Source organism: Megalops cyprinoides, chromosome 18 (genome assembly GCF_013368585.1).
Source record: "Megalops cyprinoides isolate fMegCyp1 chromosome 18, fMegCyp1.pri, whole genome shotgun sequence".
Classification (NCBI taxonomy): Eukaryota; Metazoa; Chordata; class Actinopteri; order Elopiformes; family Megalopidae; genus Megalops; species Megalops cyprinoides.
This window is the reverse complement of record NC_050600.1, coordinates 23420707-23471889: the sequence shown is the minus strand read 5'-3', so window position 1 is coordinate 23471889 and position 51183 is coordinate 23420707. Positions and strand designations below refer to the sequence as shown.

The window sequence follows — 51183 nt, the reverse complement described above, 5'->3', positions numbered from 1 at the left end:
GTATACTCTGTTGATGATTTTTTTTTTTACGATCTTTCTATGTCATATTAACTTTCTATGTTTCACCAGCAGCTACATATGAAATGAGAATACAAGAGCATATGACAGCAGAATATGTCTGTATTTCACTTTAGTCTGAAGTCTTTTTGCCTTTGCATCTGAATTTGGAAATTAAATGATTCCACCTTTTTGATTGGTCTCATACAACTTCTCTGTCTGTGGGAGATACAGTATATCATTGTTGAATGCAACTTATAAAGAATATTTTCAAATTTATTTAACAATCACTCAGATGACACCCACTTTTGAACAAAAAAGGCTTATGATGGGAAATATGTTTATCTTAATGCATCCAATGGAGCATGATGAATGAATATTCATCCATCATGAATATGCAAATTATTGTGTTTTACCATGCATGTTATTTTGACAGGGCAAGTGTTAATTGGTGTTTTGAAACCCCAATGAGATTTGTCAATACTTTTCAAGAGATTCAAAACCATTTTTAACTTTTCATTTAACAACCCCAAAACCACTGGCAACAACTTTGACCACAATTTAAGAATTTCAAAACACTTTCTCTTTACAGTGTAGAATACACAGTTATGTCAATGTCAAGCTTCAGTTCTAGGTTTTGCAGCATAAGGGACCTCAAAAACAATATTGAAATACCAAAGCATAAATGTGTTGTTTCACTATATTTCACCACATAGAGTGACAAATGGCAAGATACCTCATTAGTCACATCTAACGAGTTGATCAGGGTCTGCTGCTCTTCCCAGCCTATCTCCATGGAAACCACCTTAACCACTTTGCCTCTCAGCACACTATAACTGCACTGTCAGAAGAAAATGTTTTGAATCTCTTAAATTGGTGCCAGCTTACCTGTCACCAATAGAGGTGATTTGAAACACCTTTCAAAGAGAATTTCAAAATCTCTTTGGCTGCTTGTCCTGTCTTGCCCTACAGTACAGTAATATCTCATTTAGTGCTACCCACCTGAGTGCTAATTGGTTATCATGCTCTCACGAAACGCGAAAATCGATGATGAGAGCCAACTGCAATCCACGATTTTGACAGAAGACATCGAGAAAATCAGTGTGCAATGTAAAGACCTAGAGTGGGAGCGCGGCCCTGCAGTGAAGGGAGTTGCGCTGGATGGCTTTGGCTGCTACAAAGGGAAGCTCTGTGAGAGGAAGAAGCAGACGTGACAGTTAACCTCAGATTCATCTTTTTCACGAGGAACGCTGCAACTGTGTCCATCTTCTCTCTTATGATGGGCAACAGCCTCATTCACCATCATCGCCATTGCTGTCACCATCGCCATTACCGTCGCCGTCACAATGGCTGTCACTTTGCTCTGTTGTCTCTGATGGCCAACGCTACTCCCTCTGGTGACCAGATTACAACTCAAATAAATCTTACAATGTATTAACAGTCAATGACTGTGGCACCCCACATTTATCAATACAGCATCTCCAATATGTCTCCACAGATAAATCTGATACATTGATACATAAATTAATACATAAATGATACATTAATCTGTAATTAACATGAAATTAAGAATTGCTGTATATGCGGTGATCTTCATATTCTTGAGTTATGAATGTTGACTCATGTAGTCTGTATATATAATGTAACAGAAACAAGAAAAACAAACATACAATGCTGAGAATACTCCCACGGGGGCCTCCCCAGATGGACTCCCACAGATTCCCTTGTCTTTAAACGATAAGGCTGAGAGATGTGGCTGCCGCTTCAGCGGGGACACACCCAGTAAATACCTGGCTCAGATAACGAGCTGCCACTTACATCACAGCAGGGTTGAACTGCCATTCCGGAACATACCCACATACTGCAGGAATGCAAAGTCTTCCTGGACCACACCAACATACAGTACAATTCAGCAGGGATGTGCACGGTTGTCTCTGACCTCTCTGGTCCCAGGTGCCAGCTTAATTAATGGGCTGTTGGTTTATCCCTGCAGCAGGTGGATTACATTTACATTTACATTTACATTTATTTATTTAGCAGACGCTTTTATCCAAAGCGACTTACAAAAGTGCATACAGTAAGTATAGCGACAGTACGGGGACAGGATGTGTACAGTTCCACAATGAGACAGTTCTCAGCTGAGAGCAAGGTCTGTTTGAGGACACAGTACTATCAGATTTGTACAACTGTACAATTTGTACAATTTGTAGGGCAACTACTACGATACACCTTCAAACAGCAAACTTCAACAACTCCAAACGGTGCAATAAGCGTCAGGGTAAAGGCGGCAACAAGAAACAATTTAAAAAGCACAGCAATTTACGACAGCACTGATTGGGGGGGGGCAGCAATTGTGTGCTGGGTCAGTCCAGGTAGAGTCTGAAGAGGTGCGTCTTCAGGCCCCGTCTGAAGGAATGGGGTGAGGGAGCTGTCCGTAGTGGGACAGGGAGTTCGTTCCACCACTGGGGAGCGATGTAGGCGAAACGCCGATGTCTGGCAGAACGAGCACCTCCTGCCTTGACCATGCAAGGAGCGAGGCGTCCAGTTGCTGCTGAGCGCAGGGGTCGGGCTGGTGTGTAGGGCTGGATGAGTTCTTGGAGGTAGGCAGGGGCTGTCCTGTTGATTGCAGAGAAGGCGAGGGTCAGGGTCTTGAATCTGATCCTGGCAGCGACAGGAAGCCAGTGGAGGGATTTAAGCAGGGGGGTAACATGGGAGAATTAAAGGACTGCCCTCACCAAAACCTGAGCCAGTGTGTCTCCCATTCGTCAGTTACTTTTCCTTTTTAGCTGTTTAGCAATTCTTTGCCCTTGGAAAGCAGCCATCCAAGAGATTTACATCATGTACCTCTTGAAGGCGATAGGCAATGGCTGTGAAGCCTGGGAATGAATTTGCGTTAACAGTTTACTATTCAGAATATTATCAATATTGTGTCATGGGGGAAATTATGGAGGTGACGTATGGAAAAAGTTAGTATGACCCAAACAGGCTCTTTTTGAGACTTGTTTGCCTTTTCCTGAGATCAAATCTGATAGTGCAGACTCAAAAAAGTCCCTCACAATGCTATTTATGGCAGCATTCTTCTCAGGGAGTACTGTCCTGAATTTACCTCTTTTGTAAGGTTCTGTTAACCAATGCCCAAAGCAGCTCACTTCATGCTTATCTGAAGTGGTAGCAGCATTTGGATGTTCCAAAGCCTCTGGATTGCATTAATCAGAGGGATTTGTAAATTTTAATGTTTTAATTTCACTTTCGCACATCCTCAGCAATATCACCAAGGGGCATCGAGCGCTGCCCTTTTTGACAGCAGAGTCCTCTTGAAATCATTTCAAAAGATACACAGATATACTTTTTTCCTTTATTCAGGTGTGTTAAGCTCAAAGGAAGCTGTGGTCATTGAAAACACGGCAATTAAATAGAGGGCAATGGCATGATGTGATGTTTACAAACAGGAGATGCTTCACGTTCCACTGGATACCAAAGAAGAAAAGAGGCTCATTGGTACAACACTGATAACCACAAATGTGAAATTTTAGTCTCTTGTAATTCCCACTAACTAAATTTAGAGACATTATTGAAATTCGCAGTTCTTTTCCCCAGTTTTTTTTTTAAAGCAAGTAGCCAAGTCCTCAAAGAAAATCTTCTTGCCGTTTTCTTCCAATGCTTTTTCAAACCTTCTCGCCTTCATGACGAGGCCCGTATCTGAACCATTCAGTTTGCATACACACATCGGCTAGCCCTCCCTGAAAGGACTGATATTTTGATCTGAGAGATGAACAGGACATCGGTGTTTGTCCCCTGAATGAAATGCTTTCCTGCAGTAGGTGGAATACTTGGTTTTGCCACTGACACAGAAACACCATTGCTTTCTTTCAAAACAAGACCAACATTACAGTGGTCTGGTTACTGAGAGGGAAATTTCAGTTTTGAGCACGGGGTGTAACAATTACACAGCTCCCCCAGTTCGCTGGGAAAAAAAGGAAATTTTGTTTACTATATTGAGCGGGAATACTATGGGAACTCATCTAGACAAGACTCCGGGAATGTGTATTGTTGTTCACATAATGTACCCTCTTGATGTATTTATGCATACAAACAAACAAATGCAGTTAGCCTTGGCTTGCCTTGACATGGCTTTGTGCAAAGTTCAATGGTGATGTTCCAGCATGCAGATTTTTTTTGCTTTAAATTAAAATGTCCCTGCCAATTTAATCCAATTCAGTGTGGCCAGAACAGCAGAGGCAATAGAAATGTTGAATAGAAAAGGCACACAATGAATTTACAGTGTTTCTTTTGAAATTTCAGAGGACAGCAAAAGCACTTTAATTAGATTGAACCGCAAGACTGGGATTTCTGCATGGTAAATTTGGAGTCAGCAGAATGACTGAAAAAAAGAAGAAGAAAAAAGTCTTGTTAAGGCTTTACAGCACTGTGGCTGATCACAATGCAAATAAATATTAAAATATGCTCAAAGGGAAAACCACGCATTGAAAATTATATCTGAGAGGGCCGGCCTTTCTCTGATGATGGAAAGAGAAATAAAATATAATAATTTTACTCTTAACGCTTACACTGGGAAGGCTTGCAGTCCTTTTTTATGTAAATACCTTTTTATCTGAACATCACATTTAATTATCGTTATACTGCCATCCTGTACAAAGGCCCTTTCTGCCATCTAGTGGTAGAAAATGGTACTTGGCGCACTTTGGAATATGAGATGTTTACACGTGGATCCTCCAGTCCTACAACTGTTCATTTGTGAATAGAATGGATTTTATCAATTCCCTGGGCATTCAGTTTGTCAACATAAAAAAACCATCTAACCACTTACACACTGAGTAATAAATAAAACTCCATTTTGTTGTCCCATTTGAGTGGGATTGTGAGTAACAGGGGCGCTTCAGTACTGAGTGCATTTCTGCATGTTATGATTACCATTTTACTAACTTCATTTAGCCACTAACGAGTAGGAACATTTGTTTTAATGTAGCCAGTGGAAAAAGGAGACAACAAGCGAGGCAGTGTGGGAGGGGTCAGGGACAAAATGAGCAAATATCGTGCAGCTGAATGAAGCAGTGTGTTGTGGTCTGCTTCAGGACCTTGTCAGCGGTCACGAGTGGGAAATAAATACAGAAAAGGTTTCTGTTCTCTTATGTCTCAATTGTCCTTGTGAAATCATGAAGTTACAAGTTTTTGTGAATTATGATTGAAGTTGCAATCCCAACTTTTATGATCAACGCTAACCAAAAACCACCTAACATTCAATGAGGGTAAATCACATATTTATTCATACTTGCATGAGAGAATACCCAGATTCTGAAAGATCTACCTCAGCAAGACCTTTTGAACCATAAGAGAGGGGTTCTTTAGCCAATTACACTTTATTGATCACAACCAGTGAGTCTCTCTTTTTATATTAGAGTGGGCTACAGCACATCCAGACAACAATATTGCTGTCAGGCCAGACTGACATAGATAGATTGGCATTCACTTCCATTCTTAATCTAGAATAAATATTCTCAACAGGGACAATACACTGAATGCTAAAGTATGTGCAACATGGAAAAAAATACAGAGGGGTGCAACTGAGTCATATCTTCAAAAAATGTAATAAATACTATGTAGACATAGGGATATAAGGAGACAATGTGGGTAAACTAAGGCCCGTCTGGGGGTTCAATGCATCCTTAAGCACCCCCATAGCACCGGGCCTGAGGATTCATGCCCTGGATGAAACACTGAAGGTGTATCCTTGGTTCATCCTGGTGAGCATTTCCCTGTGCTTGAAAGGTTATAACAGAAATTCATATCCCTATGCAGCTGTGTTAATGTTAGGCTAATCCCCCAATGGTGCCCTTTCCATGAAACTGTCGACCTCCTCTGCAATGATATTATGTTTAAAATTTATGAATTCCATTTTATTTGGTTATATAAAACATGTCATTGGTTACATTTGGCATTTGCACCAAGTACATGGAAGGCTTTGCCTGCTAATCTTTAAAAATGGCATTCACCCAGCATTTGTGCAGGAGATTTGGTTGATAACAAAAATCAATCAGTGTTGAGGGGCACCAAAGATATTGTAATAAAATAATAATAAAATGACAATAATATGACTATAAAAGTTATGGCCTCTTGCAACATTAATGGATATAATTTGACCTTTGCTTCTTGGCAAAGAGTGTTGCATTAGTAAATTATACCACTGAAGAACTACCAATCACTAGAGGGTGTGAACTGTTGCTTTCTGTACCTTGTAGCAATTCTGAGAATATTCTTACTTCCATTTGTCAAAAATGACCATTTTCGCAACTATTTAATATCTCTGTTTTTGATCGTTTATATGGCCAAACAATTCATTAGATTTGCTTGTGGTAGCATATATGGTTTCTCAGATCTGCAAACATCCCTAATGTAACAAGGCACCATAGTATAGCATCTGTATGCAGTTTTGAATTCATTTTGCCTTACTAAAACCACCGGTCACATACATGATAAGTCTGCATGATATTGAGCACATATTTGTTTCAAAAGGAATACTTCATATGAAAAAATGCTACCTAAATTCAAGAAATTCTTACACTTACTGTTATTTCGGGGAGGACTTCCAAGATATCATCTATATAAGCATGTTTGTCAGAATTGAGTACAGCTATGTAGTTTTCCACCTGCAATCCCTCTATGGTATTTTTGAAATATTAGTAATTGTCTGTGGAATTAGGTCTAATGAAACTGTTAGCAAAGCTGCGCTTATGACAACAGCTGATATTATTTATCCTCATTTTTCCCTCTGATTTTCAAACTATTTTCCTCCTGAAAGCATCTGTAATTGTTAAGTGTGTAAACATTTCACACCAATGTGGTAATGTGGTAATTATGGTTTTGAAATTAAAATGTAATAGGCTCACATTAACAACTGTAGATCAATGCAACAAAAAGCATTTCCCACCTTTTAGGTCATAATCAGAAACTTACAGAAATTATATAATTATATCTAGTAATTTAGCTGCACAATTTGCAGGTGAATAGTCAAATAACTCATCTGCCCAGAGGTCAATAAAAAAAATCTTTCAGCTCTACATTTTCTCCATACACTATTTTTTTTATCTTGTATAATAAAACACTCTGAGTATTTTCCAGAAATGAAACACTGTCCACACTGCTTCCAGCTGTATGTATTTTCAGATGAATGCATTAAATGGTACGCACACAAAAAAGCACTTCCCATATTTCATACATTTGAGGATTTTTTATCTGAATTAATTATCTTCCGGCTATGTAATTCAACTGTGTGTTTAAAAAGCACTTTCTACATTGGGCTCAACAGTATAGTTTTTCACAAGATTTCAGCTTAAAAGAGGAAACTATATAAAACACTCTTTACACATGTATGGTTTTCCGTTTGCATTGAATTTTTTAGTGTATGATTATACAGTGGATATAAAAAGCCACACCCTTATGAAATTACAGGTTTTTGAAATGTAAAGACAGAAATAATCTGTAATGTGATCGTCCAAACAACAAAAATCCAGAGAAAAAAAACAAATAGTTAATTATCAGGAACATTTTAAATGAAAAACAAAACTACAACACCCTGATTGCATACGCCTGCACACCCCGCCCGACTAATACTTTGTGGAAGCACCATTTGCATTTATTACAGCAGCAAGTCTTTGTGAATAAGTCTCTATTAACTTTACATCTAGACTTTGGAATTTTATCCCACTCTTCTTTGCAAAAAAGTTCAAGTTCCTTCGATCTCCTGTGTATAGCTCTCTTTAGGTCGTTCCACAGGTTTTTGATGGGATTGGGGTCTGGGCTCTGACTGGGCCATTCCAAGACTTTGATTTTCCTTTTCTGAAGCCATGCCTTGGTCAACCTGGATGTGTGCTTTGGGTCATTGTCATGCTGGAATGTGAAATTCCTCTTCATCTTCAGAGCCAGTCTTTGAGCCAGGCCTGGATCTAAAGCAGATTGGTGTACTACCAGCTGACTTCCACTCAATACATTGACGTCCTTTCTGTAAAACCTGGAATAGCTCAAACTACTGAGCGTCAGCATTAATATTTCCATCCCTGTAAATATGTCTAGAAACGTATTCACTTTGCCTTGCACTGTAGCTGAGGCCGAGATTCCTGCATCCGGTGGCCAGGAAGCAGGCACTCCTGTGGAAGAAAGAGACGGAGAGGGTGAGCCTGCGACACTGCCACGAGTACCACCGCCCGCGCCAACACCGTTCTCGGCATCAAGAGGGGGAAAGGACCGAGAGCGTGGGGCCCGCCTACACGGCATCGACGCCGCTTTTCTGAAAATCCAGCAGGCCGGGTCTGACATGCTGCAGAGGGAGCTGGAGGCCCTGAGGCACAGCATTGACTCGCTGAGCCGTCCAGCTCTGCAGGGTCGACAGCCGGACATACCTGCTGCAAAGAGCCATTTCCCACAGCTTGGAGAGACTGGCAAATACAGGGGAGCAGCAGTCAGCCCCTGCACCCCCTCACTGGAGCCACCACTCACCTGAGGATCCCTCTCCAAACAGAGGTGCCCAGCTGATGATCCGCTCCAGCTTCTCTCCCTTGTGTGCTTCTGCTACCTCCTCCTGCCTACGAGCAACAAGAGTGAGAAGAGGGAGAAGAGGAGGAATATGAACTGAATGTTATTATTTATTATCTTTTACCCAGTCTGTTGTATTTCATAATAAATATTTGTGGTGTTGGTTGTTGGTTGTAATTTCTTCCAAGTACACATACAAAAAGTAAAGTCACTCACTATGCAGGGCAAAGTTGTGCAGCCAACTGGGCCCCCTTTCTCCCATGCTTTTTGCGATACTCTGTTGTAGACACGCATACCTGAGCCTCACACCTTGTACGTTCCTGTAAATTGTCCTCCAGGAGGTGAAACTGACATCCATAAGATATGCCAATATTGTGTTAAAAGGAACTGCAAACCACCTGGATGTTACTGGAGTAGATCCCTTTATAGTTTGCATAAATGATACTGTTTCCTGATGGTGCATGTGACTGCACGTGAGTGCAAAATATGAACAGAGAACGACTGGGAAATGTCTCTCTGAAACAATTATCAACCGATGAAGAAACAGCAGACAGTTCAACCCCTGTAAGTGTACGTGTTGTGGTAAATGTTATAAGCTTGCCAATTTTCACTACAATGTCAATAAATACAGGTGTGCCGAGTGTGAGGAAATGGAACTACTCTTCTTCAGCACAAGAAAATTAACAAAAATTGTGAACAATCAGGTACATTTAATGTAAATGTTTTAAAAAGCTACTTAATTTAAAGCCACACAGCATAATTTGGATTAAAAACCATGCTGTTGTACACAGTGTGGGAATGTTTAAAATGTCATGCTGAATTATGTGGCCACAAAGGTGCTTATTGAAATAGAAACATCTATCACAAGTGCATCTCATTGGAGAGAGCCATTAAGTATTACCATGAGAGCATCTCTAACAGAGAAGCACAAAGTGTGATATGCACACTATCAAAACATAGTTAATTAGGAATAAGCCAAAGAAGGAACTGAATACCTGGTCAACGTGATTTCAAAACTGTTTGGGAAGAAATTCTTTGATGCTATCAGTGACCCCTCTTACAATCCTAACAGAACGTCTTAAGGCCCTGTGATATTTTCCACATTGATTTTAAAGGCTTCAATGCCTTTTTTTCTGATATTCTAGTTAGCAGCTATATACTCATACCAGCACGACTAAATATACCTGCAAGTGACATCCAAGCATTTTTGTGGCTATCAAGGACAATTTTTGATATACTAAAGTAGCTAACGAGGTAAGTAACTACTCATTCAAGCTAGACATTCATTTCTGAGAATGGAAATGTACATAATTTTAAATGTCCTGGTTGTCAAAAAAATAAGATAAACAACGTCACCTAATGTAAAGTGTAAACATATTATTCAAAGGACACTTTAAGGGTTCCCTTCGTCGAATACTTCTCCGTTACAAACCCAAGACCCAAGGGCAGAAAATACACAGGCCTAGATGGACTCTTGCTAGCCTGCACTCCGTTAGTCTAGGGGATTCGGTAGCCGCCCTACCTGAGCTTCGATTGTAACCTAAGCTGTGTGCTTTAACGTGGACGTCAGTATGTACGAATCTAATGTTGAATGTGTAGCACTGAGGGGAAAAGGTGAGCTTACCTCCACCTGGGCAAAAACTGGGCCCGCTCCTTGGTGTGAAGCCAGAGTCGGGCAGCCCTCGCTCCTTGTTGTGGGTCGTTCAGGTTTTATTTATTTATTTATTTATTATTATTATTGCTATTATTATTATTATTAAGGTCGTTTAGCCGATAGTTTAATCAAGGTGACAAACGAGAAAAAAACAAACGGGTCAAACAACTGAGGAGTCCTTCCACCGAACACCCGTCTCAGCTTCTCCTCGGGACTCCACCCCCCTTGCCGTTTGACACTACTGCCCTCTTTATCCATTTTTCCTTCCAGGAGGCAAACTTCACCCTGCCCCCCAGTGCATGAGGTGTGATACTGGAAGTGTGGTGTCTAAGCTAAGGTGCATCCCTATCCGTAATACTCTCCTGACATATTAGTGAATGAAATGACTGCATACATATTCCCAATACATTTGTAATAGAAAAATGGGCTCTAGGATACAAATAAATATTATCATTAATATATTTAATATATAAAAATGGAACTTATCAGTGTAATTCCAGTCAAAAGACCAGGCTAAGGCTTAATTTGTTTAGAAGGCATTTTCAGAATTGGCATGCTTGATACATGGATAAATACTTTTCACTTATCGTTTTGTAAAGTGCCAAAACACAAATCAAGACCCAAAAAGGACAATTCTCAAACAACAATTCATTTGTCATTCAAGATGTTCATTCCTTTATTGTAATTCTTTGGGGGAAAGCAGAAAGAGAATGGATGCAAAAAAACAAAAACCAATTAATATGGAATGATATGGAACATATTTTTAAAGAAAAATGTTTCATACACTAACTCACTTTTTAAACAACAGGTTTGTTACCACACCCTACGCTGCTACTCAACATGAAAGAAATACTGCTGCAGACTTGAAAGTAACAAACTCACTGTGATGCTACATTTCCATCTGCAAACAGCAGGGAAAAGTGGGCACTTAATGTCATAGTATGGTATGCGCAACAGTGTCAACAAAATGGTGCGTTAATAAGACCATTTTCAGGCAAAACTCCTTTACATGTACAAGTAGCGCAACAAGGTTTTCCAAAAAAATACACACACAGTTGGCATCACTCAAATGTAGATGCTAGGGAGAAACTAGCAGCTGCTTGGTTTAAAAGCTGAATTTCCATTTTTCTGTGAAATTTCAAATCCACCGGTTAAAATAGATTTTAACTTGTATGACTGTTGTTGAAATCTACATACCAAACCTGTTTATAGCTTCTCCACCACTGGGAGTACACCTGTTCTCACTGCAGCTCTGTCTCAGGTGTCGACTTAATGAAGGAGACTGTTTGAAACATTTCCCACATTTGGCACACTTGTACGTTTTTTCAGATGAGTGACTTGCCAGATGTTGTTTCAAGTTTGACAGCCGATCAAAACACTTCCCACAATGATGGCACACATACGTTTTTTTATTTGCATGGGCTTTCTTGAGTTGTTTTCTATTAGATATATTGCTAAAAGCATCCCAATACTGCTCACACTTGTAGTTTTCTTTGACTGAATGGACTCTCTTGTGCTTACTAAAACGTGACAAGATATCAAAACACTCCCCACATTGGTTACAAATGTAAGTGATACCACGTGAATGGACTCTTTGGTGAAGTCTTAAATTTGTTTCCCGAAGAAAACACTTCCCACACTGGTGACACACGTGAGGTTTTTCACCTGTATGAATTTTCTGGTGTTGTTTTAAATTGGACTGCACACTGAAACATTTCCCACACTGGGTACACTCATACGGTTTTTCACCTGAATGAATTCTCTCATGTATTTTTAAAGCATGCGTACGATTGAAACACTTTCCACACTGAGAACACTTAAATGGTCTTTCTTCCGATTTACCTTTCTGGTGATTATTTATATTGGATGGCTGAGTCCTAGCCTTTCTCAACTGGGAACTGCTGTATGAACTGTCTCCAGAATATATCCTCCGATGTGTTATTTTGTGAGAAGAAACAGCTACAGGCTTACTTTTAAAAATGACCTTGCACCGATTACCTGCTTTGTGGATTTCATAGTGTCGAATGAAGTCATCACATTCTTGTGTCTGCACATCATTATCTGTTACATCATTTTCACAGCTTGCTTTCAGCTCACCTTCACATTGCCATGGTTCAGTCTTCACTCTGACTTTGCAGTCAGATCCAGCTCCATTCACAAAACTAGTCATTGGGTCACTCACTAAAACTTCATTGGATTCACACTTTATTTCATCTTTTGTCTTGACAGGACTGAAAACCTGCAAGTGACTGTTCTGTTCTGCTTTGATATAGTTTAGATCATCAGTCTCTGTTTTTATTTGACTGGGATACAAATGAGAATACTGTCGCTCAGTGCTGTCAAAGTTCTCAGTCTTAATATGATTTCCAATGTCGGTGTGGCCCAGATCAGGGCCACTCTTCACTGATGATGTTGTGTGGTGTCCATCGCCGTTTCCTCTTAAACACTCTGGCTCTACTGTGTTGAGTCCTAGTGCTGAACACTCTGACTTTAGTGCTTCCATGTCGACAAACTCCAGTCCCCTGAATTCCTGAATGTATTCAATCCTATACAGTTCAACAAGTCCTGGTAGTGTGCTGTTAATGTTCTTTCTCATATAATGCAGCTCAGAGGTACACAGACGTGTAGCTCCTAGAAAGAAAGACAGAAAGAGAACAAGACTAAAATTGGTCCTACTCCAGCAGCTGAGAGAACCATGTTAATACAGCATGATCATAGACTTAGGACTACGTGGGACAGTGTTTAGCATGACACTCAGATTCACTTGCACTTATATATTTTAAAATGGGAGATTCTGAAAAGTACAAACATGCACATAATCTGTTCAAGTAATTGTATGCAGTGCGTATAATTCATATTTTTATGGGTACACTATTTTCTGTAACAGGATACAGTCATCTGAACTGTACGGACCTCTAATGACTTTGATGAAGACTGCACTTCCAGGAATCTTTTTCTATGGAAGTTATTGAAGTCATTCTAATGAGATTTATTTTACAAAAATATATGGAATATTTGGATCAGATTGGAACCCTGTAAAAATTGCCCTGTTTAACATAGCATATTTGTTCTGCACAGCACATGTATAATAAAGCAGGACAGACTGTAATATGGAATTATCAAGTAGTCACTGGTAGTAATCAGTCTTCTACCTCTCACCAACTGGTATAACAAATTCACTGGTTAATAGAGCTCACATGTAACCTCAAATTACTACATTTTGATTGCAATGATTGGTCTACATCTTGACATTTCAAATCATATAGAACTTGACAAGGCAAATGAAAATCCCCTTTGAAGCAACAAATTGTTAAGGAAGGTAATGGGTGGTTCAAAAGTCTCTGCCTGAAAGGTCTGTTTAATATCTTCAGGTTGCTCACAGCAGAGGGACGCTTTGGCAATTATACAGAGCTACTTCTCACTGCCTGACTACTACATTCAACTGCTGGTAGTAAGTAAGAAAACAAACAAATAAATAAATAGCCTGCTATGAAGTTATTTTGTGTCTTTTCACCGCAAGCATAAAAGACAGTTTTGAGAGCACATTTCTCGCACTGCAATTAAAAATCAAGTTTGTCTTTTTGCGTCACAAAAACTTTTGATTGCAAATCAGTCCTCTTTGGTTGCAAGTCAAAAAGTTTTGCTTGTGAGTCAAAAAAAAGTTTTCGTTGCAAGTTGAACTGGACGTAATGAGCGCGATCTGCTCAGATGGATGAGAGATGAGTTTCTATTGGTGGGGTTGGCAGCGGGCAGCGAGCAGTGAGAAACCCGGTTCGAAACTCGCTCTCTCGCTCGCTGACCCATGTAACACCTAATTAAACACAACGCAGCATCCCACCCGTTACATATAGAAATCTACATTTTTGGAGAAACTCACAAAGCTGATTTTCTAAATTTACACTTGATGTTGCCTATTCATAGATTAAAGCCTGCATGTCCCAGAGGAAGTTGTGGCTGTTTGGAAGGTTAATGTTTTGGCATAGATCTGATTAGATCGGCCCCCAGTAAGTGAATTTAATTCTAGTAAGTAACCAGTATCACGTTCAATTTCTCACGCTTATAACAAACCAAATTTCATGAAAATCGGTTCAGAATTAAGCGAGTTTCGATTTTGTACAGATGTCTGCATCTCTCAATACACACTGTATTTGTTTACTAGCGGATCTTGACCGCTCCAATATGGTGACCACGCAGACGCATAGCGGCGACATACAGCAGAGGTCAATGAGGTATCTACGTTTCTATATCTGTGGGTGTAGCCATGCTGTCCATGCAAGTCAAACCCACAATCTCTTCTCTCATCCAACAGCGAAGATTCCGCCCATCACGTCCAGTTCAACTTGCAACGAAAACTTTTGGACTCGTAAAACTTTTTGACTTGCAACCAAAGAGGACTGTTTTGCAATCAGACCTTTTTGTGACGCAAAAAAGACGAACTTGATAGCATTGCGAGAAATTAGCTCTCAAAACTGGCTTTTATGCTTGCGTTGAAAAGACACAAAAATAACTTCATACCCGCTCTCAACATTTTACCATCATGTTACCCAGATACCCCAGTGGAAGTTTGCATTGAACTGACGTAATGTAACTATCCTCCCTAAGTCTCCAGGCAAGGAGGAGACAAAAAACTCTGGACAAATAACGAATAATGAATATGTCATTTTTGGAGGAAATAGGATACCTACATTTTGCCTATTTATCTCGACAACTCATTTTTGCTGATGCTGGTTTCTTCCCATTTCTATAATTGATCACCTTTGACAGCGACCCACTAAAAATTAACCATCATGAGCTACGTTTGAAACTAACACATAAAGATGACAACATATCGAGCACGTCATATCAATACATTCCATACCTTGCTTGCAAATAACGTTTCTGGCAACCCTGGCATTTATTCGACACAGTGATGGCTTTTCTGCATATATTGCATATTCCTGCATAGACAAATTAAATTTAAGATAACTAGCAAGATACAGAGTTGGGCATTCCACTAACATTAGCTGGGTCTAATGAGGTACACAAAAGCTAAATGCTGTAGCTGCAAATGTTGTTGCTCTCAAGCAAATTCAGATGCAGCGAACTTTCTGTATGAAAGAGTGCATATTTCTAACCTCTAAGTCAATGTATCCACGCTCCGTTGGCTGAATTTAATTTCATCATTACTTCTAAAACTTGTAGTTAACCAAGTCACGTTTTACAAACGAGCGTGTGCTTTTCCGTCACAAGGAAACATGCTTCCTGTGACCACCGAGCTCGAAATATTCAAATAAAACGTTTACCTTATGACATGGATATCAACGAATATCAACGTTTACCTTATGAAATGGAGGCGCTACAATTCAGTCTCTTATCAAGAGCTCCATCATGCACATTCATCGGCGGTCAAACCACACTTTTGCTCGGTTGACCTAAGCGCTTCCTTTAAAAATGGCACAGAGTCACGTGGTCGAACTCTGTGATGAGTTCTTTACGAATTGCTTTACTCCTCCCGGAGCTGCATTCAAAACAAAGGTACAGTCTATGGATGTAATGAGATGTTGACCTTATCAACACAGTCACCGTATGGGAGCAAGTATCCATCCTTATTTAGTAATTGTCCAACCGGAATGATATCATTAGCAATCCATTCACTTAAGAAAAGTCATTTATTGACATACTGTACTGAATACCCCTGTTACCCTGTTATTCCAAATGTAGTATCTATGTAGTATCTACCGAGAATAATTCCAAAAGAGCTTGTCTGAAACTTGGCTAATTTCACAGGTAGCTCATTTATCAACAAATCAAGGCCACCCGTCAGTTTTGTCCACTCCATCAGATGGACTTTATGTTTTTTTTTTTTTTTTGTTTTTTTTAAAGAATATCTGTTTTGTTCCGTCAAGAATATTTGTCTATAAAATCGTTGCATTTCCAAAGTTAATGTGTAATATTATGCTTCTAAATATCTCTGTTCATTAATGAGATTAAATACGAAATTGGTTAATCTATACGACCTAAACTGCTATCATTAAACATTGACTAATCTAACTTTTAAAAGGTGATATGATTCATTTGAAAACGTGTGCATAATTAAGAGAACCAAGAAACTGCTAAGAGTCAAACTATCTGTGATAAGTTCATTCAAAATAATTTTATAGACATTTGTATGTGTCTGATGGTGTTGACAAAAATCTAGTGCTGATCCAGCAAACATGTACAAACGTATTTATAAAAAAATGTTACAAATGGGAGGTTGTTCCAAAACATGGTTAAATAGCCAAAACTTCATTTAACAAAGATGTATACATAGGATTTGAAAATAGGCAAGATATGATTTTTAGAAAATCAAAACCTATTTTGTCCCTGATCTCAAGAATCACTGTTAAATTTCCTTCCCAGAGCTAAAATGCTTTGAAAGAGTCCTTTATAATATGAAAGGTAATTATTTTGGTCACTAAATGAAATAAGAAACAGGACATGAGACATCCTTGTCTTAGTCCATGAATAATTTTAAACCTTTGAGAGGTTTCTTGTCCTGATTTCACATAGCCTGTACATCCATTGTATAAGTTTGGACAAATTTCAAAAATAACTCTATAGCTTTAAAAACAAACAATGTTTTACAGTGTCAAATGGCTTGTAAAGATTAATAAACATAAAAGAATTCTCATCCAGTACAATACATAGCAATTATAATCAGCTTAACCAAAGTGATGATACCCTGTGTTAGAGATACTGGCAGTTCACCTTTTGGTAGATTTGTCAAACAAAAAAAATCCAGAAGGGAGCAAATTTATTACTAAATGTTTTGTAAAATTCACTAAATATGCAGTTAATTGGGAAAAGGCAAAGGAGGAACTGACTACCTGCTCAACGTAATTTCAGAACTGTTTGGGAAGAAAAAACTTTGAAATGCATCTCAGAGCAGACCACACACATGCTATCAGTGACCCCTCTTACATTCCTAACAGGACGTCTTAAGGCCCTGTGATAGTTTCCACATTGATTTTAAAGGCTTCAATGGTCCACTAGTGATTCAAAAGCCTCACCTTTGCTGTAGTCATTATGTTGTGCCAAAAAGCAGGAGAGTAGCACTGTATTGGAGGAGAGGGTGGAGCAAGCTAGCTGCACAACTAGTAAAGCTGAGAGAGGCAGGAAGCAGATCATTCTAACCCTGAATGCCCACAACACTGAAATACCCTACCCAAACATTGTCAGACACTTTACTATTCACAAAATATGATGTAGAAATGATCACAACTGCCTTTTTTCTGATATTCTATTTAGCAGCTATATACTCACACCAGCATGATTAAATACACCTGCAAGTGACATCCAAGCATTTTTGTGGCTATCAAGGACAATTTTTGATATACTGAAGTAGCTCATGAAGTAGATGACTGCTCATTCAAGCTAGACATTCATTTCTCAGAATGGAAATGTACATAGTTTATAATGTCTTGGCTGTAAAAAAATAAGACAAATGATGTCAACTAATGTAAAGTGTAAACATATTAATCAAAGGACACTTTAAGGGTTCCCTTATCAAAACTTTGTTGAATACCTCTCCTGACATATTAGTGAATGAAATGACTGCATTCATATTCCCAATACATTTGTAATAGAACAATAAGCTCTAGGATACAAATAAATTTATTTTATCTTAATTATCAGTGCAATTCCAGACAAAAGACCAGACTAAGGCTTTATTTGTTTAGCAGGCATTTTCAGAATTGGCATACTTGATACATGGATAAATAAGTACTTTTCACTTAACGTTCTGTAAATGCCAACACACAAATCAAATTCATTTTTCATTCAAGATGTTCATTCCTTTATTGTAATTCCTTGGGGGAAAGCAGGTGTTCTCTAATTATTGCCTTACAATGCAAAACCATTTCCTCCATTTATGCTTAATTTTACAGGGGACGAAGATTTCTTCATGTTTCCAATGCATTTGTTACAGAGAATGGATGCAAAAAAACATTAATATGGAATGATAAAAAAAAACTAACAATCAAAGAAAAATGCTTTATACAGAAAACACGCTTTCTGAACAACAGGTTTGTTACACAAAATTTAGCCTTCAGCAAGGCAGCTCAGGGGAAAACCACACCTACTCTGCTACTCAACATGAAAGACATATTGCTGCAGAATTGCAAATCACTAAAACTCACTGCAAAGTTACATTTCCATCTGCAAACAGCAGGGAAAAGTGGGCACTTAATGTCATAATATATGCACAGCAGTGTCAACAATCTGGTGCCTTGATAAGATGATTTTCGGACAAAACCCCGTTACATGTACAAGTAGCGCAACAAGGTTTTCAAAAAAAAAAAAAAAAAAACATACAGTTGACGTCAACATAGATGCTGGGGAGAAACCAAGAGCTGCTTGGTTTAAAAGCTAAATTTCCATTTTTCTGTGAAATTTCAATTCCACCGGTTAAAATAGATTTTAACTTGTATGACTGTTGTTGAAACCTACATACCAAACCTGTTTATAGTTTCTACACCACTGGGAGTACACCTGTTCTCACTGCAGCTCTGTCTCAGGTGTCGACTTAAAGAAGGAGACTGTTTGAAACATTTCCCACATTTGGCACACTTGTACGTCTTTTCAGATGAGTGACTTGTCAGATGTTGTTTCAAGTTTGACTGCCGATTAAAACACTTCCCACAATGGTGGCACGCATAAGATTTTTCATCTGCATGGGCTTTCTTGAGTTGTTTTCTATTAGATATATTGCTAAAAGCGTCCCAATACTGCTCGCACTTAAAGCTTTTTTTGACTGAGTGGACTCTCTTGTGCTTACTAAATTGTGAAGCATTAGCGAACCACTCCCCACATTGGTTACAAATGTAAGTGATACCACGTGAATGAACTCTTTGGTGAAGTTTTAAATTTGTTTCCCGAACAAAACACTTCCCACACTGGTGACACACGTGAGGTTTTTCACCTGTATGAATTTTCTGGTGTTGTTTTAAATTGGACTGCACACTGAAACATTTCCCACACTGGGTGCACTCATACGGTTTTTCACCTGAATGGACTCTCAGGTGCTGATTTAAAAGAAATATGGTAGAGAAACCCTTCCCGCACTCCATACAGCCGTATGGTGTCTGACCAGTATGCATCATCTGGTGGCGTATTAAAGTACAGCGTTGACCGAAACATTTCCCGCACTCAATACACTCATAAGGTTTTTCACCTGAATGAATTCTCTTGTGTACTTTTAAAGTAAATGCGCGACTGAAACACTTCCCACACTGAGAACACTTAAATGGTCTTTCTTCTGATTTACCTTTCTGGTGATTATTTATATTGGATGGCTGAGTCCTAGCCTTTCTCAACAGGGAACTGCTGTATGAACTGTCTCCAGAATATATCCTCCGATGTGTTACTTTGTGAGAAGAAACAGCTAAAGGCTTACTTTTAAAAATGACCTTGCACCGATTACCTGCTTTGTGGATTTCATAGTGTCGAATGAAGTCATCACATTCTTGTGTCTGCACATCATTATCTGTTACATCACTTTCACAGCTTGATTTCAGCTCACCTTCACATTGCAATGGTTCAGTCTTCACTCTGACTTTGCAGTCAGATCCAGCTCCATTCACAAAACTGGTCATTGGGTCACTCACTAAAACTTCATTGGATTCACACTTGATTTCATCTTTTGTCTTGACAGGACTGAAAACCTGCAAGTGACTGTTCTGTTCTGCTTTGGTATAGTTTAGATCACCAGTCTCTGTATTTATTTGACTGGGATACAAATGAGAATACTGTCGCTCAGTGCTGTCAAAGTTCTCAGTCTTAATATGATTTCCAATGTCGGTGGGGCCCAGATCAGGGCCACTCTTCACTGATGATGTTGTGTGGTGTCCATCGCCGTTTCCTCTTAAACACTCTGGCTCTACTGTGTTGAGTTCTAGTGCTGAACACTCTGACTTTAGTGCTTCCATGTGGACAGACTCCAGTCCCCTGAATTCCTGAATGTGTTCAATCCTATACAGTTCAACAAGTCCTGGTAGTGTGCTGTTAATGTTCTCTCTCATATAATGCAGCTCAGAGGTACACAGAAGTGTAGCTCCTAGAAAGAAAGACAAGAAAGAGAACAAGACTAAAATTGGTCCTACTCCAGCAGCTGAGAGAACCATGTTAATACAGCATGATCATAGACTTAGGACTACGTGGGACAGTGTTTAGCATGACCCTCAGATTCACTTGCACTTATATATTTTAAAATGGGAGATTCTGAAAAGTACAAACATATACATAATCTCTTCAAGTAATTGTATGCAGTGCATACAGTTCATATTTCTAATGGGTACACTGTCTTCTGTTAACTGGATACAGTCATCAACTGTACGGACCTCTAATGACTTTGATGAAGACTGCACTTCCAGGAATCTTTTCGTATAGAACTATGTGAGGTCACTCTAATGAGAATTATTTTACAAAAATATATGGAATATTTGGATCAGATTGGAACCCTGTACAAATTGCCCTGTTTAACATAGCATATTTGTTCTGCACAGCACATGTATAATCAGGACAGACTGTAATATGGAATTATCAAGTAGTCACTGGTAGTAATCAGTCTTCTATCTCTCACCAACTGGTATAACACTGGCTCACACCTACATTGTTTTCTTCCCATTTCCATAATTGATCACCTTGAACAGCTGCCCACTAAAAACGAACGGTCATGAGCTACGTCTGAAACCAACACAAAAAGATGACGACATACATTCCATACCTTGCTATTAAACGTTTCTGGCAACCCTGGAAGTTATCGACACAGTGATGGCTTTTCTGCATATATTGTATATTCCTGCACAGACAGATTAAATCTATTAAGATAACTAGCAAACTACACATGTGGGAATTTACATGTACTAACATTAGCTGGGTCTAATGAGGTACACAAAAGCTAAATGCTGTTAGCTACAAATGTTCTCACTTGCTCTGAAGCAAATTCAGATGTTAGCAGCTATCAACTTGCTGTGTGAAAGAGTGCATATCTTTAGAGTGCATATTACTAACCTCTCAGTCAATGTATCCACGCTCCGTTGACTGAATTTAGTTTTAACATTGCTTTAACATTTAACATTACTTACAGAACTTGTAGTTAAATAAGTCACGTTTTACAAACGAGAGTGAGCTTTCCGCCACAAGGAAGCGTACTTCCTGTGACCATCGAGCTCGAAATATTCAAAATAAAAGCATGTTGGGTGTAGAAGGTTTCTACCGAGTGGATCATTTCTTGCATTAACGTTACTTACTAAATTAACCATAACTGAAGCATCTAACGAGCAACTTACGACTTTTATCAACGTTTACCTTCTGACATGGATGTGCTATTCAGTTTCTTATTAAGAGCTCCGTCAGGTACACGTCGGTGGTCAAACCACACTTTTGCTCGCTTGACCTAAGCGCTTCTCTTAAAAAAGTCAGATGGTCGAGCGTATTATGTTAGGTGAGTTCGTTACGAATTGCTACTTCTTCGGACCTGCATCCAAAACAACGGTACAGTTTTTGGATGTAACTGGGATCAAATTATAAACAAATTTGTTTATACTAATTTTCAGACCCGAAACCCGTGAAAATTGTTCAATGCCGTGAGCTGCTTTGTTAATCTCATTGTTATCTCTTAGCAAAAATGGTGTAGGCCCATCATCTGCGAATGGATATAATTTAATTTTCTTCCGAGAAATAAAACTCCTTGAAAGAGTCTTTTATAATATGAAAGGCAATCATTTTGGTCACTAAATGAAATAAGACACAGGACATGAGGCATCCTTGTCTTATTCCATGATGAATTTTAAACCTTTGAGAGGTTCCTTGTCCTGATTTCAAAGAACTTGTACATCCATTGTATAATGTTTGGACAGATATCAAAAATAACTCTGTAGCTTTAAAAATAAACCTATGTGTCACAGTGTCAAATTGCTTGTAAAAATTAATAAACATAAAAGAACTCTCATCCAGTACAGTATAGAGCTATTATAATCAACTGAACCAAAGCAATGATACCCTGTTTTAAAGATTCTGGCAGTTCCCAGTGTTGGTAGATTTATCAAACAAAAAAGTCCAGAAGGGAGCAAATCTATTACTAAACATTTTGTAAAATTCACTTGTTAAACTGTCATTCCCAGGAGATTGATTATCTTTAAGGTATTTAATGCATTCTTTGACTAATATTCATCTCATCATCACAGAAAGCAATAAAATCATCATCTCATCCTCCAGCATCACCTGAGACATTATCTGGAAAAGAGCCCATATCAGAAGTGGAAGAAGCTGATGAATAGGGAGTCTGATCAAACTGGGAAACATAATGAAATATTTCAACAACATCCTTGTCGAGTGTTATTAATCATTGATTTATTCATGGAGGAAATTTTATATTTTGCAGATTTAAAAATATTTAGTATTTTTCTCTCCCTGTTATAACCTTTTAAACCTTGATGTAATAAATACCTTTTGGCATTTCTCCATGAATATGTAATTGTAATTGCAGTGACAAAAATTCTAATAGTTCCTGCAAAGCTAAATTCACTTACTAAGATGAATCCATTATCTCTTCAATAATCTTATTTTTCTCTCTTAGCTTGAGAAGTCAATTTCCCTATTGAAATAGCTAAAATCTTCATTTCATATTTCATTAACTCCCAAATACATTCATTACACCTGTACATCTCCAAGGCTCTAATAATCATTATTACTGTCATCTTAAATTCCTCATTCTCTACTAACATCTTATTCAGCTTCCAGTATCTCCTGGTGACTTAGCTCTGGCTGTACCACAAATGCCAGACTCAATGAATATATACCTTTATGGTCAGTTAACACAGATGGCTTAATAAAAACTAACTCAACTATATTTTCTACTTCTTGTGTTATCAACCAAAAGTCAATATGGGATTATTTGGATTGTTCCTTATTACTTCACCTATATGTTGCCTTTTTCAGGATGTTAACATCTCCTAATATCCAGCAAACCTGCTCTGGACCATATGTTTTGTAATTTTCTAATCTAATATTTCATTGAACACTGCGTTAAAATCACCACCCCATATACCTGTAGCCAAAAGGACACTTCAGATAATTGATTTTCGATTCAGTATTAAGAAATAAAGCAAAATTTTGTTGTGTGCATTGTTGTTGGCATATGAATTCAGAAGAATGTCGAGTATAATTTATATCCACAAGTAATATAATCCAAATGCCTATTTTGTGTGTCTCATGACCTAAAACCTGGCTTTTAAAGTTTCCTTTCAGTAGAGCAACCCCAGCTGGTCAATATCTGCCAAATGAAAACCATACATCAGTCCCCCAATGATTCCTTCAAGCATGAGGTTTAGAGTTGTATTGTAAGTCCATATAAGCATCTCGATGAAGCATTGTATGGAATGTCTTAAATTGACTATTGTGTTGGTAACGTGTTTAGGCTATTCCTCACACTTTGCAAGGTAGACTCCCTGAATGTCTTTAATGAGTAATTAGTGTCCCAGTATCATTTAACAGTTGGAATAGCCACACTTTGACACACTTTCCCTATGTATTGATTATTATACTTCAAGATCCGAATGTCAATCCCCTCTAACAGTATAGAAGCAATCAAATTATTATTTTTTTCATTAGGGGTATTGCTATAATCTCAATTGAGTCAGGGCCACACACACTCCACATGTACGGGCACACTTTTTGTTTGTGGCTAGGGTTGTGTATTTCGTACGTGCTGACGTCAACACGCAGCCAGGTAAAGCTTATGAACGTGCCCTGCTGCCCGGAAGAAGAGGAAGAGATCCAAACCTACGGCGGCGAGTTTGAACTGGAGAGGTTTCGCTGACTATTGTTTTGTTGCAGGAGCGCAGAAAGTGCTATTTTAGTGGAGAAACTATTCACCAGCATTTGTTTGGGCTACCGACGACTCTGGATCCTTTGGATATCGCTGTACGCCGGCGCGCTTGTGCGGGAGTCATCGTTTTTGATCAAACTAAATTACGAATCACTGCTGTGGTTCCGGGGGCTGTGGAGCCCACAAGATGATGTCCTATAAGGAGATCCCCAGAGCTGGTAGGTTGAGCCTTTTGTAACTTGTCTGGTGCCACTTTTTTAGTTTATTTGTTGGCTTTTCCGCACGCTCGGCTCATAATCAGGATACGCTCGTTTTCCCTTTTACAGAAATTTTCATGACTCCGTTTTCGAGGCAAGGGAGGCTTAGTCGTAACGAAATATAACATCTCCTGGAACGGTAACAATCCCAGTTTAAAATTTCCCCAAAGTAAAAAGTATATTTCTTTACAAAATCCGAAGAGTCATAAAGCTGATAGACACTGTTAAGTTATTGTTTTAGCCAGATAATTATCGTTTTCAAATCATTTGTGTTCAATCATGTTTTGTTTTTGACCTTTATTATTCCAAACGGGGTGTCTGTGCAGGGAGAGGTTATGTTTATATGTGATGATAATATTAGCAAGCAAGCATGGAGGGAAAGACGCAATTCGTAATCCAGCCGCGTTCGGACAGACACACGATACACAGGCGTCAACTTACGCCACCTAGCGGAGGTAAGACACGTTAGTTGCGTATGCAACGTTGATAAATGGGCATCCAGGTCTTTAGTGTCGTGACTACAAGAAGCATAATGGGATCGGCCATTATATAAAGAAAAATAAAAGCATGAGTTAATACCATCTTTTCCAGTGTTTGAAATGAGTATCAGAGCATCTTTATTGTTAGCGATAGAAGATGTGACATTCATTTTGTAACCCTTGTAGATTGTTTTTTAAACTACAACAGAGATGGGAACAGTTTCTCAAATGGGAATGGGGAAACTATAATCTTTGCTTCCTAAATCACAGATGGGGAGATGGCAAAGTCAGAAATGGCAAAATGGTACATTTCCCTCATCATTACAAAAAACAAGCACTAGATAATACAAGTGATTCTTGCTTATTGTTCATTTTGAAGTGCTGACGGTCTCCACTAGATTTGTTTCTCCATTCATGCAATGCTGTTTTGGAATCACAAATTGTATATCTTCTCGTCTCCCTGTAGCAACCTCTGCAGTCTCACAGCAGTGCTGAAGCAGTTCCTCCTGTACTCCTGACTGCATTTCCTGCACCCACAGGAAATGTAGTGCTTTGCATATACATTGTACAATTACTGGAAAAGGTTGTTTAGATTTGTACACATTTCTACAAATCTCCATGTAAAAATATACATGCAAGGAAATCTGAGAGGGTTGTTCCAAAGACAGACCCAAGCGTCTGAAGCATAGGATAAGGCCAAGTCAGAACTCTCAGCTTATGAAATAGGACTACTTTAAGCTTCATTCTTTTTTTCTGTGTTTCCTCCCAGGAGCTACACTGCTGTACACCTCTGAGCTGCATTGTCTGAGAAAGAAGACTGAGACCACACTACCAGAGGTTGCGTGGCACGAAGTTTGGCAAAAAGGGGAATCCAGTACACTGGAGTTTGTCAACATGGTAGAACCAATGTTGGAGTGTTCTGCATCGGGATTCAACGCACAACAGCAGTGTTTTGCAGAAGATCTGGTCCCTGTGAATTTCGTGGATTGTAAAGTTGAGTGCCTAGATATCACCGAGCTAGCTTGTTTCAATTTGTATCCTGATCAGACAAATATAGAGGCTGGTGATTCAGGCAACATTGAGGCAGACCAGAGCAGTCCCGTCAAACCTGTCGAGACGAAGAATAATGAAATCAAGTGTCAATCCAATGACGTGTTAGTGAAGGAACCAATGAAAACTTTAACGCATGGAGCTGAAGCCGGGTCCGGTAATCAGAGCCGTATCGCTGTGAAAAGTAAGTCTCATGCAGGTTTTCACAAAGTAAGGCAACATCGGAGGGTTTGTTGTCGGAAATCAGATAGCAGTGCTCCATGTAGAAAGACTCGAAGTCAGACATCTACTTCAAAAATTCACCAGAAAAGCCATTCAGATGAAAAACCACACAAGTGTATCCAGTGTGGCAGGTGTTTCAGGCGTGTCTATGACTTAGATTTGCACCAGGCAGTTCATTCAAGTAAAAAACCATATAAGTGTAAGCAGTGCGGGAAATGTTTTGGTCACCGTTATTCTTTAAGGCGACACAAGGTGGTGCATTCAGAGAAAAAACCCTGCAAGTGTTCGGTGTGTGATAAAGGTTTCCGCACATTATTTCAATTAAAGCGACACCTGACAATTCATTCGGATGAAAAACCCTATGAGTGTACCACGTGTGGGAAACGTTTTAGTCTAAGTTCTAATTTAAAACAGCATGAGGTAATTCATTCAGGTACAAAACCTCATGTGTGTTACAGGTGTGGAAAGGACTTTTTTCACGCCACAAGTCTAAAATTTCACCAGAGGAGAAACCTCTGTGAGCAGTTCAAAAAACAAATGCAAGGTAACCAAAAATTTGAGTGTGACCAGTGTGGGAAATGCTTTGATAAACGCTGTTTTCTAAAATATCACAAGAAAATTCATTCTGGTGAAAAACCATACCTTTGCCGTCAGTGTGGGACACGTTTCACTCGGAAATCAAATTTAAAGTTCCACCAGAGAATTCATTCGGGTGAAAAACCATATGTTTGTCAACAGTGTGGGAAGTGTTTTAATCAGAATTCAAATTTAAAAAGTCACCAGACAATTCATTTGACTGAAAAACCTTATGTGTGCCAAAAGTGTGGGAAGGGTTTTAAGCGGGAATCCAGTCTAAAACAGCATCAGATATCTCATTTAGCAGAAAGAAACTACAAATGTACCAAATGTGGGAAATGTTTCAAACATTTACAATCTTTAAGTAGACACATGAAAAAGAGCTGTGGTAAAACAAAGAAAAAAAACAAAACAACTGGTGTTGAAGCCATAAGCAAGTAGAATATTTTGTTCAAACACAATCTATTTTTACCAGTAGGTTTGAAATTTTGGAAAAAAAAATAGTTGGGTATGAATCCATGTACTCTTTACTATCATGTATCACCAGCTGTATCTTATGGTTGAAAATCTTGTAATACTACTTTATATGTAAAGGAGTTTTTTTTTTTCAAATGGCATTATTGTATATTATTGTTCGCAATTGTTCAGGTTGCAAGAAATTGATGGCACTACTTTTTAAAATTATTTTTACATTTTTAAGTTATGTTTAAAGTATACTATTAATGCCATTTTCATTGTTAGACTGAAGTCCCTGCCTGATGGCTGCAAAAAATTTACCCAAGTAAGCAAGTAAATGTAAGTAATGCAGGGCAAAATTGATTTGCTATGGGAAAACCATGGATGGATTTTTATTTTAAAAGTTTGTTTCAAATGTGTAAATAACATCTTTCATAGTATTAATTGGTTGGTTTTATTGTAAAGCCCCTTCATCTGTACTAAATGGACTGGAGGTGTGTATGAAGTTGTTTCCCATGGTAAAAACAAAGGATGGAATTGATTTTGTGAAATGCAAGCCAGTCATTAGACATCACCTGCTTTCTGTAATAAATACAATGAAGGCAACTAATTGTCAGAGCTATCTTTCAGTTGTGTTTTGACTTGTGTTGGTGCATTGTATTATATTCATTAGTTTATCTGCAGACACGTTTGTTTTGAAAGTGAGGGGTTATTTAATTGTAGTTCCACAGAATCATTGTCACTCTAGCCCCAGTTTTATTAATTCAAATATTTTAATGATTTCATAAATGTTGTAGTTGAATGTTTTTGAATTTTTTTGTTACCAGAGATGTCATTCAGAAATAACTGAAGTGTATCTACAAGTGTTTTGTTTAGACATTTCATTTAAAACATCAAATTAGAATTTATTTCAGAAACCACAGGTATGCCAATGCTGAGTATTCTACATTACACTGAAGTCCTAGCCTAGTCTATAAAATTTTTATAAAAATGTTTAAAAATTTTTATAAAAATAATAAAAGTTTGTGTGGCATAGAAGCTAATATAGACTGTTTTAACCAAAGTAAGGTAATCAGTATTTACCATCAATAAATAGTTATAAATACTTACGTTTCAGAGCCCTTTGTTCAATAACAAATCTACTGGAAATTTGTAGTAAACGGTTTTACTTTGTAGATATGTCAGGGAAGGTATTCACTTTTTAACAAGGAAACCCTTATAACATGGCAAATGATTTCAGCAAATTAATGAAACCTGACTACCGGGTGTATGGCTGTTCGTTTGACTGATGTCCCTGCACTGCACAATTATTTTATATGTAAACCTCTGGTTTTATTCCAGCACTTCAAAATTTGTCATGAATCATAAGTATAAGTTACGAGTATATGAGTATACACACACACACATTTATATATAAAAGTGTCAAAATACACTAACATTGGTGAGCAATTACAAAAGACCCAGTTCACACATTCACTACGCGCCACAGAGTGCACTACAGTGAAGTGGTTTCTAGTTGCAGAACGGTCACAACTCCAGTGACATCTTCCGAGCAACTTTGAGGTGCTTGTCAAATGACAGGGTGCCTGAGATGGTTGAGATGAAGAAGCCCTGGCCAACCTATCCACCCCTATCCACTGTGGGAAATGTGTGAATGCTGCATCTCTTCAAACACCACGTGACATCCATTCAGGTGGAAGAACCACATGAGTGGACCCAGTGTAGGAAATCATTTACACAACTCTCAGAGTGAAAAAGACATCAGGGGATTCATTCAGGTGAAAAACCACATGAGTGTACTCAATGTGGAAAAGTTTTACTTTAAATTTGTAAAAATCACCAGAGAAACAGTCACTTGCAGGTTTTCAGTCCTGTCGACACAAAATACAATTACATGAAATGTGAATCCAGTGAAGTGTTAGTGAGTGATCCAATGACTAATTTGGTGAATGGAGCTGGAGCCAATTACAAAGCTAAGACTTCAACATGGCAATGTGCAAGACAGCTAAATCCATGTTATGAAATGATGTAACTTAATGTGCAGGCACATCAATGTGTTGGCTTCAGCTAACCTTGTGACTTTCAAAGCCAATCAGAGTAGCCTCATCCTGAAAAATATGTCTGAAACTGATTGTTACAAAGTGAAGAAATTAATTCTGGTGTTAGTTTAGTTTTTATTTTATTTAGTTTATTAGTTTTTTTTTTTCTTTTTTAGCAGGGACCATGCACAGCACATTAGTTGAACCAGATTTAGCTGTGTAACTAATTTGCATTCCCAGTCCCTGGGCAGGAAGCACACTAAAACAATAAAATACATTACATGCAGGAAGCATAAAACAGTAACTTAAAACACAATATACGCAAACAAAACAAGGACTGAAGGAAAAAAGACAACAACGTTACAACATTACGTTTATTATGCACTAGTAGCTATACCAAAGGCAAATGTTAGTGTCTACATGATAGGGTGGTACTGAGTATTGTTTTACAAATTGTGAAACTTCTGGATTCTTTAAAATGACTGGGTAGTGAATTCTATTTTTAAGGCAGCGAATGTTTGTTCAAAATGCTGTGAATTCTGTTTGTCCAAAAATGTCTTTCTGAATTGTAATATCCCAGCACTTCTAACTGAGGCCCTTTTCTCCCTAGCATTGCCCCTTGAAAGAGATAAACATCTTTTTAGTGGAGGAGATGCCAGATCGTGAATAACTTTATACATCAGCCAAGCATCTTTAAAAAATGTGAAACTGTCAAAGGTCAACTAGTTATACTTGTTTACAATGTTGCAGTGATGATGACTCCATGGTTTTTAGTTTGAGTTTTTAAGATTTGTTTGTAGAGGGTGTATAATGGTTTCAGTGTGGTTGTTCCTGCCTGGGACCAGCTTGTAATGCAGCATAATAAATGAGAGAAGATTATAGAGTGTACAAATGTTTTGCAGCAGATAAAGGCAGTTGATGTGTGATATGTTTAAAATTCATCAGATTGACTTTATTGAAAACCTTTTTATCTTGTTTCGTAAAGGACAGATTGGAGTCAGTGACGATACCCAGATATCTGAAGTGCTGGACAACATTTACAACCTCTCAAATTACCAGTATATCTGGGGGTTGCAGATACACTATACAGGATTGGACACAAGAGACAACCCTGTCCATGAGCTCAGAGCCATCAGGTTCAACACCAATGGTACCATGGAATGCAAGCTCTGATACTCTGATGAGCAGAGCCCATTCCCCAGTGGAGATCTAAAAACCACCACAGAATAAATAAAATCAAAATATATAACCAAACATTTGAATTCCATTTCTGAATATTGTGTCACTTAGGCATGCCCAGCAATGATTGAATGCATTGAGTGAGGTATTTAAAATTGTATTGATACTGTATTACTTACTTATCACTTATTGATGTTTATTTGAATAAAAGATTAAACAAATCAGTGAATATTGTACCATATTGATTGCTCATTTACCATTATAAGCCTATGTTATTGTATTTTAAATTTGCTAATTGCTCTTTGTTATGTTTCCTTCATGTATAAAAGTTACACAACTATGATCAGTTTTTAAACATGGTAATGCTCGTTTAACTTTTTTATTTTTAATTTCCATTGCATTATTGTTCCTTGGTCCATGTTTACTCAATATGTAATAATTGCACAGCTGTGATCAGTTATTTAAACATGCCAGCGACAATTGATGGCCTTGGGAAAATTTTAATAACTTGATGAAAGGTTTCATCTTTAACTTATTACAGTAATCCTTTTTGCATTTCAATTCAGTTATTCAGTTGTTTTAGCTTTCATTTTGAACTCGAATCTTTTTTAGAGGGTTTCTCTGATTACTCTGATAATCTGTGTTACAGATTTGGCTACACATTATACACACAAACTAATCTAACACACAATACCTCTTTTGTTTCAAACAACCAAAAACAATCACTTTGTGGGAAAGGATTACACTTATGATTTTATAATGTATCGATTTTGTTTGATGACGGGAGTCGGAGCTGGGGCACAATCAAAGGAGCTGATGGGTGTGGTGTGGCTGGGATTGTCTTTTTCAGGGGAGGGGCGGGACTGTGGGTGAAGAGGAGGAGTCAGAGAGGATCACGGTAAGCAGCCACGGGAAGAAGACCAACCAAACAAGCCGAATTTAGCAGTGGAGTACTGGCAGTACACGCAGTGTAATTGTTGTGTACACTACAATTGTTGCGTGTTGGATTGACTTTTGAAGTTTTACGAGAGCTGATCCTGTGATGCACTTGATTGTACATATAGAGCACACGCACTGCAGAAAGGTATTTATGGTGTATTCACCCGAACGCAAGCGATGATGTGTTTCCCGAGACGTTTACGTTCTCAGAAGCTGGAGTCTTTAAGCGTGTACAGTCAATTACGCAGAGAGCATTAATCTCACGACCTGGAGTCAGTGGAAAGTCTGTGCGGTCAATTACACAGAGAACATTAAGGAAAGCTTAATTTATCCTGTCATTTTCGCGCCTGTTGTTTGGAAGTTGGATGTGGCTTCGCCATGGCAACAGTGTCCCTCAAACCATCTGACACCGCCTTGCTTTTAGGTAAAGAGACGCCCAATGGCAGTTGTTTTGTCATCAAGCAATTCAATTATTGCCTGTACCAACTAATTATTTTGCGTAAATATCAGCACCCTGGGGAGTAGGAATTCGAAACAGCCTTATGAACTGGATGCCCCGTATATCAAGCGTGTATACAAAACAGTAATTTTCCGGCTCTTGGGATAGTTTTAAAACTCACTTATCCTGCGAATTCACCCCGGAGCCCCTACACCGCGTCATCATTCTAAGGTGGACTGCCACTGAATGACCCGTTCATAACACATCTTTTCGCACATATTTCCAGGATTAACCCATCCAAGATTTGGCAACTCGGTTAACTGTCAGTTTTCCCATTCGGTCTTATTTCGATTATTATTATTATTATTGCTCCCTCTGGAAACAGTGCGCTGCCCAAGATTGTATGATATTGTATATAGCGCTTTATAAAATAAAATTTGATTTAAAAAGGCGAGGTGTTTCTGGATAACTACTGCAAAAATAAATCCTTGATTTTACAGACAAGGGATCCTTATGTGACGTGTCAACACACAATTCAGGACAATTTGGAGGACAATGTTCATTTATTTAATTAACATTCCAGACCATGCGCTACAGATTTAGTGCAATGTCACACAAATTACAAATAATCATTGTAACAACATTAGTTATTAATTGTAAAGACTTGATACTAAACTTGATATCCACTATGAGCAGCTACCAGTCCGAAAGGTCTGACAAAAAAAAAAATCTGTACTACAAAGTCAAAATTCAGTTCAAGGATACACGGTACCATGTCCCATGCTTACCACAAAATTACACCCCACATTGTTAAAACAGTTGTGAAAAGCTTTCTTTATGAATTAATGTAAAGGTCTGTGCAATACAAATCAGAATTTACAATTTAAAACTGTTTAACATACAGTAAGTTAACCTCTATGTAACAGTTCTGGTTTATAGAAGGCATTTTCAGATTTCAAGTCATCAATACATTTTATTTTTTCTTTTCATATTAAATAGGTTCTTGCCTGTAATGAAACTGCCACAATTGACTAATTTTGAACATACCTACAAACTTATTGTAGTTAGATGTGACCACAACATTTTGCAGCTCATTTTGCAAACAGAGAGCAGATTTTATAAAGCATAAAATTCTATTCTTTGGCTTTTTCACCATTTCCTTGACACAAACCAAACATAATATCAAGCCAAGCAGGTCCTCACATATAATACACACTACTGGAGGCACTTTTCTCCATCACATTATTATCCATGTGTCAATTTTTAATAAACAAAGATGATAATTTAAATATCATGTGCACATTCAATAGAAGAGGAGAGTCCCTGTGATGTTCAATTTGTCTTAGTGTGTTGCTGTTTTCCTCACTGGCTGCACAAAGAGTGGTCAGATAATATCAGTAAGGCATCTCAAAGGGAGCCCTGCAACATGATATTACCGCAGACACATCGGTCCCTAAAGAAATGAACAATTTAATATTTCCACGAAAATGAGGGGGCTATTTCATGCTGTGATGTGTCCATCCCATAGCACCTTCATAGGAAGAATGTATAGATGAAAGTGCTGTACTTTTATATCAGGTATATCCATACTTTATTTTGCAAAATGATATATTGCATATTGCTTTAATATACATGCCAGGAAGGAAGCATGGAGGAAGTTAGGAGTGCTTAAAAACAAGTATTGTTGTCAATTGTTTGTCAGCTGTATGGAATTTTCTAGTGTCTAAACAAGACCTTTCATTTCTCTTCATACACTGGGTACAAGTATTTTTTCACCAAAGCTTGGTTTCTTATGACTGCTTAAAGCAAATCCACCTTTCAAACACTTTCCACACATGACCACTTAAATGACCTTTAACCTGAACAAACTATGTGGTATTAATTTAAATTAAGTGCCAGTGGACAACATGTCCCACATTACATACACTTACGGTTTTTAACCTGAATGAACATGAATATTGTGTCGATTTAAAGAAGTTGCACGACTAAAAGACTTCCCACACTGCACGCACTCATATGGTTTCTCACCTGAATGAACTATCTGGTGCTGACTCAAAGATGATGCACGATTAAAGCACTTTCCACACTGGTTGCATTTGTATGGTCTTTTACCTGAATGAATTATTTGGTGTATTTTTAAAGAGGAATAGTGACAAAAACACTTCCCACACTGTACACACTCATATGGCTTTTCACCTGAGTGGATTCGCTGATGTTGATTCAATGTGGATGTCTGATGGAAAGACTTACCACACTGGGTACACTCATATGATTTTTCTCCTGAGTGAATTCTCTGGTGTTGGTTTAAAGTAAATACACGATTGAAACACTTCCCACACTGAACACACATATACGGTTTTTCACCAGAATGACTTCTCTGGTGGCAATTTAAACTAGACTTCAAACTAAAGCATTTACCACACTGCAAACACTCATACGGTTTTTCACCAGAATGACTTCTCTGGTGGTGCATGAAATTGGTCTTCTGGATAAAACACTTCCCACACTGGGTACACTCATATGGTTTTTTACCTGAATGAATTATCTGATGTCGTTTACAACTAGACATCAGACCAAAACACTTTCCACACTGGGAACACTTATATGGTTTTTCACCTGAATGACTCCTCTTGTGAAGTTTTAAATTGTATGCACGAGCAAAAGTCTTTCCACACTGGGCACAGCTGTATGATTTTTCATCACAATGAATTTGATGTTGCATTACTTTGTAATCAGACGCAGCTAAAGGGGTAAGTTTCTGGACAAAGACGCTTTCACTATCTTCTGTATGCATTTCAAGGTGTTGACTGAAGTCACCACATTGTCGTGTCTTCATATCATTAATTACATTGTTTTGTATTGGCTCTTCTACACATTGCCATGGTTCAGTCTTGGCTTTGCAATCACCTCCAGCTTCATTCCTCACACTAACCAAGCTTTCACTTAATTCACATTTAATTCGATTACTTTTAATCTGAACAGGATTAAAATCCTGCACATAACTGTACTGCTCCAATTTAATAGAGTCTTTATCATCAGTCTCTGTTTTGATTTGGTCAGAGGGTAGATGTGCAACGTATCCCAGCTCGGTATTGTCTAGGCACTCAGTCTTTATAACACCCCCACTGTGGGTGGAGCCCAGATCATTTTCTGTTTTTATCAATAATGTGGCTGTGTGGCGTTTATCATTGACACCCACGTACGCCATCATACACTCTGACTCTAATGCGTGGAGTGCTGGAGAGGCACACTCTGTCTTCGGCTCTGCCATTTGGGCAGACTCTAATCTTGTGAATTCCTGTTCTCTGTGCCTGATCCTGTGTGGCTCAGTGAGCCTTAGCAGTGTTGTTCTGGTGGTCTCAGACCATACAGCTCAGAGGTGTACAGACGTGTAGTTCCTGGAATGAAACACAGACACAGAATAAGGCTTAAACTGGTCCTGTTACTTCAGCTCAAAGCACTGTAACTAGGGAGTATGACCCTAAACTAAGAAAAACAGCTACATAAATTAGTATGAGAAGTTGTTTTGACATGACTGAAACATTAACTGCTCATTTGGTCTGAGTACATTTCATACTTAACTTCTCAAAGATTCTGCGTCATGAGGAGAGAACCACCAAAACTGTCATATCAGTAACACATGAGAACAACATTATGCCAGGACACTCACCACATTAGTTGATGTGGATATGTAAGAATTCACCTGGCCACAGAAACAGAGTGATAGTGAGATCAGACACATTTAAATGGCTGGATTGAAAATTATGACAGAACAGCAAGGAACTCACAATGCTTTGAAGGAAGTATCATGGGATCTTAATGACTTCAGAGATTCAGGACACTGATTCACAGGTGAAAGACAGTGTCTTCTTCAGAACAGTGAGCTGCACTATTCCCTTGAGTTCTCCTACCAAAACAGCAGGTGGTTGCCAGGTGGTATAGCTGCTGGGTGAACAAGCTCACATAAATAAGCACATACCCAAAATACCTGTCAAATTATGTGACTAATCTTATGAGTGTTTTTAACAGAAAAACCGAGGGTACGGTTCATATAATTTCCGATCAGAGACGCTAGCCAACGCTGTTGTTGGCTTAAGTTTTAAGTTTAAGTTAGGTTTCTCACGAAACTAAGAAATAACGTTATATTGTTACTTTTTTTTCCAAACAGTCACTATTATGTAGGTCTGTTACACCTAAACAATAACGAGTCGGTCGTTCTTTCCATTCATTTTCTGGCGGCGTGGAAGATTTAGTTAACTAGACTAGCTATGTTAACATGCCAAAGACTAGCTAAACATCCCAATAATATGTCTTTAAACTGTAGACAAACGGATACAACATACTTAATATTTTAGTGCCATTTTATGTAGTTTCCATACCTGTTCCCTGTATGTTTAAAAGAAGTACATTTTATCCGGTGCTCTTCGACCAGTCTAGAGGCTACAGCATTCATGATAGCAGGCAGCTAGCACCAGTTTTCCATAACTGGTCCGGAGGAACACTGTACGGTGGTTTCGCTAGGTCTGATGCAACAGACATTACTATTGTCACCCAGCGATGTCATGAATACATCAAAACGCAAGGCGAGGCATTCTAGTGTATTAATATATTTAACTTATGGTTATTGTAGTGATTGGTTGTAGTGATTCTTTATTAAGGGTGTTGTCACTCGGCACACCCACAATGTCAGATTCACCCCAAATTCGTTTATGTGGTAATGCCGAGTTTGTGCGGTAAATTCAATTAACGTTATGTTGGTACATGTTGCCAAAAATGTTAAAAGTGCCGTGCTAAAAAGTAGCCAGACACCCCATGCCCAGAAATACCCCCTGCCAGCTAACTATGTTACTGGTGAGATAGCAGCCCAACTTGTATTAAATATTGTTTACAAATACGGCTATCGCAACCTCTTGGGCGAATGTACTTAAAACGTCGTGGTAGAATCTATCTTCTGATTATATGAATATCTGATTACTTACAATCATGTGTGCACATTCATATGAATATGCAAAATCACAGGTGAGCTGCCCAACAATGGTTCTCCTAAAGAGGTGTAAAATATTCCCGCAGCGGGACTTTGAGTCCGTTGATATTCAATCCGTGGGGGGTGAACAGCATCAGTAGGGGTAGCTCAAATCAGCCTTCAAAAAAGACTGATTTGACAATGGGTATGCCGATGCAGACTTTGGGCAAGAGCAGTGGCAGCGGACTCCCAGAAATCACCGCGAACATCCCACAAACCATCACGACCGGTGGATTTGCAACCATTGGTTCAAGGCTATTATTCGACTGCTGCTACGGCAATATGGCGAGTTAGACTCGGAAGTAGTGTAGGACAGGTTTTCACTGGAAGGTTTTTGTGACAAACGTAACGGTGAATTGAATTATGATTGTACAGGTGGCGTAGCAAAGGTGATAGCTACACGAAAGAACATATTACTTTTCTTTTAACAAAACGATAAAAATGTTATCCGACGATGTATAAACGCATCTCAGACTAAACGTAGTCAATAGTATTGTCAGTGCATTCCAGTAAAGTGCAGTAATTTCGTGGAATAAATGGTGGAATAAAACGGAGGTCACATTCGATTGAGTCGGATTGAGCCTTTAAATGATTTCTTATGTGGTGGATATCCCCCTGGTCTGGGCCAAATGGACCGAGGGTCTTCCTCCACATTTTGATGCCTTCTGGAAAATAAGTCCTCACAGAGTCTGATGTAATCATGGTTGTTTGGTTTATTGCATATGGTGATCAATCACATATAGTAAACCGGGTTGGTCCGCGGAGCAACAGGTGTATATGCGGTGTGTATACATTCACAAACACTCCCCAGTCACTCCGCCCTCCCCTCAGCCTGCATCCATCCTTTATGCCTTTTCTCTCTCCACCTATCCCAGACCACAATTTCCAACTCCTCCTAGGCTCCTCCTTCAAGATCATCCCATTTTCCATTTAATACACCATTATTTAATTTTTAAGCTGTTACATTTACCCCGCCTGGAAAGTCCCATAAACTCCATAGTCAATAATTGTATATTATTTTTAAACATAACACTTCTGAAATTTCCCATTATTTACACTCCACACCTATATGATTTTTAAACATAATTAAATAAGACAGAGTTTGTTTTTTAAGCATATATGCCTGGAATATTACCATTATTTCCAGGCCCACGTTTGAATAATAAAAAAGGTTAAATAACTCAGTTAGCCAGACAGCGGTGCTGCAGACTGTAAAAGGCACACAGATATCTATGTGCCATAAGCTACAAGGTTAGGCCTTAAAACAAAGGGTTAATGTAAGAACTAGGCCCCGTCTGGACACGGCCCTGGAGATGGGCCGCGAGAGCAAGACAAAGAAGACTTAAACCCCGCGAAGGGGGGCCGTTGGCTCAGCACTACTATGATGGGCAACTATGACAAACTGCAGTAAATCCACATTCAGTTCGCAAGCATTTGCCAGCAGATGTCAGCTAGGCCAAAGCAGGCAATCAGCTCTTATTTTCTAGCTGTATGACTCCTAAAAGAAAATATAAAACTAAGATGGGATGCATATGTTAAAAGGAGGCAAAAACATGCTGACACGCTGTAGGGGCATGTCAGGGGGAGAAGATACAATAAGTGAAGGTGGCATGACTATGAGTCAGAGGAAGAAGATACAATAAGCATGACTGTAAAACAATAGGAGAAAGTGGCATGGCTATGAAACCAGAGAAAAAAGATACAATAAGCGTAGACCATAAACCAATAGAAGTGAAGGGAGAAACGATACAATAAGCATGGACTACGAACCAATAGGAGAAGTGAAGGGAGAGAAGATACAATAAGCGTAGACCATGAACCAATAGGAGAAGGTGGCATGACTATGGAACAGCAACATAGTGCACGAAGGTTCTGGGGTGACTTCCAGAGAGGGCCAATGCTGAAGGCGGTGTTCCTTCTCCAAGGTCACCCACTGTCCTGCAATAGCCCCCAAGATTACCCCCCTAGCGGTGTCTTACAATGGCCTACATGCAATGTTTATGACCTAGGGTAACCCCCCCAGCATTACTTAGGCATAGAATCACATCATATTACTTTTCAGTAGTAGTGCTTAATGCATACAATATTTTCCACTATACAAAGTATAATAGAATACATATTATTTAAGGCTAACATATTAGATTGTCTGGTTTCCTTATACACTTCCAGACCTCCACATGTACAGTAAAGATAAAATAAATAGCTAATGTAATATATCAATAACTTCAGTTAATATGTCAATAACTGTGGTTAAAATCTGTTGGCAATGCTTATGATGTTTGCTGGCAATAACTTATTTCCACCATGTAACAAGTTTAATCGTACCACATCAAGCTCCGCTTTTCTCTGGGGGGTGAAAGTGGCAATACTCATAATTTACATATGGGGTATACACGTTATCAAAAATTATCCACTACACTTATCTCTGAAGTGAAAAGAAAGAAAACATTTTGAAGGTTATGTTGACATCTGTTCAGGTGCACTGCAGGAGCCCAAAATTATTGATAATCATAACATTTTGTAAATGATAACAAAACTGTGCTCATAATGGATATTCATGGATCCATTTTATTTAGTACAAATTGAATTGCAATTCTCACTGGAATGTGGTTCTACAACCTTTCACTTGGTCATTTCATTTGATACACCATCATATTGACCTTTGTGACTTTTCTTTGTTTACAATGGAATTCATTTGAAAATTTTCTCTTTTTCAAACAGCCAAATGCATAGTAGGAGTGAAACTGAGGGAGCAGGTTCACCTGTGAGCTAGGTTCAGGCTGTTGTTGCTGTCACAGTGGCGTGTCAGTCAGGACACAGGAGTCAGGTTCCAGGTTCAGAATTTTATTGAGGATTTGCTTGGTGTGGAGTATGTGTGGTATGTGTAGATTCACCTTACAGTGTTTGGTTGTATTTGGCTGTGTGTTTTGTGCGTGTGGTTTCTTAGGTACAGACGCACACAATGACACAATAATCTGTGTCTGAGGGTTTAGTGTTCCCAGTTCTTCACCCCACAGGAATTGATGCAGCAATGAGGTGGGGGAGGTCACCACTCTTTTTATATTGTCCCATGGCCTTAGCCCTGTTGGGGTTCTTATTGGTGGCTGAATGATACGGACAGATCAGAGGGCAAATGGTGACCTGGGGGCTGTCCTTGGGAGTGTGCCTGTGCCTTGGGTTATAAGGGGAGCAGCAAGACCCGTTTGGCAAATTACAACTGACATAAACGTAGACGTAAAAAGTGTTTGTGAGAGGTGGGGGCTGTGTGCACAAACAGGGACTAAGGAATGTGGCCCTTTTCTACAAGGGGTTTCATCTGATTTTGGGGAAAAAAAGTTTACTGGACACAATTAGAGGAGTAGACCTTGGAATATCACACAGAGACTGTTACAGTTAGATGTCTTTCTAAGGACGGATGTTACACTTAATTCAATGAACAATGTTTATGTAATTTATGTTATATTCATGTGCTTCTTCTTGACTGTTTATGTTATTTAAATGTAAATGTATTGATAATACAAAAAGGGCTTATGGTCCATGCATTAAAACACTGCACATTCTTAAGCCATAGCAAGACACGTTTTTTATTTACCCTTAAAGGATTACTTTCACAATTTGTCAAGAAAAAAATGTTCAATCATTTTAGGAAATTTCAGAAATAAGACGTTATTTCATGGCACCTTTCGGTCTCTGTGTTAGTAATTGTTCTGTTCTAATTTTAAGTCTACATCAGCCCTCTATATCATATGTCATTCTTGTGAGTGATGTGCATGTGACAAAATACATCTAGGTCTTCTGTTGTGTGTGAGTGTGTTTGTGTTGGGGGCGGGGTAAAACAAGAAAACTGCAGTATCCAGTGATTGTATGGTATGAATATAGGTAGCAGTGACACAAATGGAAGAGTAAAAGTAAAGTGCAGCTAACTGCTTGAACATTTCTGTTATTTCTTCGTAACCGCCCTCTTTAATAGGAACCTGGTAGCTCTAGGGGTCATTTGCGTAGTCTTGCTATGGTACGAGGGTGACATAACGCAATTCCTGTAGTCGTTACACTGTATACTGCTTTAAGGTTGACAGACTACGTCGCCTACTGAACATGTGAGAGATTTCTTGTGGAAAACCCACGAGTCAAAAGTTTGTAGTTAGGTTGAGTTGTGATGGGTGCAAAGAGAACATGCATGCCAACACGATCTCAAAGTGACTTTAGGACACTATAGAAATATCTCTGGAGCTGCTGCGACACATACCTTATAAAGTGACCTCTAAACATTTCAAAGTGTGTGTACACTTAAGAGTAAGTGAAGCCAACCCAATCGCCTCTTTCTTGAGTACACACACCCACAAAAAAACTGACAGTGAAACGCATTCAAAGCATACCCCTATGGTCGCCAACCAGTACATAATATATGATAATCCATATCTGTTGAAACCAAGGTTTGTAAGTAATTAAGATAAGGAAATCAGAGCAAAGGGCGAATGAGTAGCACGAATGAAGGGAAGCGAGCAGGCAACCTGTCGCATGCTCAAAGCGAGCCAGATAATAAACTGCAACACTACTGAACTATAGGCTTCTAGACTAAAGTCGGATTAAGGTGCGTCACCCACACAGTCCGGAAACGCAGGGACACCAGCGACTATGAACAGTGTAATGTTTTCTGTCTGCTTTTTATTAAGTTTGTTGTTTTTATCAAAAACATCGGCGGACGACAAAGGTAAGTGGATGTATACTTTGCATACATCTGCAGTGTGACGCGAAAGCCAATACAGTTTCCCTTATATTCTGCATGGTTCGGAGGTCTCAGACCTGGCTATGGCTACTTAACATGCCGCCAAGTTGCTAAAGAAACGGAGCGAAAACTTAATATAATTTGTTTACCTTTTCACTGCTGGGACATGTCCTGCTATCTGTTTGTGTTTTGTTATTTTTATCGTTATGCAATTAAGGATATCTTTTGAGTTGTGCTCTACTGTAGAAATTACGACTAGAATTATACTTATTATATTTAAAATTAATGGTCCAAATTAATAGGATAAGTACATTTGAAAATGAAACAGCAATGTTTACGACATACAGTTATAAAAAGGGTTGATTATTCCCACACAGCATTAATTGCAAAGATATTTTTAAATCTCTTTTTGTCCATTGATCGTTGATTTCCCGCAGGACAGGAACACATTTATACGAGGGAAGTGGACCATACGGCACTCTGCCTTCTCACCAATGTGAATAACCGATTTTTTCAGTTAAGATGTGCTACTTGTTCAGTATTGAGTTGCAGTTATATAAAAAAACAGTTATTGAATGAAAAGAATTAAATAGAAAACCATCTTCAAAATTGTCATAACTGTTATGAGCAACAACTCTGAGGAATTTCAACGTGCTTTGCACGTTACATAACATCCGTTTTTACAGCTGCCTAAGTACTTAAGTAAGAGCAAGTACCTTGCTCAAGGATACACTATTCAGATTTTGAATCTGCAAACATTTGGATACAGCTCCAGTTCAAAAACTACTTTTGCATTGCCTTTGGGTGGGTTTCCTCCTTCCTAGACTTTCCTAAAATCCTCAATAGTTGCTTCGTCAACCCAACAGGTCCGCTGGTGACCCTCAAATATGGAAGTCTGAGAGGGAAGTACACAAATGTGAAGGGGCTGGGGCCTGCAGTCCACACATACCTGGGCGTGCCCTTTGCTCAGCCGCCCGTGGGGCATCTGAGGCTGGCCCCTCCCCGGCCTGCGAAACCGTGGGAAGGAGTGCGGGATGCCACGCAGCAGCCAGCCATGTAAGGCCAGCCTGATGACATTGGTGTAATCACAGTTTAATGACACGGCCATGACGCCACACAAAGCCGCTGCCCACATCACACTCGGAAATCCGTTACTTACGTTACAGGCAATTAACGGTATCAGTCAAAAGTTTGGACTCAAGTGTTACTCTTTATTTTTTACTATTTTCCACATTTTAGAATAATAGTAAAGACATCAGAACTATGAAATAACACCAATGGAATTATGCAGTCACCAAAAAAGTGTTAAACAAATCAAAACAAATCTTTCATTTTAGATTCTTCAAAGTAGCCAAAAAATATTTGTTTAAAAATATATATATTTTTTGGAAAGAAATTCATACATAGGCATCAACTTCACTATTTATATTTATCTAAGAAACAAATTTCAAGCATTTCAGCAGAGGCCTTTAGATCAAAATGTCTTTGAATGCATGTTTCCCAGTATCTTAATCAGGAGTGACCGAACTTTGGACTGGTACTGTACAAGGTGATTACTCACATCACAGTTGCACAGCTGTTACATCAGTCCGCCATTACTCAACTTACAGTCATAATCATTACAGCACACTTGCACTATCATTACTCACTAGCCCCATCACAATTACATTACTTAACTTACACAGTCATTACTCAGGCCACAGTGATAAGAATTACATCATTTACATTTATTCATTTGGCAGACGCTTTTATCCAAAGTGACTTACATAGGTTATGGCTCTTTACAATGTTATCCATTTATACAGCCAGATATTTACTGAGGCAGTTGTGTTTAAGTACCTTGCCCAAGGGTACAGCAGCAGTGTTGAACCGGCAACCTTTCGGTTATGAGTCCTGCTCCTTAACCACTATGCTACACTACCGCCCGTCACAACATCACAACCATAACTTATCCCTGGTGCACTTTAACAACTTGCTGCCCCCCAACACCCAATCCCCCCCCAGGCAATTCTGCTATGAAGTTGTTTGTGGGACAGGCTATTGAAGTTCTTATATCCAGGCTTTAATTGTATGAAGACACACAGACAGCAGCCATCAAAAAAAAGTTTTCTGTTCTAGGTGTCTACAGGACAGAGCATTGGTGGCAGACTTGCTCGATAAGGTTTCAATGGAGATGGACATCCCTGCAATTTCAGAGGACTGCCTCTACCTAAACATATACACCCCTGCAACATCCACAGCAGACTCTAAACTACCAGTGAGTCCAAGTACTGGGGATAAACCTGAACCATGCATATTTTGTGACGGTTTATACAGTGAATGTGTTAGTCATGCACAATGACATGTGGTGTGGGATAGATTGGTTGCTCTTGTGCGTCAGGGTAAGAGAGAGGGTGTATGAGTATGTGTGAGTGGATGTGTTGTGTTTGCCAGTGCCAATATGAGCACGCATTTGCTTGTGCATGTGTCTGTGTGTGCAAACATGGATGTGTATGTGTGTATTTGTCTGCACGCATGCTGCGTCCTTGCTTGTATGAGTGTTGATGTGTGTGTGTGCGTTGACACTGAGTTCTTCTTCAGGTCATGGTTTGGATCCACGGCGGAGGGCTTATGTTGGGGGCAGCATCTTCTTACGATGGCTCTGCGCTGGCAGCCTATCAAGACGTGGTGGTGGTGCTGATTCAGTACCAGTTAGGAATTCTAGGCTTCTTCAGGTAAGCATAAGACCCTCCTCTTTCTATGTTTTGTCTGCACTTGATGCGACCCTGTTTGGAATCACCACTTGTACATGAGGCATATTTCACTGCGACAATCTCTGCAGTTGTACAAGAGCGCACAAGCGAGACAATAATGTATGTTCGTCATTCCCTTTTTTAAACATATAAACCTTTTTTCAAATTTCTCCCTTCACGCAACACTGGTTGGAAGCAGTAATTAAGCGGTATATTAGGCTGGTCTTGCCACATCAACCTCTGTAGTCTTGCAGGAACAGAATCATTTGATACACTTGCATTTAAGCAACATCTGTTTTTCACACTACAAGTCCCATCATGCTCTATAGAACAATGGGCGATAATTGGATGATTGGCAACTTGTTGGCACCTGATGGATCACTGGGTGCTTAGGAGTGATAAGACAGAGAAACCCTGGTTGACCTACCTACCCCTGTCCATGGCAGAACAAAGCCTTTTTGTTCCCGCGCTGAAGGGTCATTGATGGCTGATTATGGTGCTTTACTGGCTGAGCCAACTTCAGAGCCCAAAGCCCCTTCTTTTTTAAAAGAGAGAGCTTACAGAACAGAACAGAGTGAGGGAATGGAGTGGACTGGCTATCACAGAAGTGTCAGTAACTGGTCTTGTGGTCACCCTGGTGCGTGTGTTTCCCTCCCAGCACAGGGGATGAGCACGTCCCTGGCAACCTGGGCATGCTCGACCAGGTGGTCGCTCTGCAGTGGGTCCAGGAGAACATCCAGAGTTTCGGAGGGGACCCCAGATCAGTCACCATCTTCGGGGAGTCAGCTGGGGGTGTGAGCGTGTCCCTGCAGGTGTAAACCCAAAGCAAACCGCACAAGCAAAAAAGAAAAAAGATACATGACTCATACACAACCAACTACACCCATCCACAAGCACTCCAGCTTTATCTTTCAAATTTGGAAGAGACCTTCCAGTTCTAATAGAGGTTTTCTAATAGACAAGTTTAAACCTCAGCTATAGTAACAACAATTGTCCCTTCATTTGGATTATTTTTCATTGTTTATGTTGCGATATTGTTGTGTTCTGTCAAGCTAAATCTGAATTGGGAGGACACATGCTAACTGGTTAGCAATTCTACAACATTTCCAAGGTGATGCTGCATAACCCTAATTAAATCAGGACACATGTATTTCTGCAGTAAAATGCATACCAAACTGTTTTGCTTATTTTGTGCAATGATTTATGCATGATTGATATTCATAGCTGAGTTTATTAAATAATGTCCGAGTGAGAGACAAGTGTTGTAAGTCACTTATCACCACATAGGTTATCACCATATAAAGAGACAGGATGAGCCTTTGATTTTAATTGAAGATACAACATTAGCCTCATACAGACAAATGCATTACAATGATATTGAGGTGGTTTTCACTCTTGAAACTAATCTATGTAGCTATGTTTATCTTACAACCTCACTGATATTATCTGAAGGTTCAGCTGCGTGCTGTCGTGAGTGAGTGACAAACCCATGTTTTAACAGCAACAATCATAATTCAACAGTCTTGGCTTGGATGAGGTTTGAATTCATGTTCAGCATTTCAGAAATGGTGCAGTCAATTTCAACAGAATCCAGTTGGCCTGATTTCATTCACGTAATTATATGCCATCATACAGCATATACAGCATTATACTTATGCAGTACACAACACACATTTTCATCACACTGAATATTAACTCAAATGCTAAACTATCCTCTCTTTGTGTGGGCCGCAGCTCCTTTCTCCGTTGTCTTCCGGGCTGTTCCACCGTGCAATTGCAGAGAGTGGAACTGCAAGGATGAACATGGTCTTCAATCCCAACCCTCTGCCCATTGCCCAGGTATGACACGCCATCTCTCCCTCCTTTGGAATGGACTACCATATCAGGCACACCATGATTAGCCATGAGGAAAGATCCTCATCTCCATCTACATGTCAGGACTGGCTTTTCAGTGACAGGCAGACTCGATCCCACACTTTCCTACTATATGTAGCATTAGCATTAATAATTGATCCCTCAGTCTCCTGCTGTCTACCTCTAGATTGTGGCTAACATGTCAGGATGTGACATCACAAGCACAGAGAAGATGGTGGAGTGTATGAAGTTGTTTACTAAAGAGGATATCTTAAAGACCATGGAGCAGGTGAGCACTGAGCACATAACAAGCAAACATATGTTGACAGGTGATCTCTGTTCATCAAAGTGACAGCTGAAACTCACTTCGTCTCGTATGAGATGGGGATCTGTGGAGCTTCACTTGGGTGAGTGAGGGGTATCATGTTATGTGTCATTTCACTCTCCCTGTTGTACGAGGCTTTTTAGCTCTTCTGCTCATTGACCCTAGTGAACATAAAAGTGTTTTTTTCAGAACCAATGACCATTCCTACAGATAAAGAGGAACACCAGCATCAAATACAATAATTATTTTCTCTAAAGAAACCTGTAATGTTCAGCTCCCCTCCTTCTCCACTTACAGACAAAAGATGTTTTTTTTGGGATAACAAACGACGGAGTGTTTCTCACAAAGTCAACGGAGGAAGTTTTCCAGAACCATGAGGTCCACAAGGTCCCATTTATGACGGGTGTGACAAACCAGGAGTGTGGCTGGCTCTTACCAGACGTAAGATACAAAAATCAAAGGTCCTTTGGGTTCAAAGTCTAGGAGAGTTAGCCTTATTTATACATGCTTTTGTAGGTACTGTAAGTGAGCTGAAGTAAGTGGCATGCTTGAGCAATGTTAGCACTTTTTGCAGTGGGGATTAATTGGGTCATAGGGACATGAGGATTAGCTCATACTGGGGTGAGGTTAGAGCTGGCAAGCTAAGTGTCATGCTCTTGGGTGTGTCATAATTAAAGTCATGCAAATGCAATACTCTTATGGTTAGTGTCTGTTGTATTCTTGAGCATGTGTTAAATGCGAATTGTACAGTGGGGCAGAGTCTTATTTTTTCATTTTTAAGTTAGGTTAATGCTGTTTACATTGACAAGGTTAGTGTTTGTCATACACTTTGGAATGAGGTTAGTTTTGGATTTGGAGGTGACGTTAGACCTTTTTGTACACTCGAAAGAGGTTATTGTTGTGTTTGGAGAGGTTAGTGTCACTTACGTGCTTGAGTGAGGTTATTTTGCATTCTTGAGAGAGGTTAGAATTTGTAGTGCACTCAGGCAAAGTAGACCTGGGTAAGATTGCTGTTAGCTGTACACGAGATTTGTGTTGTACAGTCAGGAGCGATTACTGTTATACACCCCAGAGAGGTTATTATTTGCTGTTTCCTTGGTGTGGAGGTTAGAGTAAACTCAGTCAAGCCTAGTATTGTTCACTTGGTGATGTTATGTGCCTACATTTCACCTCAAAGGATGGGAATCGTCAGTTGTGCAGCTTACTAGAAATAGTATATGAATGTATTAAAAGCTGAGGGAGTACTGTCCTAACTGAAATGTACTGTAATAGAGCCGTTAAATCTGATTGGGGTTAGAATGTGTTGTAATAAATTGTATTGTAATGGACTGAATCAATGAATTCTGTTTCACACAGTTCCTTGGTCCCCCAGGCTGGGTAGAGGGATTGGACCGGGAGCAGGTCATATCTGTGATGTCAGTTTTCTACCCTGAGGTGAGAGATGAATGACCATACCTGAGAAACCACACCTTTGCATATTTGCATTAACTGTTAGATAGGCCAGAATTGTAGGCCCCTGTTTTACCGTAACAGTAAGCGGGTGGGTAGATGGATGGACATATAGATCACAGATCGAATGTCACATATCATCATCTATCCATCGTCTGTCATCTGTCTTTGTTTCAGCCTAAAGATCAGCAAATACCAGAACTGATAACGGATGAATACCTGGGCACCGCAGAAGATCGGCTTGCCAATCGGGACAGGCTCATAGAGTTGATGGGGGACATTATGTTTACAATCCCAGCCATTAAGACAGCGAAAGCCCACAGAGGTAAGGGATTCATGGTCAGGGGTAATAAGGATTCAGCACACCCAGAGAGTTAAAGATTCTGTCTGAGTGAAGGGGCACTGGCTACTAAGAGATACTGGGATGGAAGAAGCTTCATGTAAATGCTTAAGAGTGCTAAAATTTTAATGCACCTAACAGTTGTACACACCACATATTAAAGGGCTTCTGTAAATATCCAGTATTAATATATTTACATATAATTATATTTGCATTTTCTCACACTTAAACCTTTTTTAAAAATCATTTTCCCCTTCATGCAATGCTGTTTGGAAGCAGCAATTGTGCATAAGGCTTGTTTCACTACAGCAGCCTCTGCAGTTTTACAGGAACTGAATGCAGTCCTTCAACACACATTCATGCAGCCAATGGCTAGTCCTTGCCACACAGAGCACCACAGTGAAGTGACACCACCTGGGGTCGATGTCCAGCTATTTTTAAGACATAGTCATATAGCCATTTGCAGTGGAGTGGGTGCTTTCTAGGATAGGCACTACTCCACTAACGTCATGCAAGGAACTCCCAGATGCCTGACAACTGGCAAGGTGCCTGAGAGTGGACAGACAAGGAATCCCTGGCCAACCTATTCACCCCTTTCCCCACTCCTAGGGGAAATGGCAAGCAAAACTGGAGTATCAACAACATTAAAAAATCAGGGTGGGGTTCTGGGATCGAACCCAGCTGAGATCAGCCGACAGTGATCAAGAGCCTACAGCAGTGAAACAAATTGCCTTTGTTTCCGCGGGGATGGTGAGCATGTCGGCAGAAGTTGCTCTTGTCACCACTCTCAGGGTTTATCAGATGCCTACAAGTTGGTCAGAGGAGTAGTGTAGTGCCTACCCTATAGAGTGCCCACTCCATTGTAGTCGGCTGTATGTAGTGTTAAATATAGCTGTTGGCAGCATGTGAGTGTATCAGAGGATTGCGTTTATCTTGATTCAGACCTCCTGTGGAAGTACAGAGTCTGTCGTAGTAAGATGAGTGTAGGATATGGTTGTTGATTCCAAAACATGATTGAATTAAAAGGAGTAAATGCATAAAAGTCAGGGTAGAAATTATTCATATATAATATGATATATAAAGTGATATATAAAGATACATCATAAATAATAATATTATAAAGTGGTCTACTCACAAACTGTTTGACGCTCCATGCTAATCTGGTCTGTGTGATGCATGGAATTGCAGCAAAGCCGAAAATGCTACAGACCAATTTTATGCATGTATTCCCATGTGTCTCAAACGCAATTGGTGTGCCACTATAACCCTCAAAGGGGCAGTGTCTCTGCTGACGTGACCTGTCTGTCTGTGCACCTGTGTGAATATCCCTCAATGTAGTCCCGTCACTCCAGACGCAGGGGCGCCCGTGTTCCTGTATGAGTTCCAGCACAGTCCCAGCGTACTGCAGCGGAACAGGCCCGACTTCGTAAAATCTGACCACGGGGACGATATCCTCTTTGTCTTCGGCGGATGCTTCTGGGACGGGCACATCAAGATGAAAGGCGAGGGCGAAGGTCGGTAAAATTTCAGTCTGGTGTGGATGCGTGTGTTTGCGTGGGACTTTTCCTGCAGTTGTATGCAAAAATACCAGACCCGTCACAGCACCTCCACTCTCTCTCAGCCTGTACAGAGGAAGAGGAGCAGCTTTGCAAGACGGTGATGGCATACTGGACCAACTTCGCACGCACAGGGTAGGACTTGTCAAACGAGCTAGAACACTAAAGCAAACAAGAAAACTTTTCCTCTGGATGCGAGGGGGCTTTTTAGTAATATTAGTAGTACGATAGCATGTAACACAGTAAAAACGTAATGACCTTAACAGCATGCTTAAACAATCCTGCACAACAAATGCATACAAATGCCTTATGACCTTACCCACACAGTATAATTTTAAGCATCCGATGAACTGGCACAGTAGGATTATTTGCTTGTGGCGCAAGTCCCTTGAATGCATAGAGTAGTTAATGGTTCAGTTAATACAGACAAAGCTACTCTAGTACATCAATAAAAAAAATGTTGCAGAGGATAACATTGGTGAGAAGGCTTATAAACATTTAAGGTAAAAGGATGGTTTAAAAGGAAGATGGCGTGTTACAAGTGAATGTAAACGCAGAGATGTAAGTCGGTATACAAAACCAGGGGAGCTGAATGTAAAGTGCAACAGAATAAAATGTCTTGTTTTTCCCCAGATTTGGGCTAGATTTGGCATTTTGGTGATTTGATATAAATATCAATATCAACTTATTTAAATCATATGTTAAATATCTCTATTTCACCAACAGTTTAGCCAGGGCATTTGCTGCCTGGTACTGACACATAATACCAGAAAAGAAATGACGACTGTCACATTATCCCTGACCAAATGAGAACCGTCACATAAATTTTTTACTGAGTTTTCCTGTCTTGTATTTCAGAGACAGAGGGGACACTTACATGTGGTCACTGCTGGTCCCTTTAACATCTGTCTCTTAACACTATGTGTGTATGTGTCACCTAAGCAGCCACCTGTCTTGCAGGTCTCCCAATGGAGCAGGTTTGGTCGAATGGCCGCAGTACAGAGACAATGAGGAGTACCTAGGCCTGGGGTTGGTGCAGCAACCAGGCCAGAGGCTGAAAGAGAACCGCTACATCTATCTGACTCAGACGCTGCCAGAGAAGGTGCGAGCCCTGCAGGAGCAGGGTGAGCACAGCGAGCTGTAGGGGGCGCTGTGTGAATCTTCCAAACAGCAGAGCTCAGGTCTAAAAGGACATGTGGTTTGTCATTTCAAGCTAGCTTTTACTGGCTGTAAACCACATGTGCTTGTGAGGTTTTTCTTTTTTCAAAATCATTGTCTACCAGGCAAATAACTGTAATGAAATGTTTGAGATTTTATTGTGGATATCATATTTTCTTAAATCTGGAAGCCTGTTCTCCACAGATGAGGTAGCTGCTGGACACTGAAATGTGTGCTGCCATGAATTCATTTTTTTTGCTCATCGTTTTAAAGAAAATAGAACTTTTTTGGATATAAATAGATAGTGGTTGGAATTGTGATTCATCATATCAGAGAA

The 51183-nt window shown here is 39.4% G+C and overlaps 2 protein-coding genes and 1 long non-coding RNA gene across 3 annotated transcripts; 1 reads left to right on the top strand and 2 right to left on the bottom strand.

Annotated features, from left to right (window-relative positions):
• Nucleotides 1-33619: 33619 nt before the first annotated feature.
• Nucleotides 33620-34510, bottom strand: LOC118793269 (gastrula zinc finger protein XlCGF7.1-like). The gene has a single exon (XM_036551367.1). It carries the CDS (start codon nucleotides 34475-34477, stop codon nucleotides 33620-33622), a length of 858 nt encoding a protein of 285 aa, XP_036407260.1. The 5' UTR covers nucleotides 34478-34510.
• Nucleotides 34511-34773: 263 nt separating this feature from the next.
• Nucleotides 34774-35711, bottom strand: LOC118793270. The gene is made up of 3 exons (XR_005005653.1): nucleotides 35472-35711; nucleotides 35354-35386; nucleotides 34774-35081 (listed from the first exon to the last, which is right to left on the bottom strand). It is a non-coding gene; the product is annotated as an uncharacterized LOC118793270 (long non-coding RNA).
• A 5630-nt stretch (nucleotides 35712-41341) lies between these two features.
• LOC118793018 (fatty acyl-CoA hydrolase precursor, medium chain-like) lies at nucleotides 41342-50832 on the top strand. Its single transcript, XM_036550963.1, has 13 exons — nucleotides 41342-41417; nucleotides 42299-42488; nucleotides 43551-43689; nucleotides 44013-44146; nucleotides 44823-44976; nucleotides 45899-46003; nucleotides 46206-46307; nucleotides 46641-46784; nucleotides 47700-47777; nucleotides 47970-48117; nucleotides 49485-49634; nucleotides 49754-49823; nucleotides 50649-50832. Exons 1-13 carry the CDS (start codon nucleotides 41342-41344, stop codon nucleotides 50830-50832), a joined length of 1674 nt encoding a protein of 557 aa, XP_036406856.1.
• The last annotated feature ends 351 nt before the right edge of the window (nucleotides 50833-51183 follow it).

Bases quoted from the DNA above. Each gene is read 5' to 3' on its own strand.
- LOC118793018 (XM_036550963.1), top strand. From the start codon at position 41,342: ATGAACAGTGTAATGTTTTCTGTCTGCTTTTTATTAAGTTTGTTGTTT. The intron at 46,308-46,640 runs GTGAGCACTGAG...CTCCACTTACAG, and splicing joins TCTTAAAGACCATGGAGCAG to ACAAAAGATGTTTTTTTTGG. The intron at 47,778-47,969 runs GTGAGAGATGAA...TCTTTGTTTCAG, and splicing joins TGTCAGTTTTCTACCCTGAG to CCTAAAGATCAGCAAATACC.
- LOC118793269 (XM_036551367.1), bottom strand. From the start codon at position 34,477: ATGCATACAGAAGATAGTGAAAGCGTCTTTGTCCAGAAACTTACCCCT.